The 70589-nt window shown below is 49.0% G+C and overlaps 2 protein-coding genes across 4 annotated transcripts; one reads left to right on the top strand and one right to left on the bottom strand.

Annotated features, from left to right (window-relative positions):
- The first annotated feature begins 14987 nt into the window (after positions 1–14987).
- On the top strand, positions 14988–33483 carry SLC16A6 (solute carrier family 16 member 6). Its single transcript, XM_028157308.2, has 6 exons — positions 14988–15050; positions 24514–24752; positions 28103–28246; positions 29993–30121; positions 30720–31538; positions 33219–33483. The coding sequence occupies exons 2-6, from the start codon at positions 24521–24523 to the stop codon at positions 33467–33469; spliced, it is 1575 nt and encodes a 524-aa protein (XP_028013109.2). The 5' UTR covers positions 14988–15050; positions 24514–24520; the 3' UTR covers positions 33470–33483.
- A 7193-nt stretch (positions 33484–40676) lies between these two features.
- On the bottom strand, positions 40677–49561 carry AMZ2 (archaelysin family metallopeptidase 2). Of its 3 annotated transcripts, none has more exons than XM_054709943.1 (10): positions 49507–49561; positions 48926–48998; positions 48546–48636; positions 47693–47814; positions 47174–47456; positions 46743–46916; positions 46490–46618; positions 43235–43398; positions 41793–41969; positions 40677–40871 (listed from the first exon to the last, which is right to left on the bottom strand). In XM_054709943.1, the coding sequence occupies exons 5-10, from the start codon at positions 47454–47456 to the stop codon at positions 40716–40718; spliced, it is 1083 nt and encodes a 360-aa protein (XP_054565918.1). In that variant the 5' UTR covers positions 47693–47814; positions 48546–48636; positions 48926–48998; positions 49507–49561; the 3' UTR covers positions 40677–40715. The 3 variants fall into 3 exon arrangements, with proteins under 3 accessions (XP_054565918.1, XP_054565917.1, XP_054565919.1); XM_054709942.1 differs by lacking the exon at positions 49507–49561 and adding an exon at positions 49429–49496; XM_054709944.1 differs by lacking the exon at positions 49507–49561 and adding an exon at positions 49429–49496 and having other exon boundaries at positions 47195–47456.
- Positions 49562–70589: the final 21028 nt, after the last annotated feature.

Below are 70589 nucleotides of genomic sequence, written 5' to 3'. Positions count from 1 at the left end.
GACCCGCCCCGCACGTTTTGAAGACCCGCCCTGCAAGTCTTGCAGGCACACCTGCGCCCCAAGCGACGGCTTATGCATGTGGGTGGCCTGCCCTCTGGCAGCGGACCAGATGATCTGCTGTTCTAGTCGGACTGCTCCAGGGCCACTCAGACAGGAGGAAGAAACTACAGTTTTTGCTGTAATCCTTGCTGAGTGCCTAAGGCAGTAGCTGATCTACACCCCATTGGAGACCCAGAAACGAGGGCATCTAGTGGTCTGTGGGAGATGACACCAGATTTCAACCACGTGCATAAGGGACACATTCAACGGGAATATTCAGTGAGCGCCAAAGCTTTGCTGCACCAAGACCCGGCCCATAAACGTGTCTCCTGCACAGCAACTCTTCCTTTATAGACAAAGAGAGCCCCCCCAGTGACACCAACAACAATCAAGACTTAACTATACAAAGGAGGACCAAGATGGAGGCATAGGGCGGAAGCCTGATTGTTGCCTACCACAACAACTTTGAGACTACAACAAGAGAGCAGAGCAGACACCATCCAAGACCACCATAGGGCTGGCTGAGTAGATGCTCTACAACTAGAATAAAAGGGGTATGTGGGATGATGCTGATGCCGGTGACCCAAAGACCACACTTTAAGAACTACGGCTCAGGCGACACAAAAGAACTATGGCTCAGGCGATACAACAGCGGCCTGGAACGTGCTCGGCGCAGTTCCCCCGGCGGTCTCTGGCTGAGGGGACGGCTCCACTGGCAGCCAAGCACGGACAGACGAGCCCCTATGAGACATGGGGTGGGAGACTCCGCGCTTGCTGACCTCTGAGTCCGTCAAGAATCTCAACGCCCCGGAAGCGGCCAGGTGCGCATGCTCGGCGACCGGCCACCGATGCAGACCCAAGGGCCGACGCAGCGACGCCAGACTGGCCCACCGCCATGCACCGGGTGCACCGGAGCTTCGCCGAGCCGCCGCCCGACGAGTTCTGCAGCAGCCATACTGGAGCTCTGGAAGGATGGCCAGGGGAATTGCTGAGGGGGGATTGACCGGCAGGAATTGGGATCGGGAAGATGGGGCCCCGCTGAGACCCGGGTGCGGGCGGGGTTGCGCGCCTCTGGGCTCGGGTGTGGTCACACGACCCTGGGTATAAGTGAGGTCTCAAGTCCCTGGGTCTAGGTGAGGCCACATGCCCCTGGGTCCAGGTGAGGCCGGACTCCGGGTCCGGGTGAGGCCAAGTGCCCCTGGACCCGGATGACGCTGGATCCCGTGCCCGGGCGAGGCCAAGCGCCCCTGAGTCTGGGAGAGCCCACACACCCCTGGGTCCAGGCGAGACCAGGTGTCCCTGGATCTGGGTGAGGCCGCGTGCATTTAGGCCCGGGTGAGCCCAAGTGGCCCTGGGTCTGTGAGAGGCCAAGCATCCCTGGGTCCGGGTGAGACCATGTGTCCCTGGATCCGGGTGAGGCCTCGTGCACCTAGGCCCGGGTGAGCCCAAGTGGCCCTGGGTCGGGGAGAGGCCAAGCGTCCCTGGGTCCGGGTGAGACCATATGTCCCTGGATCCGGGTGAGGCCTCGTGCACCTAGGCCCGGGTGAGCCCAAGTGGCCCTGGGTCTGGGAGTGGCCAAACGTTCCTGGGTCTGGGTGAGACCATGTGTCCCTGGATCCGGGTGAGGCCTCGTGCACCTAGGCCCGGGTAAGCCCAAGTGGCCCTGGGTCGGGGAGAGGCCAAGCGTCCCTGGGTCCGGGTGGGACCATGTGTCCCTGGATCCGGGTGAGGCCTCGTGCACCTAGGCCCAGGTGAGCCCAAGTGGCCCTGGGTCTGGGAGAGGCCAAGCATCCCTGGGTCCGGGTGAGACCATGTGTCCCAGGATCCGGGTGAGGCCTCGTGCACCTAGGCCCGGGTGAGCCCAAGTGGCCCTGGGTCGGGGAGAGGCCAAGCGTCCCTGGGTCCGGGTGGGACCATGTGTCCCTGGATCCGGGTGAGGCCTCGTGCACCTAGGCCCAGGTGAGCCCAAGTGGCCCTGGGTCTGGGAGAGGCCAAGCATCCCTGGGTCCGGGTGAGACCATGCGTCCCTGGATCCGGGTGAGGCCTCGTGCACCCTGGCCCGGGTGAGCCCAAGTGGCCCTGGGTCGGGGAGAGGCCAAGCGTCCCTGGGTCCGGGTGAGACCATGTGTCCCTGGATCCGGGTGAGGCCTCGTTAACCTAGGCCCGGGTGAGCCCAAGTGGCCCTGGGTCTGGGAGAGGCCAAGCGTCCCTGGGTCCGGGTGAGACCATGTGTCCCTGGATCCGGGTGAGGCCTCGTGCACCTAGGCCCGGGTGAGCCCAAGTGGCCCTGGGTCGGGGAGAGGCCAAGCGTCCCTGGGTCTGGGTGAGACCATGTGTCCCTGGATCCGGGTGAGGCCTCGTTAACCTAGGCCCGGGTGAGCCCAAGTGGCCCTGGGTCTGGGAGAGGCCAAGCGTCCCTGGGTCCGGGTGAGACCATGTGTCCCTGGATCCGGGTGAGGCCTCGTGCACCTAGGCCCGGGTGAGCCCAAGTGGCCCTGGGTCTGGGAGAGGCCAAGCATCCCTGGGTCCGGGTGAGACCATGTGTCCCAGGATCCGGGTGAGGCCTCGTGCACCTAGGCCCGGGTGAGCCCAAGTGGCCCTGGGTCTGGGAGAGGCCAAGCGTCCCTGGGTCCGGGTGAGACCATGTGTCCCTGGATCCGGATGAGGCCTCGTGCACCTAGGCCCGGGTGAGCCCAAGTGGCCCTGGGTCTGGGAGTGGCCAAACGTTCCTGGGTCTGGGTGAGACCATGTGTCCCTGGATCCGGGTGAGGCCTCGTGAACCTAGGCCCGGGTGAGGCCACGTGCCCCTGGGTCTGGGAGTGGCCAAGCGTCCCTGGGTCCGGGTGAGACCATGCGTCCCTGGATCCGGATGAGGCCTCGTGCACCTAGGCCCGGGTGAGCCCAAGTGGCCCTGGGTCTGGGAGAGGCCAAGCGTCCCTGGGTCCGGGAGAGACCATGTGTCCCTGGATCCAGGTGAGGCCTTGTGCAACTAAGCCCGGGTGAGGCCACGTGCCCCTGGGTCTGGGAGAGGCCAAGCGTCCCTGGGTACGGGTGAAGCCAGATCCTGGATCCGGGTGAGGCCGTGCGCCCCTGGATCCATCCGGGTGAGGCTGGGTCCCAGGCCCGGGTGAGACCACGCGCCTCTTGGGTATGGGTGAGGCCATGTGCCCCTTAGTCCAGGTGACGCCGTGCCCCTGGGTTCGGCCGAGACCAAACCAGAGGGAGTCGGACCTCCATTACCACCATTTGTCCACCATCCAGAGCTGAGGGGTCAGTGCTGACATGTACACATAAGGAACTACTGGACATCGAAATTGGGTCTCAAAAGAACTGTTGGTCCAGGGGGAAGCTCGCTACAGATTGATTCATTTGCCTGTCAGCATAAATATTATTGCTCGTCTCACATTCAGTTCATATTAGTATATATCTAGTGACATATGATCTCGTTCATCTAGAGGAAATGATGAACAACATAGACTGAGGAACAAGAACAGAACCAGAAGCAAGGAGGCATCGATCGGACTATCGGGCCTCAGAGGGAGGATAGGGGAGGGTAGGGGGAGGGTGGGGGGAAGGGGAGAGTTCAACCAAAGGACCTGTATGCATGCATATAAGCCTATCCAACGGTTAAGTTCAACAGGGGATTGGGGCATGCGTGGGGAGAGGGGTGGGATGGGAATGGGGGGATGAGGACAAATATGTGACACCTTAATCAATAAAGAAATTAAAAAAAAAAAAAGAAAGAAAAAGGAGAACGTGCTACAATAGGACAGGGAGAAGGGGAGCCGAGAAGTGAGCCGTCCACTGTGTCCTCAAGGTGAGAGACAGCGCCAGAGGGGAGCCAAGTGCCCGGCACGCCCTGCCCTGGTATGATCCTGACCCTGAGCTCCCGCTTAAGTGTGTGTGGCCTCACCCTCACGGGAGCCCAAGTGGAGCGGAGAATCTACTTGCCCTGGTTGCCAGGACAAACAGTGACTGAGGTGATAAATGTCTACGTGTCATCAAAATCCTCGTGGCCCCTAACTTTGCCCCTGGGCCCTAACATGTCAGTTAGAGAGAGTGGAAGGGAAGGGGAGAGACACAGAGAGAGAAACATCAACGTGAGAGAGACAAATCGATTGGTTGCCTCTCACATGAGCCCCGACCAGGGCTGGGGATCAGATCGAGCCTGCAACCGTGGTACATGCCCTTAACCGGAATCCAACCCAGGACCCTTCAGTCCGCAGGCCGTGCTCTACCCACTGAGCCAAACCAGCTAGGGCAACACTGCTTTCTTAGGGCAGATCTGGGGAGACCTCCCAGTCTTAGCTCAACAAAAAAATGTGAAGTAAATCCTTTCTTTGCCCAGCCGGTGTGGCTCAGTGGTTGAGCATCGACCTATGAACCAGGAGGTCACAGTTCAATTCCCAGTCTGGGCACATGCCCAAGTTGGGGGCTCAATCCCCAGTAGGGGGCATGTAGGAGGCAGCTGATCAATGAATCTCTCTCATCATTGATGTTTCCATCTCTCTCTCCCTCTCCCTTCCTCTCCGAAATCAATAAAAATCTGTTTTTAAAAAATGTTTAATCCTTGTTTTTTCCTGTTCTGTATTTTCTTTAGTTTTATTGACATACAGCTGACACACCACACTGCGTAAGATGAAGGGGTCCAGCGTCATGGCGTGGCTTTCATACACTGAAATGATCACTACAGCAAGTTCAGTTAACATCCATCATGTCACACAGACACAATGTGTTAAAAAGAGGAAAAAGTGCTTTTGTTCCCGTAGTAATGAGAGCTTTTAGGAGCTACTCCCTTAGAAACTTTCCAACATCCCGCATGAGTCCGCATCCTTTCCCCACACTTCCTCATCTCGTAACAGGAACAAAGGAAGTCGCTGACCGAAAGTCTGCATACAGGCTTGGAGAGCAATTTCTCTTACATGTTAAAATGCTGGCGTGTTTGTTTTTTAAGCTTGAAGACGTCAAGCCAGATCCTGGTGCTGGGAATATCACCTCGGTGAACCCAAGGATGCCAGGAAACTCCTGGGGGGGCGGGGGGAGAGGGGGGAGGCTGGGGGAGCCCCTAGGACTTCCTGCCTGCCTTTCTGCAGGAATCACCTGTTGGGGCTGTCACAGGAGGAAGCCACGTGGCAGGAGCCGATTTGGGAAGGCAGAGGTGGCGTCACGCCACGCATCTAACCACCCAGTTGCCTGCAGAAGTGATATCTGGGTCCCTGAAATCGGGTCAGAAACACCGGAAGAGTCGACGGGCCTCGGGACAACATCCTTCCTCTGAATGTCTCCCCTCCCCTCGAGAAGGACACTCAGGAGAAGTGTGGACAAGAGGGAAGGGCTCCAGGTCAGTTACGTGAAACCCACTCCTGAGAGCGTATTTCCCAAATGTTTAAGAATTTCTTTTACGCCCTAACCGGTTTGGCCCAGTGGATAGAGCCTCGGCCTGCGGACCGAAGGGTGCAGGGTTCGGTTCCGGTCAAGGGCATGTACCTAGGCTGCAGGCTCTTCCTCGTCAGGGCATGTGCAGGAGACAGCCAATCCATGTGTTTCTCTCACATCCATGTTTCTGTCTTTCCTTCTCTCTTCCACTCTCTCTAAAAATCAATGGGAAAATATCCTCGGGTGAGGATTAAAAAGAAATTCTTTTTTTTACATAGCAGTACTTACTTATTATTTATTAAACATTCTATGATGGAAGTTGTCAAACATACAGGAGTTCAGAAACTCACGCACACCCACCCAATATCTAGACTCAACAGTTACCAACACGTGGCCAGTCTCGCTGCTTTCTCTGTCCCCTCATCTACTGCTCTTGCCTTCATCCTCCACATACACTGGATTATTCTCAAACAACCCCCGGATATAGTTTCACCCGTAAATATGTCTATATGGTTCTCTAAAAACTAAGGATTCTTTTAAAATGTAACTATAATTCTATTAATAGCCCCTTTTAAAAATGAACAATAATTTTTTAAAAATATAGAAACATCAACGATGAGAGAGTATCATTTGATCAGCTGCCTCCTGCCCGCCCCTACATGGGGGATCGAGCCCACAACCGGGGCATGTGCCCTGACTGGGAATTGAACTGTGACCTCCTGGTTCATAGGCCAATGCTCAACCACCGAGCCATGCCGGCTGGGCTGAACAATAACTTTTAACATTAAAAATCCAATCAGTGTTTAAATGTCCTCCCTTGTCTCATCAATGCTGATTTTACAGTTGCTTTGTTCTAATCAGGATCCAAATCCACCACACAATGCCTTTGTCTCTTCTCTTTTCATGAATAAGTTCCTGCTCTCTCTTCCCTACAATATACTTACAAAGTCAGTTTGTCCTCCTATCAAATTTCTTAAATTTTGGGTCTGGCTAATTGCACCCCGTGATGTCATTTAATATATTTTATTGATTTTTCACACAGAGAAGAAGGGAGAGGGATAGAGAGCTAGAAACATCTATGAGAGAGACATCGACCAGCTGCCTCCTGCACACACCCCACCGGGGGATGTGCCCGCAACCAATGTACATGCCCTTGACCGGAATCGAACCTGGGACCTTTCAGTCCGCAGACCGACGCTCTATCCACTGAGCCAAACTGGTTTCGGCTGATGTCATTTAAAATGTTCCCCGCTCTCTTGTTTTCCCTGTAGACTGAGTTGTTGATCTAGAGGTAAGATTAGACTCAGGTTTGATTTTTTTTTTTTTTTTTTTGGCAAGTCCACCTCATACATCTTCCCTTTCCCCATGTCTTATTAACACTGATAGTCGTTCATATGGCAAAGTTTCATTTCTCATGAGAATAAGAAACTTTCTCTTAAATGCTACACATGATCTTTTCTGTTTTTGCAGATTTATCCTTTCCCCAGATCTGCTTCACCTCTGCAATGAAGTAGGTCGGATTCTGTCACGGACTGAATGTTGGTGTGCTCCCCAAATTTGTAAGTTAATTCCTAACCCCCAAAGTAATGAAATTTGAGATGAGGCCTCTGGGAGGTAATCAGGGTTGGATGAGGTCTCGAGGGTGAGGTCCTCATGATGGGATTAGTGCCCTTATGTGTATAAAGAGATAGGAGAGAGCTTATTTCTCCAACACGGGAGGACACAGTGAGAAGGCGGCTGTCTGAAAGCCAGAAAGAGAGCCCTCACCAGGATCCTCATCAGCCAAGACCTTGACCTTAGACTTCACAGCCTCCAGAACTGGGAGAAGTGAAGGTCTGTTGTTTAAGCCCATCTACGGTATTTTATTATGATAGCCCAAGCCAACTGAGACAGATTAGCACAATTTTAAAGCATCAAGAGGCCATCGAGAGTGCTAATGTTGCTAAGGGTGTGAAAGAAACAACAATCACAGGTGATTGAAGAGGTAGAAAAACAGTTGTTGATTGGATCAACGATAAGCAGCTAACCAGTGATAGCATTTCGGAGGCAGTGGAACATTAAAAATCCATTTATGGCTAGTAGGGGGTGGTTTGATAAACTTAAGAAGCCTTTATTTATAGACTAAACTGTACATTAGACATGTGCTGTGTATAAGACAGGTTAAAGCAGGGAAGCATTTGAGGGTCCTGAACGCATTAATCCAGTTTACAATATTTCTAATGGAGAAAAAAAAAAAAAAGATTCGGTTTTCGAACAAAATTGCTTCTCGAACAGCCTTCCGGAACCAATTATATCGAAAGCCAAGGTTCCACTGTGCATCTAACAGGAACAATGAGGGCCAAGCCCGCTCCACCCCAACCTGAAAGCCCGGCTTCCTCTCATCACTTCCCAAACCTCGGGTGACCTTGCTAAGTTCCCCGTCGTCTGCGATTCTCACTTGCAGAAGTGCAATTGCTGAAATGCTCTTTTGGGGTAAGTATCACACACGTGTCCTGTCTTCCCACCTACACGGTCAGCCCTCTGAGAGGAGGGGCCACATCCTCTGGGCGTGGTTTCGTGGCCTGGGCGGTGACTGCGTCCCTCAGGCCAGCTCCTGCTTGGGCCATGCTGAGCAGTCACTGCCCCGAGAGAGGAGCGAGAGGAGCAATGGGCGTGGGGCGGAAGGATGGGCGCTTCCTATACCCAGCCCTGCCATACACCCTTTATAAAGAAGTATTTTTTTAATTGATTTCGGAGAGGAAGGGAAAGGGAGAGAGAAATAGAAACATCAATGATGAGAATCATTGATCGGCTGCCTCCTGCACGCCCCACACGGGGGATTGAGCCAGCAACCCAGGCACGTGCCCTGACCGGGAATCGAACCGTGACCTCCTGGTTCGTAGGTCTACGTTCAACCACTGAGCGGCGCCGGCTGGCCGGGCAATACACCCTTCCTAAGCATCAGACTCATCTAAGGAGTCCACAACTCTCCACCAACCTTGGCAGGGCAGGGTCCCCCTTTGCCTCCTATCCAAACACAGTCCTAGAGCACCTTCTAACTTCTCTGTGTCACCCCTACTCACCTGGAAATGCGAACATGTACTGTCCCAAAGGGACTAACATGGACACCTCACACCATGTACTGTTCCAGGGAACAGCAGGCTGAGCGTGTTTCGACAAGGCGGCGACAGCCAGCATCTCCCTTTAGGCCAGAAGCCGAGCAGGAGAGCAGGTGTTTATTCCGGGGCCTTGAGCAACATGATGGGTGGCGCAACACCGAAAATGATCCAAAGAAAGCCTGCTGTACCCGGAGCCGAGCCCAGCGGTCCCACGCACAGCACTTTCCGGACTTTCCAGTTAGGTTTCATGACCCACCATTGCGTCATAAAAGTTGAAGATGGCATGTATTTCTCCTAAAAGCAATGCGACTGAAACCACTTGGTTCGGAGAATGTTGATTTTTATTCTGTGTTATTTTGAGGACTTCTGCAGCAGGTTTGGCTAGGTCAGTGATGGCAAACCTATGTTACATTTATGTTATTTAAACTATAAATATCGTGAAATAATGTTTTTTTTCCTCAAAGTGACACACTACCCGAGTTATGCTCAGTTTTTTGGCGAAGTTTGACACACCAAGCTCAAAAGGTTGCCCATCACTGGGCTAGGTTATGGATGCCTCCTCAAGGCAATGTCCTTTCTTTCTCTTTAAGCAGTGAGAGGATGACAAAACTCTAGGAGCAGTAAACTGAACACTGAGAAATCTGGGAACAAATATCAGTGTTGACATCAAATAAAACACTCCAGAGTGAATCAGACGCACCCAGTGATACATCAACACTGGGCCGAATGGTAACCCGGTATAACAGAAGTCAGATAGTCACCTCCCCTCCTGCCATGGGTGGGGAGGTGACCGCCCAGCCCCCAAATCCAGCACACCCTCTCTTATCTCCTGCCTTCCTCTCACGAGGTTCACCCCTCACTGGCCAGTCCTTGCAAGGTCTTTCCTGCCTTTCTAGGCTGCACTGATCTCCATCCTCCTCAACCTCCCCGCTGACAGTTCCAGAGCCTCATCTGATCTAAGCACAATGCTAAGCTGCTAAAGCCCTTGCACACGTTACCTCAGTTAGCCAGCCACTCAGGGTTTAGCCCCACCGCCCCACGCCCCCACCCCATGCAGCAGGTACTATCTCCCGGATGAGCAGAGATGAATGGCTAGTGAGGGCCGAACTTGGATTCCAGGTCAGGTTCCAGGGGCTGTCCTCATGTGCACCTCACATCACAGATTACATGTCCCCCTACTGGCCTCCCACGGTTCACTCTGGTGACTCTTCGGCTTGTTTTATCTCCCTGGGAAGACCTTATCCATGAAGGCAGGGAGATCTTTCTTGTCTCATATTAACATGGACCGTACTCGGTGACCTGCAGAGTGTTCGTGCTTATGTATCCTCTAAAAGGAGTTGGAAACCCAATAAACGCCCTCTGTATTGGTCAGCTCGGGCCACCACAACAAAGTACAGCAGGCTGGATGGCTTAAACAACAGATACTGATTTATTCACAGTTCTGAGGCTGGAAGTGTGAAGTCAGGGTGCCAGTATAGTTAGGTTCTAGTGAGAGCTCTCTTCCTGGCACGAAGATGGCTGCCTCACATGACCTTTCCTCAGTGTGTGTTCTCAGAGAACGGTATTTCTCTCTTCCTCTTCTAATGAGGGCACTAATCTAAGCATGAGGGCCCCACCCTCATGACCTCATCTAACCCTCATTCCTCTCAAAGGCCTCGTTTACAAATACTATCGAATTGGGGGTTGGGGCTTCCCCTTAGGAATTTGGAGATGGGGGGCAGGCTCATTCATTCAGTCCATACCACGCTCACACAGTTTTAAGTTGCCTTCAATGTTTCATCCTAACTTTAAATAACTGCAAAATATATAATTTTGATTGTGTTTGTAAATATTATTTTTAGAGTAAAAGTCTTAAACTACTCTTTTACATGTATCAACACCAGAGGGATTTGGAAACCACCGTCATTCATTTAGAAATTACAGGAAACCATTTCCCATTAGTTCGAAAATTTTATATCAGTTTTCTTTTTTCAAAACTGTATATCCATTCTAACTCAACACAATGCACTTTTAAGTTCAAAAGTATTTAATTACCTTATCCCATTTCTCTGAAATAGTGTGGATAAATTGAGATTTAATATTTTACACTTTACTCCAAGTATTTTTAAAAAATCCCTTCTGAATTGAGTTCGTATCAATTATGACTGTAATAATTTATAGTAAAACATATATTATAAACCTGGACAATGATTAAGCATAAGATAATCTTACTGGAAATGCATCTTTATTAAGGTGGACTAGGGGAGGGGGCTGGTACATACTGACCTGAAGAAAGGCAGTTTCCCTGACATACTATCTCAATATTACCCCAGAGACCTTTACGGGAGGGGCAGGTCACCCTAGTGCAGTGGACGGCAAACTGCGGCTCGCGAGCCACATGCGGCTCTTTGGCCCCTGGAGTGTGGCTCTTCTACAAAAGACCACGTGTGGGCGCGCACGCACAGTGCGATTGAAACTTCGTGGCCCATGCGCAGAAGTCGGTTTTCGGCTCTCACAAGAAATTTCAATCGTTGTACTGCTGATATTTGGCTCTGTTGACTAATGAGTTTGCCGACCATGCCCTAGTGCATTCCTTCCTGGCTCCGGGTAAGCAGGGGAAGGCCACGGTGGGAGCAGGAGGCCTGAGCCCCAGCGGGTCCTCAGATTCTCAGACAACCAAGTTTAGGAAACAGATGATGTTCCGGGCAGTCCAGGACTCCTGCAGAAGGTCCCCTCAAATGCTCCCCCTCTTCACCGGCTGCTCCGAAAACTCGGCCCGCAAAAGCAGGCTTGCTCCCGGCTCGGAAGTGCAGGCAAGATTCCTTTCAATCTCCTTACCCCGAGCTCAAGTTCTCACGGGCTGGTAAATGCAGGGAGCTTATTTGCAAGCCAGGGTCATATCTGCTTGGCAGCCCAACACGAAGACTAGAAGTTCTACAAATGTTGACAGAGAACAGGCAGGCCAACTTTGCATAATGGAACCCGTTTTCATGCAAATGACCCGAAACAAGAAGACTAGAAAAGAGAGCAGTGGGGATGGTTCTCACAGCCGGTGGGTTTCCAGAGAAGATGCCGAGGGACTTTTTAAGGGCATCGTTACAGCCCTGCCCACGGTAAGTGAAGGGCCAACGGGCCCTGCTCCACTTGGTGGCCACAAACACCACAGAAGACGCGAAGAGGGGAGAGGGACCCCTTCCTTCATTTCGTGATTTTTCTGGTTCCCTACCCCAGACTCCAAAGGTTCTTTTGTTCAGATTTAGAACTAAACAGAGGTGGTTTTGCCTGGGGAGGTGTTCACCATGGCAACGTGGTGCTTTCCCTGGAGGAGTGAAACAAGCAGGGGATTGCACGCTCGGTCTCACTAGGATTGAAGGCAGCCAGCCCCTAGCCAGGCGGGCACAAGTCACTGGCTCGTGGCTGGCAAGGCTGGGTTTTTCAGCCAAACTCGCTGTGATCCAAACACAGGCGGCACGTGTAATCTCCAGATGAACTCTACCTGCAAAGTGGGCCAGTGTGTATCTGGAAGTGTTGAGACACCCTGGGCAAATCCCTGCAGTGCTCTGCGCCTCAACAGTTTTCATCTAGAAAATGGGGATGTCCTAGCTGGTTTGGCTCAGTGGCTAGAGCATCGGCCCATGGACTAAAGGGACCCAGGTTCGATTCCAGCCAAGGGCACATGCCCGGGTTGTGGGCTCAACGCCCAGTGTGGGGGGGTGCAGAAGGCAGTCGATCAATGATTCTCTCTCATCATTGATGTTTCTATCTCTCTCTCCCTCTCTGAAATCAATAAGCATATATTTAAAAAGAAAATGGGGATGCGTGCCAGCTGCCTAAGCCTGATGATGGGGTTAAAATTGGGTAACATGTAAGGCACTTAATAAAATGCCGGGAACTAAGCAAATCTGTAAAGATTCATTATAAGAGAAATAAAAATGATCATGAGAATGCATTATTAGTGTTATTGTTATATTATTACAGTTCTGTCCCGACAGCCAGTTTTTCCACTTGGTCAAATACTCAGAAGTGACTATCCCAATCACTCATTCTCCTCTGGCGCCATCTTCCCGCTAACTTTTTGTTGTTGCTGTTCATCTTTACCCGAGCATATTTTTTCATTGATGTTTAGAGAGAGTGGAAGGAAGAGAGACACAGGGAGAGAATCATCGGTTGCCACCTGCAGGAGGCCCCGACCAGGGCCGGAGATCCAGCCTGCAAACCAGGCACATGCCCTTGACCGGAACCCTTCAGTCAGTAGGCTGATGCTCTGAGCCAAACTGGCTAGGGCCCGGCTACGGCCAACTTGAACATCCAGAAGCTGAAGTACCAAGACCTCTCGTGACTTGCTCAGACTCACTCAGTTGTGACTGCTGGGCTGCACCACTAGGCTGCTCAGTCTCAGCAAGACTCAGATACACTGGATGCTGTGTCCTATTCAATGTGACGTTTCCATACCGAATCAAGTGGCAGGTCCCAATGCACTGCAACACCCTAAATATCAAAGGTCACACCTCCAGTCGTGTTAGCACACTGAGGGTTCTCATTTTAGTGATTACAATCGGGTGCCACGTGTCGCCACATGTGGCTTCTTCACAAAACAACTGGAAAAAGTATCCCTTGCAGCGTGGGTGAGAGGAGTCAGTTATTGGACTTGGTAAGCCATAAATAATACATCAGGAAGAACTCATCGGTGCTGAGGGCTAGCCATATACCAGTCACTTTGACCTGAACTTCACAGGCATCAAGAATTAAACCTTTCCATTCTGGGAGCTGTCGCCATTGTCCCCATTTTACAGATCTGGACGTGGACGCTCTAAAAAAGGTTAGTCACTCCCACAAGGCTGCAAAGCTGATGGGTGGCCCCTGGCTGTGAAGCACTGGCCCTCACAGAGCACTCTACCTCCAGCACACCCGCCCCCCTTAACCCACGCCGGAGCTCAGTAACAGCACAGAAAGGCATTGGGCCCAGTGCGCGCTACCCCCAAATCATGAGGCTAATCAGGCAGCGAGCAAAGAGCGATTTTAATAAAAATTCACATCGCCCATTCCTCCTGGTGGCGACCCAACGTGCACGCATTCGCAGACATAGGGTCTCTCGAGTTTGACATCAGGACCACATTATCCGAACCCCAAGGAAGAGAGCTCCCGTGCCCAGTAGGCAGGGGAACACGGAGAAAAAAGCCTTTGCCTCGGAGCAGGTGCCAGATGGGGCCTGGCGATCCGAGGAGGACACAGGACGCACAGCCTGCGTCCCCGCGGGCTCTGAAACGCCTGGGATCCCTCGCTGCTTTGTTCCCAGGACTGCTCTTAACTGAGGCTCCCCATGCATATCTGCTGAGTTCACGGGGCTCTTGGGGTCGGGAAGTTCCGGATGGAGGGGCACGTATCACTCCCTAAAGCTACACCAGGCGCCCCGCGGGCCAGACGGCCGTGCACCTGTGTGGCTCACGCCGGAGAGAACGGTCCGCGTGCGCCCCCGGCCGGGGACGCTGACTCAGCCCGGCTGCTCACATCCCTTCGCTCCGCGCGGATGCTGCTGCTGCTGCTGCTGCTGCAGAAAAGGGGGGAAACCAGGTCACCCTTAGCAGCCGGGACGCCAGCTCCCTGAGGCCACTGCGGCACTCCTCCCCTCCCTCCCGGAACGGGGACTGTGGGGTGCACAGTTGACGAAATTGGGGGAAGTTGGCCCTGGAGGAGGAACTTGGGGACCGCGGTGCCGCGCGCGTGCAGCTCGCACTCAAACTGGAAAGAACCTGTTCTGCCCGCGGAACCGCTAGCGCCGCCAGCGCCGCCTGGGACCGTCCCCAGCGCCCCTCATCCCCCACCCCCCAAATCCTCAGGACACGGGCCGGATTGGGCGTGCAGAGGGGCCGCGACCAGGACGACGGCCAGGAAGTGCTGGCAGAAAGGGTGCAGGCGTCCCCAAACAAGTCCACTCTCCCCGCTAGCGGCGCGGCGCAGTGCCGGGGTCCGATGGGGCCAGGCGTGCAAAGCCGCGCCCGGTTCGGGCGCCGGCGCGCCCACGACCCCGGCGGTGCCGGCGGGAGCGGGCCCGCGCGGGACAGCGACGCCGTTACCTTCCGTGACCCCCGGCTTGGCTCAGGGCGGGCGCGCGCCCGGTGCGGGCCGGGTACACGTGGGCCGGCGCGCGCGCTCCAGGCAGGCCCCCTCCTCCGCGGCGCTCGCAGCACATGGTCGGCGGCGGCGGCGCGCCCCCGAGGCCGGCGGAGACCGGCTGCAGCCGGTATAGGATCAGAGAGAGGCAGAGACAGACGCGGGGACAGGGGTTGGGCAGCAGCACGCACCACCCGGGCGCTGGCGGGTGGGGGGAGGGGAGAGGGTGCCGCCGGGGTGCCCCAGGCGCGGGAGTATGTGGGGGCAGGGGCGGGGCGCTGCGGGCGGGTCCTGGGGACACTCCTCTGAACCAACTTGCGATAGGCTCGGGCCCACGCCCTAAGGAGTTAAACCTTTCTCATGTTACCCAGCGGCTTATAAGGAGGGGAGGCCAAGCCGGCGCCTTAGTGGGAGCCTTTGGGGTTTATTCTCTGCCCTTCTAACTTGGTGAGTTGGTTTTATTATTTCACATGTTTCAAACTTTGATTATGGGGTGTGGGTTATTATTTCAATGTGTTAGGCGCTTTTTTTTTTTTTTGCTGGGTGGGTGGTGGGAGGCGGAGGAGAGCGCTTACCATCTTCACATTTTGGAGAGGTTATTGCGAGAAAATATTCTCTGACACTTAGGCATGCTCAGGGCCACCGGGATGAAGCGCTCTCGCCAGTGTGGGCAGCTGAGAGTTGAATGATCATGGCCTGATGCAGTTGGGTCCGGAAAATATCTAAAGGCAAGCTTGGCTGACACTGAGTGCGCCCAGCCCCGCTCCAGGGGCTCCAGACCGCGGGGCAGTTGGGGGCGCCGGGCTCAGCCTCTGCATGGATTTCCCCGCAGGAAGCTGCCCGTGCGCCCCAAGTGCCGTATGTCAGAGGTGCCTTCCCTGGGCTCGCGCACGCACGCAGGGCGGCCGCTGAGGCAGCGCGAGGGAAAGTGGGGTTCCATGTCTCTCCCACCCAAAGCTCGCTACCGGGGCGCCGGCGGGACCCCCTGGGGGAGGCGGGCAGTTCCCCGCAGAGCACAGGTCCTCAGCGGCTGGAGCCCGCTCCGCTCAACTTCCCAGGTTCCCTGAGCTGCGAACCCGCAGGAAAGCGCCCCTGAGGCTGAGCAGTTCTGCAGCGAGGGAGGCTGATTTTACAGAGGAAACGGGTTATTTCCTTCTCGTTTTCTGCTTCTTTTTTTAAATTAAAAAACAGCAGCAACATGCAAACAAACCAAACCAAACACTAAACTCCCACCAACCCCCGGAGTCAGGTGGTGGAAGTTTGTGAGGTGGCGCATAAAATGTCACCGAGCGCGGGAGTGGTAGAAAAACCTCCCCAAGAGCCAACTGCGGAAGAGAGCGATTGCGACTTGTCAAGCAGGAAGCTAGTTGTGATTGCACTGCTAGGCGCTCCGTGCCAGCCCTTGCTCGAAAGAGATGGTTCCTGTCCTGGAGAAGGACATTTCTCGGGAATCTTACTGTTTTGAAAACCATAATAAAATGAGTGATTTGTTTGCAAAAAAAAAAAAAAAAATACCAAGTGCTTATGCTGAAATCCCTAAGCGATGCATCTCCCCACGTCCCAAGCACCATGATGTGGCATTTTGGGGGTCAACAGTAAGTGCGTCCTGCCTGGTGGGTACGGAAATACCTCTTCTCGTGACTAAGGGAAGGGCAGCAAGGTGGAGGGTTACAGTGTGGGAATAAACAGTGCAGCCAGGGGACCGCTCCCTCCGTCTTAATGAGCACCAGGAGCCCCGAGCTCTCCTGTGGTTTCCCGGGAAGGGCTTTTCCTCAATGGAACTCCTGAGGAGGACACTTCAATTAGGGGCTTGGGTTTCAACATCATGAATCCGTTGCATCCGGTGATTCAACGCTGCTGAGGCAGCCCTACAGGTTAGCTTTGGGATTTTTTTTTTTTTTTTTTAAATAGAGAATGAACTTTACCTAAATACAGAATGATTGTGACAACTGGGGACGGAAACAGCTTGTCGAAAGCTGTTCTCCAGGCCACCCCTTTAGGGAGAATGGAGGTTTGGCGATGCATTATTGCCCAGGCTTTGCTTATCCCAGCTGCCACCACCATTTCCAGCCAAAGCTTGCATTTCAAACTTGACTCTGAGCTGGCCCTAGCCTCACACCCTGATGGTCTATCATAACCCGATATTTTGCATTCTTCATGCCCCCAGGTCAAGTCTTTTCTCAACACATCCAATCACAGTGAAATCCCCAGGCTTAGCAGCTGAACGAGCCTTGCCGAGTACTCATTTATTTAAGGTTAAGACAACCCATCGGTCGTAGGAGAGACTCCAAACTGCCCAGCGTGTTTTGTTAGCCTTCCTTTGGAGGAGCGTTAGGGTGGAGACAAGAAGGTAGCCAGGAACCGGTGTGTGCGCGGAATCATAGTTTTGATCATAGCTTTACGGTTGAAGAGACCCTCGGACTGCCATGTCTAACCCCTGCTTTCAGAGATCATGGAAATTAGAGGCCAAGCGATACAACTTCGCAAATAATGCCCACGGGCCTCAAAAAAGACAAGCCCAAAGCACTCCACAGGGGCTGGAAAAAATGAAAGGGCAGCTTAGAGCAAGCCAGGGCCCAAGGCTACCTCAGAATGATAGGTTTTCAGGGCAGGAGGAGGTCTGAGGTCATCGAGATCTAGTTCATCTGCACTTAACCTGTGGATGACACTGGCCATCCAGGGTCAAAACGATTCGCCCCAAACCACAGAGTCACTCAACTTGCCTTACCAGTTAGATCCCCACGCAGTAAATTAATATCCCTTCTCATCAGATAGCTCCACATATAAGACCGAAACGGACAGATATTTCCCTGTTCTGGAAGAATCTGTAGAGGCTTCTAAGTGAGTGAGTTCGAAAGTCGGGCCTTAGTTCCTCGCTCTGTCGAGGCTGAGTTTGCTGAATGAATGACGCAAGGAGAGGAGGCAGGTCCAGGAAAGCCTTTATTCTGCAAGCAGGGACTTCCTCGCCCAACGGCTCGGTTTCCTGAGGACAGAGCAGTGCATTGCTCAGGAGCAGCCCAAGACTCACCATTTGTTCGGTAAACTTCGGCTGAGCACCTACTGTGTGCCAAACGTACTGCCAGGCACTTGGTCTGGAAAGAGCTGCTGACTACCCTGTAGGCGCCTGCCCTGTACAAAACATATGTTATTCTTCCGTTATCATCTATGCTGTGGTCTTACCGTCAGAGCTAAACTCTGCAGACATAGCATGCTTTAGAATGAGGAAGTCATAAACCAGAGAGTAGGGCTGAGTTCCGGGATGGGGTGGGGAGGGGGGCATCTTTCCTTTATGGTGCCCTTGTGATAACAAGGTTTCTGTCCTCCAAAAACCTAGGCATGCAGGTGAAAGTCACCTGTGCATGTAGCTTCCGGAGAGGAGCACAGATTAAAGCAAAGCTTTGACCAACAAAGGAACCGGGCCCCCTGAAGGGGCTCAGAAAGCACGGCAGCCAAAAGGCTGCCTTCCAGCCAGCTGCCCTGCTCTCACCCGGGTCCAGCTGCGTTTCACCCACCCTTCCAAGAGCCGCCTAGCATGTGCCCCTTCTTCCCAGCTCCCTGGTGTCCCTGGGCCCCCAGCTTTGGCCGGAGGGATCGGGTGAGTTGTAAAACTCAGTGAGCCTTGAAGATTCTCCAGGAGACCTCTGACTAAAGACTTGACAAATGAGGAGCTCAGGCCCAGAGAGGTGGAGTGACTTTGGCAAGGTCACACAGTAAACTGGTGAATCAGGTCACAGACCTCTCTCTACCCACGAAAGTCAGGGGAGCTTTTTTTTTTTTTTTTAAAGAAAATGTAAGTTTCCTTACAATGTCTATATAAAACAACCCCCGCCCTGGCCCTTAAAATGCTATCCCTGGGGCTGATCCCACAGGGCCCAGGAGGCAGGAGATCTGATTCTGGACCATTTGGGTCAAGTCTCTCCACCTCCCTGGGGCTCAGTTTTCCCGTTTTGCAAAATGAGCTGCTTTGTGCAAGGAGGAGATGGACAAGATGAGGTCCACACGCCCTTTCAGCCTTCACATTCTGTAATTCCAACTCCACTCTGGGGCTACAGGTTGATCCTAATCCCACCGATTGGGCACAGGCAAACCACTGGTCGCGACAGGCAAAGGAAGAGGGGTGCGCTCACCGCCAGGACTGAAACGCTGGCCTGACGCAGGGCCTTCCGAGGATGGGGCAACCTATCCTTGTACAGAAAGTGCAGTGTAGTCCGCATCGTCTAAAAAGATCTGTCTTCATCCTGCAGTCATTTTAGGCCAAAGAGAGAGTCCGTTTGCCTCTTTGGGCCCTCATCAATTTTATTCCAACATGTGTGTTTTTCACCCCAATATATTTATGTTCAGGTTGGTCCTGAGCCCTCTGTTAAGACTCTAAGATCGTACGTGCACCCTCCTAGGGGCCTCGGACAGTTCTGCCTGTCCAGAGTGTGCTGACCTCTGCAAGGAGGTTGTAAACATGCATTTTAATCTGCAAGTTCCTTATCATGATCAACAAACATGTAAGTCTCGGAGCAGAGACCACCTCTCTGTCTTTTCACTACAGTATTGCCGAGGCCTAGCCTTGGGCCTGGCACTAGTAGGCACTTTTTTGAAAAATAAATAAAAGTTATGTGCAAGGTACTTGGGAATCGGGGAGGGCGGGACATATGAAGAGATATAGAACCCAGATGTTGTTTTTTATGAGCTTAACATTAAATCCGTCAAATAAGATAGACTCATTAAAGTATTCAATGATGCCTGTCACGTGGAGAAAGCCCCTTAGGTTGAGTCAGTCAGAGGGAGCATCACGGAAGATGGGTTTTGATGGCACCGGGTCTTAACGGTGCCAGATGCAGAGGGCACGCAGCCTGGGGAAAAGGTGTGGCCACAGGCCCGGTGGTTAGAACCTGGAGGGCAAGGAGGAGTCCATTTGGGCCGTGGCAGGCGGGTCAAGTTTTAGAACAAAAATAAGGCTTCAAAGATAGGTCAGGGTTCGATCCTGAAGGACAGGCTAAGGGTGGAGTTGATGGCTCAGAACGAGGAAAGCCACGCAAAAGTCTGAGAGGAAAAAAAAAAAAATGAAGTCAAACCAATGCAGCGCTTCAGAAAGCTCAATCGTACCAGACACGAGGAACCAGTAAGAGACCAGTAAAGGAGTGGTGGCCTGGGAGGGGGGCGAAGTGCAAGGGGTGAGGGCTGAGGACCTGCACTGTAGACGGCCACCTGCCCCCTCCCTAGGGACCAACACTATTCTAGAGTGAACACTGCGGGGTGAGGGGTGGGGGCAGGGAGGTTCTTTCCTGCTCCAGTGGCCTCATCTTGGGAGTGGACTGAAACGTCTAATGAGGGAGGGGTGTTGTTGAAAACCTCATTTGCTGGAGGGCTCAGGTCAGGGCTCCCATCTTAAATCAGTTGCTTTCCAGGATGGGAAATGGTAATGACAACTGCTCTGTAGCTGGCAGCCTACAATACACCTCTAGCTGTTTAACTGCCCTTCCCACCTTCCCAGCTGCTCTCGGGAACGACACGTTAACACCCTTGGAAACGCAAAGGCCTTTGCTGCAGGGAGCTTAAAGCTTCTTAAAGCCTCTTACGCTCTGTTTATGCAACCAAATACTTAAGAGCAGTAGGGCAAAAAGTGGGCATCTAGCGCTTTCCAAGTCGTAGGCTACTGTGATGTCCAATAGGGTGAACCATGAATTTGGGTCAGATTTGCTGCCTTTTTAAAAAAATATATTTTATTGATTTTTACAGAGAGGAAGGGAGAGGGATAGAGAGTTAGAAACATCAATGAGAGAGAATCATTGATCGGATGCCTCCTGCACACCCCCCACCGGGGATGTGCCCGCAACCAAGGTACATGCCCTTGACCGGAACCGAACCTGGGACCCTTCAGTCCACAGGCCTACGCTCTATCCACTGAGCCAAACCGGTTAGGGCAGATTTGCTGCTTTTTAACATTTATAGAATAAACTCAGAATATGAGATTCTAGCACCAGAAATTGGCACGTCTACTGGATAGAGGAGGTTGTGTCCTATTCTTTTTCAATTACTCTTCATTTATCAATAAAACTTGCCTTAGTACTTAACACAGCAGCCACGGAAAGGATCCACACACCCTAAAAATTCACTGTGTAACTGAAGAGACTTCTTAAACTCAAGGTGGGTTAGCATTAAGAACTTAAAACCATGAACTCATTATAATAGATACTAATTTTTAGCTGGGCTCAAACCATGCATCCCTGTTTCAAAGTACACGCAATTGCAGAGCCTGAAAACCAGTGTTCATGTGCAACAGCCCAAATCAGAAGACTTGAACTTCCCCCTCCAGTGTTAAGTACAGTGCTTCCCTTACGGTGTTAAGGTAAGGTCTGACGTTCATTGCGGTTTGAATGGAAAGCTGCAAGGTCAGGGATAACTTAGGGTTAAGTTAACTGGCTGCCCAGGTCCTACAAGTTGGCAGTGTCTTTTTTGGTCACTATAGTCTATGTTTTCACTGATTTTTAGGGACAGGGATAGAGAGATAGAAACATCAATGATGAGAGAGAATCCCTGATCAGCTGCCTCCTGCACGCCCCCTCCTGGGGATAGAGCCTGCATCCCGGGCATGAGCCCTGACCGAGAATCGAACAGTGACCTCTTGGTTCCTGGGTCGACGCTCAACCACTGAGCCACACCAGCCGGGCTGGTCACTATATTCTAGAGTCGCATTGGTGGCGTGCATGGAAATTCAGGTGCTAGTGTGCCAAGTGCTGAGCAACTTGGGTAACTTACTCATGCCAAACTCCCAGGAGACAACTTGCGAATTTGGTTTCCGCGTGGGAAACCGATCATAATCCTGAAGCGGCTGGCTGAGCGGGAAATGGGATCGAGGAGAGGTGGCTGGACAACCTGGCGAGAGGCATCAAGCACAGGCGCACAGGGTGTCTCTGGCACTCCACCCGGGGAAGGTGGCAGAGGCGCTGCCCGTGTTTGCCTCAGCCTGCTGTTTTCTAGGTTTCATTTCTTTCTCTTACTATTCTGATCGCTATGTTCCTGCCACCGCACTAGGGGTGTCCAAGTCCCCTACTATGACTGTATGGTTGTAGATCTCTCCTTTCAAGTCCTCTAGAAGTGTTTTTTTTTATATATTTAGGAGCTCCTATGTTGGGTGCATATATGTTTTCCAGGGTTATATCCTCTTGTTGGGTCAATCCCTTTAGTATTATGTAGTGACCTTTGTAGTCTCTTGTGATGGCCTTCGTTTTCAAGTCTATTTTGTCAGATATGAGTATTGCTACTCCAGCTTTTTTTTTTTTTTCCATTTGATGGAAAGAAAATTTTCCATTCCTTCACTCTGTGTGTGTCTTTGTTTTGAGGTGGGTCTCTTGTAGACAGGATTATAGTTGGGTCATATTTTTTTATCCATTCAGCTACCCTAGGCCTTTTGATTAGAGCATTTAATCCATTTACATTTAGGGTTATTATTGAGAGGTACTTATTTATTGCCATTTTAATCCTGTATGCCTAGGTTTCTCTTTCTGTTTCTTCTTTTCATTATGGCAGTCCCTTTAGCGTTTCTTACAATGGTGGTGATGTACTCCTTTAGCTTTTTTTTTTGTCTGGGAAGCTCTTTATTTGACTGTTTATTTTGAATGACAGCCTTGCTGGATATGGTAATCTTGGTCTCAGATCCTTGCTTTCCATTACCTCGAATACTTCATGCCATTGCCTTCTGGCCTGTAGAGTTTCTGATGAAAAATCTGGTGTCAGCCTTATGGGAGCTCCTTTGTAGGTAACAGTTTGCTTTTCTCTTGCTGCCTTTAAGATTTGGCATTTAATTTTTGGCTTTTTAATTATGATGAATCTGGGTGTGGGTCTGTTTGGGTTCTTCTTGCTTAGGGTTCTCTGTGCCTCCTGAACTTATGTGACTTTCCTTTACCAGGTTAGGGAAGTTTTCTGCTATTATTTCTTCAAACATGTTCTCTATCTCTTTCTCCCTTTCTGCCTCTTCCAGAAGACCTGCTATTCTTCTTTTTTTTTCTTTTCTTTTTTAAATGTATTTTATTGATTTTTTACAGAGAGGAAGGGAGAGGGATAGAAAGCTAGAAACATCGATGAGAGAGAAACACCGATTCAGCTGCCTCCTGCACACCCCCTACTGGGGATGTGCCCGCAACCAACGTACATGCCCTTGACCGGAATCGAACCTGGGACCCTTCAGTCCACAGGCCGACACTCTATCCACTGAGCCAAACCGGTTTCGGCTGCTATTCTAATATTGTTACATTTCACGTTGTCCCACATCTTCCTTAGCTGTCCTCCTGTTTTTTCTTTTTGGTTCTCTGATTTTTTTTCAACCCTGTCTTCTAATTCACTGATTCAATCCTCAGCTTCCCTTAGTCTGCTGTGTATTCTTTCCAATGTGTTCTTTATTTGTGTTATGTCATTCTTTATCTCAGACTGTTTTTTTTTCATAGTTACTATATCTTTTTCATGCTGTTGAGCATCTTTACCATCATTACTCTGAACTCTGTTTCATTTATCTCCTTCTGGATAATTTTCTTGTTCTTTCATTTGGGGGTTGTTTCTTTGTCTCCTCATTTTGGCTGTCTGGGTTTGTGACTATGTATTAGGTAGATCCTCTATGCCTCTCAATCTCTAATGCAGGAGTGTCAAACACTATTTCTAATTAATTAGATCAGGCAAAGACTCAAAGTCTCCAGAGACCACCTCTGCCTATAGACTGATAGGATTCTGACTTGAATTGGCCCCAGGCAATCGTCCTCAGGTGCGGTGAGTTTTTTTTAAAAGAGTGGGGCAGTTGCTTCTGCCTGAAGGCTAATTGTTATTTTTAGTCTCTGAAGTGACCTCAGGGCAGGATGCTTTCCAATAGGGTGGGTCAACTGTCTTCCCTCCCCACCCCACCCCCAGGCAAGGCAAATGTCTGTGTGGGAAAGATTTCCTCCGCTGAGTAAGGGAATGACTCAGCATAGGAGACTGGAGGTGTCTGCCTTCTGAGCTCTAACCCCCAAGTCCCCAATCCTGGCTTCTGCTCCCACAGCTCCAGTCCACTCTGCCCTCCCTTTGCCAGAGCACAAGGATTTTGTGCATTGGCCCTTTAAGAGAGTGCCTGAATTTCTAGGTGTCGCTCCCTGGCAGACAGCAACACCGCTGCTTTTCACAGCCAGATGTTATGTAGGTACCCTTCTCAGTTCTGGTGCTCTCTGCTGGGGCGGTGGTGGTGGTGGTGGAGGCGGGCAGGGGAGAGGCAGCTTGGGGATTAGATCCCAGCGTTCTCAGTGGCAATCCCCCACAGCTGAGATATCTCTCCGGACCTTCAGTTGCTGTCTGTGGACGCCTGGCCAGCCCTTTCACACCTCCGACCAGTCTCTATGCGGTCTCCACTTTTGGTCCTTGGGTATCAGGGTTCTCCTGTGAGTCTTCTGTTGATAATTCAGGAAGTTTTTCTGTATTTTAGTTGTAGTTCCAGTTTGTTTCTGAGAGAATGTCTGTACAGCATCCACTTACTCTGCCGCCATTTTTAATCCTCCATCAATCTAGGTTTCATTTCTGATCAACATTCCCTTTGCTCACTTCACTCTTCCTTTACCTAACTTGTCTTCAAGTTCAAGGTCACCACTGAGGCTTGGTCTTTTGGCCATTCTCTGTCCTTCACGCTGCCTCTACTAGTGAATATCTTCCCTGATGCTTTATGTTAGTTTGTTTTTCCCGTTTAATTGCCATAGCTTGGAAATCTTACCTCTAGATTCTTTGGGGGCTCCATTAGATCTCTTATTATCCAAAGACTTTATACTAACTGCACATGATTTAAATATTCATCAACCTAAGAAATGTGATCAATAGTTCTTATCTGTTATGTTTGCTAAAGAGCATTCGAATCATCAACCCTCGTGCTATTATGGTTCTGACTTTTTGAAACTTTTTATTTCAGATTAAGAATGACCGAGAAGAAATCGCAGCTTTGTTCCGGAGCCAATGTGTATACTCAAGTGCCTGACGGAGGGTGGGGCTGGGCAGTAGCTGTGTCTTTCTTCTTCGTTGAAGTCTTTACCTACGGTGTCATCAAGTCATTTGGCGTCTTCTTTAATGACTTAATGGACAGTTTTGAGGAATCTAATAGCAAGATCTCATGGATCATATCAATATGTGTGTTTTTCTTAACATTTACAGGTGAGTACATCTTTCACCTTCGACACTGTTAATTTTAAGTTGCCTAACTACAGAATGGTACACATTATGGTTGTGATGCATTTTCTCCATGACCTCTTGGAAGGAAGTTGAGAATGGCCAGAGAAAGAGGAGCTGGAGGGGGGAGGGGGGGAAGCCTTACTTCTCAACCTTGACTGACTTCAATTTAACACACATGTATTAGACACCTATTGTGAGCAGATTCTTAGGCTGCTGTCGATTACTTTGAGGACAGCAGTAACCTCCAGTTCTACGGGGGATGCGACTGTTTTTGTCTGTTTGTTTATATTTTTATTGATTTCAGAGGAAGGGAGAGAGAGAGAGAAACATCAATGATGAGAGAGAATCATTGATCGGCTGTCTCCTGCACGCCCCCTACTGGGGGGTTCGAGCCCACAATCCGGAACCCTGTGCTTTATTTTATTTTATTTTTTTTTGTGTGTGTTAATCCTCACCCGAGGATATTTTTTCCATTGATTTTTTTTTTTTAGGGAGAGTGGAAGAAAGAGGGAAAGACAGAGAGAAACATCTATGTGAGAGAAATACATTGATTGGTTGCCTCCTGCACGAGCCCCAATCAGGCCCCGAGCCAGGGAGGAGCCTACAACTGAGGTACGTGCCCTTGATCAGAATCGAACTCAGGACCCTATGGTCCTGGGGCCAACATTCTGTCCACTGAGCCAAACCGGCTATGGCGATGCAATTGTTTTTAAAAAGCAGCAGATCAAAATTACTTGGATCCTAGTGGGTGTTGCTCAGTGGTTAGAGCATCACCCTGTACACCAAAGGGTCTTGGGTTCAATTCCCTATCAAGAGTACATACTTGCCCTCACCGGTTTGGCTCAGTGGATAGAGTCTCAGCCTGCAGACTGAAGGGTCCCAGGTTCGATTCCGGTCAAGGGCATGTACCTTGGTTTCGGGCACATCCCCAGTAGGGGGTGTGCAGGAGGCAGCTGATCTATGTTTCTCTATCATCGATGTTTCTAACTCTCTATCCCTCTCCCTTTCTCTCTGTAAGAAATCAATAAAATATACTAAAAAAAAAAAAAAAAAAAGAGCACATACTTGGATTGCAGGTTCGATCCCCGGTCCTGTTTGGTGCATGTGTGGGAGGCAACCAATCAATATGTATCCCTTACAGCAATGTTTCTCTTTCTTTCTCTCCCCAACTCACCCCTCCTTTCCAATCTCTCTGAAAATCAATGGAAAAAATATCCTCAGGTGAGGATTTAAGAAAAAAAGAGAAAGTATTTGGCCAGTGTGGCTCAATTGGCTGAATGCCATCCCGTGCATATAACGGTTGTTGGTTTGATTCCTCCTCAGCATACATGCCCGGGTTACAGGCTCGATTCCTAGAAGGGGGTGTGCAGGAGGCAGCCGATCGGTGTTCTGCTCTCACATCAATGTTTCTCTCTCCCTCTCCCTTCCTCTCTCTCTCTCTCTCAAAATCATTAAAATATATATATATATATATATATATATATATATATATATATAATTTTTTTTAAAGGCATTTTAAAAAAGTACTTGGCCTATTGGCCCTGGTCTCACAAAAACGTGCTTAGATTGGAAACCTGTTTGCTTTTGCACCAGGAAGATGTGGCTACATGAAGAAGAAAGATAGAAGCTTTGTAAATGACATTCATCAGCCACTTGGAATTACTTATCCCATCACTATCCTCCGTTTAGTGTGCATAACTGAGAATCCACCATATTTTCATATCACTTTCCTAAGAACCAAATGGAAGTAAACTGGAATTTGACCCTAAATGGAACTTTAAAAAAAAAAAGTCAAGCCCGGCCAGCGAGGCTCAGTGATTGAACCAGGAGGTCATGGTTTGACTCAGTGATTGAACCAGGAGGTCATGGTTCGATTCCCGGTCAGGGTACATGCCCAGGTTGCGGGCTCCATCCCCAGTGGGGGGCATGCAGGAGGCAGCTGACCAATGATTCTCTCTCATCATTAATGTTTCTCTCTCTCCCTCTCCATCCCTCTCTCTGAAATCAATAAAAATATATTTTTTTAAAAGTCCAAAGCAGTGAGTATAGAAAAGCAATTATAGGAAAGCCCATTTTTATTACAAAATAACATAAATCTAATGCATATCTAATTTCATAGGCATTCAAGGTAACTCAAAATCTTTCATTTAAAAATATAGAAAAGAGTTTTATACTATTATTCTGGCTTTCTCTCTCTTTTTTAAAATAAAGTGTGTGTGTGTTTTTTTTAAATCCTCACTTAAGTATATGTTTTTATTGATTTAAGAGTGAGAAGAGCCGAAACCAGTTTGGCTCAGAGAATAGAGCCAAGTGGAAAGGTCCCAGGTTCAATTCCGGTCAAGGGCATGTACCTTGGTTGCGGGCACATCCCCAATGGGGGGTGTGCAGGAGGCAGCTGATCGATGTTTCTCTCTCATCCATGTTTCTGGCTCTCTGTCTCTCTCCCTTCCTCTCCGTAAAAAATAAAATAAATAAAAAAATAAATATATTTTTTTAAAAAGTGAGAAGAAGGGAGAGAGAGAGAGAGAGAAACATTGATGTGAGAGGGAAACATCGACCAGTTACCTCCCATACACACCCCATCTGGGGATTGAGCCAGAAAACTGGGTATGTGCCCTGACCAGGAATCAAACCCGAAACCTTTTGGTGCACAGGACGACGCTCCCACCGAGCCACGCTGGCCAGGACACTCTGGCTTTCTCTTTAAGGAGCTCAAAGAATATACTGTCCAGTTAACCAAATACTAAAATACAGTTGACCCCTGAACAATACAGGGGTTAAGAGCGCTGACCCCTCAATAGTCAAATGTGTAAGTTTTGACTCCCCCAAAACTTAACCGTCATCCCGGGTATTTGTGGGGAATTGGTTCCAGGACACCCACAGATACCCAAATCCATGGATGCTCAAGTCCCTGACATAAAATGGGGCAGATCAATGCATACAGTCAGCCCTCCACATCCGTGGGCTCCCAACCGCAGACTGACAATACGGTTATCCATCTGCAGCTACTTGAATCTGCAGATGCAAAACCCGGGATAGAGGGCCAACTATATTTATTTTAAAAAATCCGAATATAAGTGGACCCGCCCAGTTCAAACCCATGTTTTTCGAGGGTCAACGGTAATTCCTGAATCGGTTTATGTAACGACTTCATAAAATATGTAGGGTACATCGTCGCTCCCTGTTCAAGACGTATGAGGAGGAACCTTATTAGAGCCGAAGCTTGTGTGTTATACAGTGTAACTGTCTTCCCACGTCCAGACTTTACAGAAGGAATTGTGTTAACGCGAACGCTGGGGGTCCAACTGTCACGCTGTGCTCTTTCCACGCAGCCCCCCTCTCCACTATCCTGAGCAATCGCTTCGGACACCGCCTGGTGGTGATGGCGGGAGGCCTGCTGGTCAGCGCCGGGATGGTGGTGGCCTCCTTCTCGCAGGAGGTGTACCACATGTACCTCGCCATCGGCATCGTCTCCGGTAAGCGCTCCTCTGGGCTCGAGAGTTTTCCGGACACTTGGTTTGAAGGACAAGGAAGGGAAGCAGGGACTCAAACCCAAAGTGTTATTCCTCTGTCCCTTTCCCTTTAAAATAAAAGAGTCCCAGCCCTGGCCGGTTTGGCTCAGTGGATAGAGTGTCGGCCTGCGGACTCAAGGGTCCCGGGTTCGATTCCGGTCAAGGGCATGTACCTTGGTTGCGGGCACATCCCCAGTGGGGGGTGTGCAAAAGGCAGCTGATCGATGTTTCTCTCTCATCGATGTTTCTAACTCTCTATCCCTCTCTCTTCCACTCTGTAAAAAAATCAATAAAATATATTAAAAAAAAAAAAAAAGAGGCCCAGCCCTAGCCAGTTTGGCTCAGTGGATAGAGCATCGGCCTATGGACCGAAGGGTCCCGGGTTCGATTCTGGTCAAGGGCACATATCTTGGTTGCGGGCTCCACCCCGGCCGGGGCCCTGGTCAGGGCTCATACAGGAGGCAACCAATCGATGGGTTTCTCTCACATCGATGTTTCTCTCTGTCTTTCCCTTTTTCTTCCACTCCCTTTAAAAATCAAAGAAAAAAATATCCTCGGGTGAGGATTAAAAATAATAATAAAATAAAGTGTCCCCGATCAGTGGTTTGGAACAGGCGGTATGGACTCCAGGGGATCTGAGAATCTATTCTCAATGCCCAAGAATTTTTGTCTAATTTTTCGATGTTTACCAATGAGAACCTCTTTAGTGATACAGGGGTGGGGCAAAAGTAGGTTTACAGTTGTTCGTATGGAAAATAAAAATAGATAATAATACAAGAATAAGCTCTATTTTGCGTACTCACAACTGTAAACCTACTGTTGCCAAACCCTATAGTTTGCCACTCAAAGACATCATTTTCACAAAGTAAGATTTTAATTTCTTTATCCAGTGATTCCCAAATCAGGGTCTGAGGATCCTGAGCTATAGGGGGAGGTTTATGCTTAAGAGTCTGAGAAAACCTTTTTCACTTTAAAAGGAGTCCATACATTGCTGACATATACATATTCTATAGACATATAATATGTGGACTAGAGGCCCAGTGCACAAATTTGTGCACGGGTGGGGTCTGGCAGACCCATCCTGATAGGGCCGATTGGGCCAGGCTGGCGGGGGGGGGTGGGATGTGGGAGGTTGGCCGGCTGGCCCCGCCCCTGATTGAGGTGGGGGGGCCAATGGGGACAGGGCCAGCTAGTGGGGAGGGGCCTCGGGTGGTTGACGGGCTGGCCCCACCCCCTGGTCGAACTCCCAGTCGAGGGGACAATTTGCATATTAGCCTTTTATTATATAGGATAGATAGAGACGGCATATTATATTATGTATGTATGCATATATAGCTAACTTTGCACACTTTAAAATTTTTAGATATTTCTGTACATTTCAAAACTCATTTTCTAATGGAAGTCTTATATATAAAAACCATATTCAATACAAATTATAACCACTTTGAATTATATACATTTGGAAAAAAATGCAAAAAAAAAGCAGGAAAACAAACCAACAGAAAACAGTTTTCATCCTCTAAGCATCCCAAAACAACTGTCGCAGCGTCTCCAGACCTCTAATGAAATCCTTTCCCACGACACCTTTTCCAGAATGAATTACTGGGCTCCCAGAACGTACGATTTAAAACACAACCCCCAAGGCCTTGGGATGCACCTTTCTGAGGCCGGTCAGTGTGTGGCTCTCACCGTGCTTTCTGACTCGCACAGGTTTGGGCTACTGCTTCAGCTTCCTCCCCGCCCTCACCATCCTGTCCCAGTACTTTGACAAAAGGCGCTCGATCGTCACCGCAGCGGCTTCTACGGGAGAGTGTTTTGCTATGTTTGCTTTTGCACCAGGTAGGTGACCACCACAGTCTGGGTATTGATGTGGGGAAGCCACTCAGCTCTGCTGCCACTCGGACTTGCCCACAGTTGGCCACGGGACGGCTGTAACTCTGTGCCTACGGGAAGGGTGTTTCCTTCTCTCCGCCAGCACCCTTTTGGGGTCTGTCCTCCCTAACCCTCACGTGAGGAATGCAAACATATTTGTACTGATTTCAGAGAGGAAGGGAGAGGGGAGAGAGAGAGAGAGAGAGAAACAGCAATGATGAGAGAGAATCATTGATCAGCTGCCTCTGCACGCCCACAACGGGGGTCGAGCCCACAACCCTGGCAGGTGCCCCACCTGGGAATCGAACCGGTGACCTCCTGGTTCGACGCTCAACCACCGAGCCACACCAGCTGGGTAGGAATTCGAACATTTCCATCCGAGTTCGGATTTACACAAACAGGAAGCTAGGTGGCACGTATTCAGCAACACGGCTTGAAACATCCATTCCAAAATGAAGAACCTAGCCAACTCTAAAGCCCTATTTCCGCTCAGGTTTGTCCCCTGTGTCTTTCGAGTCGATGCCTGGCCTTACCTTCTATTTCTCTCCCCTCCCGCCCACCCAAGCATTCACGGCTCTGAAGGAGAGCATCGGCTGGAGATACAGCCTCCTCCTCGTGGGCCTGCTGCAGCTGAACATCGTCCTCTGCGGGGCGCTGCTGAGACCCATTCTCATCAGGGGGCCGGGGTCACGGAAAACAACGGGACAGGAAAATGCGAAGGAAGTGCAATACATGCTTGAAAACGAGAAGACACGCACCTCGATAGACTCCATCGACTCAGGAGTGGAACTAACTACCTCGCCTAAAAACGTGCCTGGGCACCCGGCCGTGGAACTGGAGCCGAAGGCCGACGTGGAGCAGCAGGCCCTGGAGACGCCCGGCCCCACGCGCGGCGCCGAGAAAGGGCCCCTGCTGGACTTCTCCGTCCTGAAGGAGAAGAGTTTCATCTGTTACACGCTGTTCGGTCTCTTTGCGACGCTGGGGTTCTTCGCCCCTTCCTTGTACATCATTCCCCTGGGCATCAGCCTGGGCATCGCCGGGGACCGCGCCGCTCTGCTGTTATCCACCATGGCGATCGCCGAGGTGTTTGGGAGGGTGGGAGCTGGTTTCGTCCTCCACAGCCGGCCCATCCGTAAGATCTACATTGAGCTCATCTTCGTCCTCTTATTGACCGCGTCTCTGTTTGCCTTCACGTTTGCGACTGGATTCTGGGGTTTGATGTCCTGCAGCGTATTTTTTGGTGTCATGCTTGGGACCGTGGCGGGCACCCACATCCCACTGCTCGCGGAGGAGGACGTGGTGGGCATCGAGAGGATGTCTTCTGCCGCCGGAGTCTACGTCTTCATTCAGAGCATAGCGGCGCTGGCTGGGCCGCCCCTGGCAGGTAACGTCAATACCACGCCAAATCCAAACCCCCGTCTGCTATCCCCTCCCCCTCTCCTTTTCCATGTAGAGTTGGACAGGTGGGACATCTGTCGCCTTTCTGGACCTGAATCATACTAGTTCAACATGACACACTGTTTAGGGCAGGAATATTCCTAAGGAAGACTGGAGATAGCTTCATAGGCTCTCAGTGGAGATCATATCCTATATTATAGAAAGCTAATATGCAAATCGACCAAACGGTGGAATGACCGGTTGCTATGACATGCACTGACCACCAGGGGGCAGAGGCTCAATGCAGGAGCTGCCCCCAGTGGTCAGTGCGCTCCCACAGGGGGAGCGCCGCTCAACCGGAAGCCGGGCTCACGGCTGGCGAGCGCAGCGGCATGGCAGGAGCCTCTCCTGCCTCTATGGCAGCACTAAGGATGTCCGACTGAGGACATCCCCCAAGGGCTCCTGGACTGCGAGAGGGCACAGGCCAGGCTGAGGGATCCACCCCCCCCCCCCCCCCCCCGGAGTGCACAAATTTCATGCACCAGGCCTCTAGTTATATCATGAAGTGGGCCCTGTCCTATGGATTATATAATCCACAATGTTTAGTATTCCCTTGTTAATTGTGCTAGCTTCCTGTTCGAGTCTAATTTAAAAGTCCACTGATTCTCATACTTCCATAGAATTAGAGAGCTGGCAGAATTAGAGAGGACCTGAGCAGCCCTCTGGACTTAAACAGGAGGACACGGAAGGTCAAAGATGGTGAGCCGATGGTCCCACGGCAAACTGGTGACCAAGTCCCTCGGCAGCCCCCGCTGCCCAGGCCTTGCCCACCATCGTGCTGGATAAATGCTGGAGGGGCCCGTGGATTTATGAGCTCATTACCCGCTGACTGTGGGACAGCAGGACGGAGGGTAACGAGCTCTGTGAGCCACCTTCCCTTCTTGGGAGGGGTGTCGGGACCTGAGCACGGAGCAGCACTCCATTCCGCCCCTGATCACTACCGCACGCTTCCTTGTGGGAAGGACACGGCTGTGTCTCGTACCTTAGGCCTCAAGTAGGACCTTAGCGTTGTTGGGACTGGAAACCTTACCCCATGTGAACAGAGACCTGACATGAGCCCAAGTGAAAATAATAGAGCTCTTTCCTCTCTTAAGAATATTCCCTTTCCGAAGAAGCATGCATCCAACAGTCCCATGTTCTAGGACACATTAGCCCATGGAGACATTTTAAAATATATGTTTTTATTGATTTCAGAGAAGAAGGGAGCGGGTGAGAGAAATAGAAACATCAATGATGAGAGAGAATCACTGATTGACTGGCTGGCTGCCTCCTGCATGCCCCCTACTGGGGATCGAGCCCGCAACCAGGCATGTGCCCTGACCGGAATCGAACCGTGACCTCCTGGTTCACAGGTCAAAGGTCAACCACTGAGCCACGCCAGTCTGGCAGCCCATGAAGACATTTTAGCGACACCATTACCTCGGCTGCTAATAAGTATACGCTGTCTGTCTGCTTTATTTCTTCCCTCCCTCCCCGGCCCCCCAAGTCTAGAAAAGATTCCTGCCTTGGACACTTTCTTTAGATAAACAAGATAAAAGAAAGCAGGCAAAGAGAGAGGAGCGTCTGCGTGTGGGGGGCTGGGTGAGGGGCTGTGGCCACGATGCTAACGCTGTGCCTGCTCTCCCAGGGCTGCTGGTGGACCACAGTAAGGTGTACAGCAGAGCCTTCTACTCCTGCGCCGCCGGGATGGCGGTGGCCGCGGGGTGCCTGGCGCTGGTGAGGCCGTGTGGGAAGGGCCTGTGCCGGCGCCACCGCCCAGGCGACGGGAAGGCGGAGAGCTACCGGGGGAGAGCTTTACAAGACATCCCCGAAGACTTCCTTGAAATGGACCTCGGGAAGCACGAGCATAAAGCTCCTATGAAGACGGAGCCGGAATGACAGACAGGCTTTCGTCCGACATCAGCCACCCTGCTGGCTGGTTGGGGGGGGGTGGGCGGCGTCTGGGGGGCACCGTGGTGTCGAGGAGCCAACCATCCCACCTGCTTTCAAAACGACACTCTGCAGGGAATGGGTCCATGAGCACCACCAACAGCATCCTTTTCTCTATGCTTTCCTGTCTGCTTGTTCTTTAAGCCAAAACAGAAACAACCAAATACCCTTCCGTACGGAAACCTGGCTGTACCCCGGAGCGACCCAGGGACGCGCAGAAGCACCGTGGTTCACGCTCCAGGTTTAAAACAGTGATGCCAATCGGCAAAGTGGTTGTAAGCGCTCTCACGTATCTCACCTGCCGTACCGTAAAACGGTATCTAGCCCAGGTCATTGAAATGAAATTGGCCATTCAAAAAAAAAAAAAAATCCTAAATAACTTTTCAAATTTCTCATTTTCAGAAATATGAACAAATGGTTTAACACTCTTTGAAAAATACTGAGGTTTCTATTAAAAACGTATAACCTCCTAATTCCCTAAATATTCAATGGAAATGAAGTACACTTTAAGAGCAACCATTGGCTAATAAATGGAAATTTGATACACACACAAACTTGAAAATCATGAATGTGAAGATTCCCACGTCTTTTTATGGCCAGTCATTACCAGAAGTATTTCACACAGAATATACAGAATAGCATTCAACATGCATTTCCTGATGCTCTCAGTTATTCAGGAACATGTGATTGTAGTATCTTTCATGGAAACCACTATTTATTACTAAGTTATTCTAGGATGATTCAAAGTCATCACAAGAAATATCACCTGGGACATCAGCATCCCTTTCACCTCCCTCAGCAATCTTCTAAATGCCTCCAAGAGTACAAATACCACGTCTCCTGGAAAGTTACTCCAGGAGGCTACGAGGTAATGCCTCTTCCATGTGACTGACGGCAACATGTGCTATTTGTAGGGGGGAAATAACGAACAGCAAACAGCCTTAGCCTTTTAAAACAAGGTTTCCTCGCCTAACAATACTTGAGGATGCCCTTTGGATCAGAATTCTCTCTCACTGAATGGTTGAAGCATTTCTGACTTAAAAAGAAACCCATCGGACTGCTGAAGCATGCCTGTGTTTCACACGGGGCGGCAGGGACGTTAACTTGACCATCACGCGTTACCAGTGGCGATTTCCGTCTTATCTAAACTCTGACTGCTCTAATTTGCCAGAGTTTTCAGGGTCATTGATCATTTGTTATTTTGTTTCGTTTTTTTTTTTTTTTTTTTTTTTGCAGTTACACTACATGTATAGTATTTCTCCTTTTAGCCATTGGCTGTAAAGAAGGTCAATGTGAGGATAACGGGTGGGTTACTGCTCCTACGTACTGAATCTTACTCTGCAGGTGATGGGCCATGCTCGCTGCTCCATCCTCATGCATCTTCACTGTTGATTTATGACAACTCAGGGGGAAACAATATCACAAGCCTCGTTTGGTGACAGGTACACAAAGCTTGAATATTTCTCTGCACTGAAATGGAAGTGGCATCGTCCAGCACCACCTGCTACATGCTGTACAGAATTTGATCAGCCATAGGCACAGGACAATCTGTAAATCTCGGGGGGGAGGTGGGACAGGAAATGACAAAGTGTTCGTCAGAAAAGGACACACCGAAGGCAAGGTGGATGTAGCAGCCCGGTCCCTGCTGGAGAAGGACACTGAGCTTGTGACGGTGTTGCAGACTTACGTGACTTCAGCACTTTATAACCCTTTTTACTCTGAATGTTAAACACGGTTTAATATTTATAACTGGTGTCTGAGCTCCGTGCTCTATGTCCATCCTGTTAACTGCATGGGAAAAAAAAAATGTATGCCAATTCCAGTTTGTCAATAATCAAGGTTTTCAATGTTTGGAAGAAAATTAAAAGGGGATTGCTGATTTGTTCTGTACGAGGGACATTCTGGTACTTCTAGATTTGTAATAAATATATAGCTTTTTTTATTTAAAGGGATTGATTCGTGTTGTTTTTTTTTTATTGACTCAGCATTCATTGTTTGATCCAATTAAAGCTATAAAAACAACTTTTCTGAAAAAAAATGTTTAACTCTACTAGAGACACACAAACACTTCCAAGAAGTGTTTGCTGAATTTATTTCTTGAATGAAAGACATGAATGAAATGACATCATAGCAGCCACAGAGTAATAGCTAAGCCTCTCAACTGTTGTGAGTGGAAACGGTTAAGACTATTCCGTTATAGACTAACCCTAAGAACTGCTCTCCCTCTCAGTAGACGGCGCCGACTCTCCAGGCCAGGGGCTGGTGAACTTTTTCTGTGAAGATCCAGGTGGCAAGTACTTAAGGCTCTGGGTGCTGTGAGGCTCTGTCACAGCCATTCAGCTCTGCCGCTGTCGTGGGACACTAGCCACAGACAGACGAAACTCCTGGACCAGATGGCTTCACAGTTACGTTTTACCAAACATTCAAAGAAGAATTAACACGGATCCTTCCCAAACTATTCCGAAAATGCTAAGAGAAGGAAAGACCCCGAAGCTCATTTTAAGAGGCCAGCATTATCCTGATCCCAAAACCAGAGAAAGACATTACAAAGCAAGAAAATGGTAGGCTAATCTCCCTGATGAACTTAGATGCAAAAACCTTCAACAAAATATCAGCAGTACGTTAAAAAGATCACACACCACCATCAAGTGGGATTCTTTTCTTGGGATGCAAGGTTGGTTTAATATCTGCAAATCAATGAATGTGATAGACCACGTAAACAAAACGAAGGATAAAAATCATATGATCGATAGATGCAGAAAAAGCAATTGATAAAACCTAGCACCCATTTATAGTAAAAACTCTCAGCAAAGTAGAAATAGAGGGGACATACCTCCATATAATGAAAATCATACATTATATGACAAACCCAGAGCTAACATCACACTCAATGGGGGAAAAACTGTTTTCCTCAAGATCAGGAACAAGACAGGGACGTCTACTGTCACTCCCATTCAACACAGTCCTGGAAGTTCTGGCCACAGCCATTGGACAAGAAGAAGAAATAAAAGGATTCCAAATTGGAAAGGAAGAAGTAAAACCGTCATCATTTGCAGATAATATGATACTATCTGTAGAGAACCCTAAAGATTCCACCAAAAAACTACTAGAACTCATCAATAAATTCAGTAAAGTAGCAGGATACAAAAGTTCATATTCAGTTAATTGGTTGCATTTTTATACACCAATAAATGGACTATCAGAAAGAGAAACTAAGAAAAACAATCCCATGTGCATAAAAACCCCCACATAAAATACCTAGGAATAAATGTAACCAAGGATGCAAAAGGCCTGTACTTGGAAAATTATGAGATACTAAAGAAAGAAATAGAAGAAAGGCACAAATAAATGGAAACATATACTGTGCTCTTGGATAGAAAGAATTAATATCATTAAAATGTCCAAACTATTCAAAGCAATCTATAAATTCAATGCAAACCCTATCAAAACACGAAGGGCATTTTCCACAAAACTAGAAGACATAATCCAAATATTTATATAGAACCACAAAAGACCCCAAATAGCCACAGCAACCTTGAGAAAGAAGAACGAAGGTGATGGTAACACACTACTTAACATCAGAGAAACACACACACAGACCCTCTGGGGGGTGTGGCTCAGCCTGTGCACCAAAGGGTCTCAGGCTCGTTCCCAGTCAGGGCGCACACGAAAGGCAGCCGATCGGTGTTTCTCTCTCTCTTTCTTCCTCTTTCTCTCTCACTAAAGTCAATAAAAACATTTAAAAAGAGAGAGAGAAAGAAAATGGTTTTCAAATCAGGGTTCCCATGGTCCAGGTCACCATTGACGTTCATGGGAGGTATTTATTATACTTGCATTTCTGTATGCCTCAAATATTCTAAAATTCATAAAGAAATGGTCATGAATCCTTATTTTTTTAAAATATATTTTTATTGATTTCAGAGAGGAAGGGAGAAGGAGAGAGATAGAAACATCAATGATGAGAGAGAATCATTGATGGACTGCCTCCTGCTCGCCCCCTACCGGGGATCGAACCCGCAACCCAGGCATGTGCCCTTGACGGGAATCAAACCCAGGACCCTTCAGTCCACAGGCCAACGCTCTACCCACTGAGCCAAACCAGCTAGGGCATGAATCCTTAATTTTAAAATGCTCCCAGATATGAGGCTCTCTAATAGGGATCTGGCATTTCGAAGCCATTTCCTTTAAATTCGTAAGTGGTAATGAACACTACTTTAAGTGACTAACTTAAAGTCATTTCGGGCATGTTACATGCTTAAAGGTCACTCGGATGAGTATGCATTGTATTGATAAAAGCGATGTCCTTGTCTTTGGATTTGTCTTGGGCACAGATGTTAATAGGAGCGAGGGCTACAAGGCCAACAGGTGGGCCCACTGTCTCATAAGTAAGGAGCCTAGTGCCCTCTGGTGTTCTGTTCCTGCATTGACTGCCCCAGGCGCAGGACAAGGAAAGTGACAAGTTCAACTTGCAACTTCACTCTTCACGTTAAATAACCTCTCATATCCAAATCGTAAGTACTGCAGTGACTACGAATTTCTTAAGGGCAAATTAGATACCAAAACTGGTATCCCAAACCTCTATCTATAAAGGCTTTAAAAAATACATATATATATAAATATATAAATACACACACACACACACACACACACACACACACACACATATATATTTTATTGATTTCAGAGGGAGAGACAGAAACATCAGTGATGAGAATCTTGGACCAGCTGCCTCCTGCACACCCCCTACTGGGGACCAAGCCAGTCACGTGCCCTAACTGGGAAATTGAACTGTGACCTCCTAGTTCACAGGTGAACGCTCAACCACTTAGCAAAGCCAGTGGGGCTCCATGATTTTTTTTTTAAAAATGTCTCAACTGGCAGCAAATGCTTTCCTGGATATTGAATCTCTTTTAAAAATATATATATTTTTATTGATTTCAGGGAGGAAGGGAGAGGGAGAGATAGAAACATCAATGATGAGAAAGAACCATCCATCAGCTGCCTCCTGCACGCCCCCCACTGGGGATGGAGCCGCAACCTGGGCACGTGGCCTTGGTCGGAATCGGCCGTCGCTCTATCCACCGAGCCAAACCAGCTAAGGCGGAACCTTTTTTTTTTTTTAATGTTATTTCTTATTTCTGATTTCTCTCCCTTTGAGCAACCCCAGCGGCCCTGCTTAAGAGAAAAGAGGTTGAAAAAGAGTGTGACCTTATAACCCCTTTTATAAACAACTGGAAGAAAATGGTAGGTTTCCAGCTTGCGGTATTTCATTTCGGATGAGGTCATGCAGCAGAGAAAACAGCGCCATGAGAGCAGGGAGCCTGGGATCTGGTTTCACTGCTGCCGCCCGTGTCACCGCACACGATTTCCTTCGCTGCCAGACGTGTCTCCCCCGCTGGGAAGGGCCGGCAGCGTTCCCGGGATTAACACTGCACAGTCCTGCTCTCCGAGAGTGAAAACGCAGGTGAGGGAAACAACGCACCTTTGGCAACAGCAGGACCCAGAGGTGAGCCAGGGCCAAGCCAGAGGCCCTGCCGGGGTTCACACCTGCTGCCTGAAGGTCCACACTCACTGTACTGCCCGGGGGGGGGGGGGGGGGGGGCGGCGCAGGCCCTTTTCCTTAAAGAAAGTTGTTTTCTCCCATTAATTCAACTTCACAGGCACATCCTTCCACGGAGACCACAAGGCGGTCCTAGTGGGGGCACCTGGAATGTGCCCTGTAACTGAGCCGCGCTGTTTGCGTAAAACAGCCAGAATCTGAAGACTCAGGACGAAAACAGAACGTAAATATCTCAGAAATGGGTGCACGCACCACACGTTGGAACAACAGTTTGGATATGCTGAATTAAATAAAATGCATAACTAAGCTGAAATGCATTTCACCCGCTTCCTCGGTATTGGCTCCCGTGGCTACCGGGAACACTAATTCCGTACGCAGGCGGCTCATTACATTTGCAGGGGGCGGCTCCGCTCTGGATTACCCCCGGGCGGAGGGAGGGACTTCAGCCGCAAACGCTCCCCGTGACGGGATTCCACTTACTGCTCGGCGGCGGCCTCGCCACGCGGGTTTCCCGAGGCCTCCGGGGGGTGCCCCGACTGGAGCCGGGACACGTGGGCGCGGCCAGAGCTCCCGGCGGCGGCGGAGGTCCCAGCCCGGGGAGGCGGAGTCACAGCCTGCGCTCCGGCCCGGCCGCCGGGGGAGGAAGTCCCGGCGTCGGCCGGCGGGGAGCAGCTGAGACGCCACGGCTCCCAGCTGCTGGTCCGGGCTCCCCGCTCCGGCACCGCACGGACCGCTACGCCGCTTCCTGTGGGGGCAGGGCCGGCGGAGGGCCAGCTCGGCCGGCCGGGGTTTGGCACGCTCGCTCCCAAGAGGATACCAGCCCGCCCCCGGGTCCTCTGAGGGTTCGAATTTGCGGCCCCAAGAAAAAGCTGGGCGACTAGACTCTAAGAAGGATCTTTGCCACCTTCTATTTATGTAAACCACCGCCCCACCCCCTTCACAGTCTTGGCGGAATGAAATGTTAACTCTTAATCCTTCCCTTGACCCGAGAGATACTACTAATTCCACCCGCACCAAAGTGCACAGCATTTCGGATTCACTTAATTTTCTCCATTCAGCATTTGCAGAGCAAAACTTACATGGATTTCATGTTTAGCAACTACAGAGATTACGGATAGGGCATAAAATATAGTTGCAGTAAACAAATCTGAACCCTAAGAAATTGCCCAAAGGTACACACAACCCACTAGTTATACACAGCATTCAGGTGATGGTTGCTGAATAAATGCCTGTTACATAAAACTCATGTTTGTCCAACTTTTAAAGACTAAATAACTTGTTTCTTCAACAGATCTTTTTCCTGCTCTCACAGTGCAGAGTAGGTACAAATGGGCATTACATATTGTCTAAATAATTGTAACCCCAATACCACACCTCTGCCCGGCCAAGAGTTCATTTAGCATTGTAACTACAGGCATACCTTAGAGATATTGGGGGTCCGGTTCCAGACCACAGCAATAAAGAGAATATCGCAATCAAGTGAGTGACATCAATATTTTGGGGTTCCCAGTGCATATAAGTCATGCTTACACCATGATACAGGGCAGGATCAGTAAACAGTTTATTCCAATGAAACACTCCATACAAAAGAAAGCATAATGTGCAAGTATTTTAATTACTCCTATTTGAAGGTTCTTATTTTTGGACAACAGCAAGGCATTTTATTATCCACTCTTTCCACTCCTTAAAGGCTTCCACAGGTTTGGGCAAACTCACATTACCATCACGACCATGTTTCGGAGTAACTCGGGGCGTGTCAGCAGATTCATCATCAATCCACCTCACCAGTGCCTTGAAAAGAAGAAAAGAGGTTAATATTTTAACAAAGCACAGCAAATAGTTTTAGGCAAAACACTGGCTTCTAAATCAGATTCTCTGAATCAGTGACTTAGATTACCCATAAAGATGTTCCATTTGATAAAGATGGTTATGAATATGAAAAGAACACTTAGCTAACATACTGAGTGAACGAATATACACCCAAATATGCTATGATGATAAATTACAGTCAAATATGCATAGGAGAAAAGATGAAAAATAAATACACTAATCCTCGCAGTTTTTTAGGGTGGGAGAATATTGTTTTCTCAATTTGCTAAATGTCCACAAGGCATTAAACTATGCTTTTGATTTGATGTGAATGCATACACATAGGTTAAGTGTACTCACAGCTAAGAGTAGACATATGAAGGTACATGTGGATGTGTAATGCAGTTACCTGAATGGGTAGTTGTACCATGAGTAGTTTTGATGTTTGTGGGCAGGTGAGGACACACATACCTTCACACATGCTGAGACTATATATTTTCCCTCTCCCTTCTCAAAATCATCTTTTCCTCCTAATAACTATACCTCTGTCCCATATTTGGTAAGGTGAATCATCTCCACATTTTTATCGTTTTTAAAAAGGAACTTTGCACACACATCAACATTTACTCTGTTCTGAAGATTCAGGTTCTCTTGTCATAAATGAACGGCAAATGCAGAAACCTCTTCCACCATTGCTCATGAACTACAAGTGTAAGGCACTCAGAGGCAAGTCAAGTTTTTAAGGAGGATATTTCTCTCTCCTTTTTTTAACCACAGCTTCCTGCTTATCTCTGCACTAATTTCCTCTGATAAATGACAGCTCCAGAGAAGGGCCTAATATAAGATCATAGTTTGCTATTTATATAACCACTCCTCCCTTTTGGGGACCCCACCCCCATTTACTTTGTATCTTTCTACAATGTTGAAGCCAATAGCACATTGCAACTTGCGTAAACAGATCGGGCACAGATCCAGGGGGCGCCGGTCAGCTTCTTCCAAGTGGTTGGAGCCTTGCATTAGGCACGCAAGCCACTGGCAGTGTCGAAGTCCAAATATGTGTCCAATCTCGTGGGTTAAAGTCTGCAAGACATTCACACCGAGGCTTTACAGAGCCACCACCAACAGTAAGTTACACACCCCTGCTTTTCCCTACTTTTCTCAGAAATAGATTTGTAGGAATCAACTCCCTTACCATCGTCCCCAAGACTTCAATCTGCCCGAAGACTTAACCCCTCATTTCCTTTTTTTTTTTTTAAATATATTTTATTGATTTTTTACAGAGAGGAAGGGAGAGGGATAGAGAGCTAGAAACATCGATCAGCTGCCTCCTGCACACTCCCTACTGGGTATGTGCCCGCAACCAAGGTACATGCCCTTGACCGGAATCGAACCTGGGACCCTTGAGTACGCAGGCCGACGCTCTATCCACTGAGCCAAACCAGTTAGGGCAACCCCTCATTTCCTTAAATGTCTTCCTGCTTTCCTCACTTCACTTAACCACTTGATTACCGGACCAGGGTTTCTCAATTTCGACACCACTGATACTTTGGGTGGGAACATTCTTGGGGAAGGAGGCTATCCTGTGCCCTGAAGGATGCTTAGCAGCACCCCTGGCCTCTCCCTACTAGATGCCAATAGCACCCACTCCCCAACGGTGACAACCAGAACTATCCCCCCTCGTGGCCAAATGATGCCTGGTGGTGAGACTGCCGCTGGGTGAGAGCCTGGGCCCTTCCCCCAGAGATGCTATGTCAGTGGGTTTGGAAGGAGGGGCTTGACCTGCACGTTAACAAGCACCGAGGTGACGATGCAGGGAATGTTCACTGAAAACACTGCTCTACGAGGTGATGGTCTCAAACCCCACAGATAGTACTGGCAGAAGCGGAAAAGCCTACGTCCATACGAGGAGACAGGCTTCCCCAGGAGCATGGCGTGGGGGGGAGGGGAAGGAGAGACATCAGGAACTGTCAGTAGGAGGGAGCCTGGAGACCAAGAGCAAGGCCATCCTCCTTAACCCTCCAGGCCCCAGGAAGGCAGCTTTCCCTGATGGCCAACAGCAGCCTGAAAGGGTGGGCTACCTACTCACACAGAATTCCGGAATTAAACTAATGGTGAGGATGTAGGCACAGCCAACGCTGCGTATAACTAATAGGACAAAAAAAACGGGCACAGATACTGTACATTTCAATATTAAGGTATCTATTATTTCAGTCAAGCAACAGCCACCAAAAGTAGACAAGTGATTCAAGCTCATCGATGATATTACCTGGAGGAGTGTGGATGTGCAGTGGAGGGAGTTAAGACCTCTTTACTAATAATCCTGTTAGATTCTGTAAACAACTCACCTTGCAGGACCGAAGCAGCAAAACACTAGTCACGTCAGGAGTGTAATAGTTATCAAACGCCGAATAGTCATGCGAAGATCGCCTCTGCGGCGCCTTCACCTTGCCTTTGTAGCCTGAGCTGTAAAAGTCACCGCCATACCTGGCAAAGCTGAATATCCCCACGCCTACGGAGAGAGGACAAGCGACAGCAGAATGACAGTAAGATTCCTGAAGGGCGTCCGGCCAGGGGGTGCGTGTCTGTCTGTACCCCTGCCTTCACAGAGTCCAATATGCTTCAGTTTGCCAAGACAAAGGAGGACTTGGCCCCAGATTTTCCTCTCAAAACTCTCTTCTACTATCCAATGTGTCCTGCCTTATAAAGCTCAATCGTCTTGAGGTCAAATTCTTGACAAACTGGAAGTTATGGAGGGTTTGGTTTTCCCACAAAAGAAGTCTTTTTCTCAAAGAATAGTCCAAATCAAGTACTCCAGAAAGAGCGGTGAAAATGATCACATGAACAACACATGCTCACGATTTTTCTCTTTAAGAACACTATAAAAAGCCCAGCCAGCATGGCTCAGTGGTTGAGCGTGGACCTATGAACCAGGAGGTCAGGTTCAATTCCCAGTCAGGGCACAGGCCCAGGTTGCGGGCTCGATCCCCAGTGTGGGGTGTGCAGAAGGCAGCTGATCAATGGCTCTCTCTTCATTGATGTTTCTCTCTCTCCCCCTCTCCATCCCTCTCTGAAATCAATTTTTAAACCCCACGATAAACAGATCTCCATGACCTATGTGTCAGTGAGGGGGCCTTTCCTTCCCTCAGGCCACGCCCCTGAGGCCATGCCAGGGCCTTTAGACAACAGACAGAACCTCTTCCCCTCCTCCCGCTCCTTAAGCACAGCACCACCTTATTACGGGGCTGGAGTCAGGGGTCCAGAATAAACCTTCTTGTAACGGACTTCCTGTGTTAGGTCTTAGGCTTGTCTAAACCTTCACACACATGGAGGACAGAGCATGATTTTCAACTCATTCTAATGAGGATTGCCTTATAATCTGACTTGTTTACATTCCCACTTTTATTTAGGCCTCTCTCCCAGTTCTTATTTGAAAGTCATAAGGAGCCTTTTTGTTACGGAAATGATTTCATAGTAAGTTTGTCTGATCCAACTTGATTCAGAAAGAATCTTCCTTGGAAAGTGTCCACTGGTATTTGAAATTTAGGGAGAAGAAAACATTCTGGAAGTTAAGAAAACTGAATCTAGCCGAAACCGGTTTGGCTCAGTGGATAGAGCGTCGGCCTGCGGACTCAAGGGTCCCAGGTTTGATTCCGGTCAGGGGCATGTACCTTGGTTGCGGGCACATCCCCGGAGGGGGGTGTGCAGGAGGCAGCTGATCGATGTTTCTCTCTCATCGATGTTTCTAACTCTCTATCCCTCTCTCTTCCTCTCTGTAAAAAATCAATAAAATATATAAAATAAAATAAAAAAAAAAAAAAAAAGAAAACTGAATCTACTCATGTGTCACAAGTAACCTCCTCAGGCCAAAAAGTGTGGGCGTGTTTTACTGCAATACCTTTAGTAAGAACATCTCGGAGGCACGCTTCCTAATGATTGTACAGACAGAAGGCTGTTTTCTGTATAATTAAACATTTCTCAGTTTAAAAGCACAAATCTTTGTAAGCCTGAGAGAATAAAGTCACTTTGTAAACTTGGCAGATCAATGCTGCTAGCTTGCTACTATTTCTTGTATGTGATGCAATATTTATGAAACTGAAGAAAATTAAAGTAGAAACATTTTGGAGGAATGCTTCCTGACCTCCTCAAATGTACAAGATAAATTAGCCAGCAATCTATAATAATAAAAGCGTAATACGCTAATTAGACCGGACAACCGGAATACCTTCCGGACGAAGCCAGGACAGCCACGGCTGCGAGGGCCGAGCCCCTTGCACAAATTTCGTGCATCAGGCCTCTAGTATCTACATAAATAGTTTTAATTTTTTAAAAATTTTCCATCTCTACCAGGTTAAAAATAAAAGGAGAGAAAACAATTTAGCTCATACAAGTGCATTTTTGATAGAAAGGCAGTGCAACTCAGGAACACAGCAGTGACCCAAGTCTCCAAGAGTGCATTGGTAGGGTCATGGGGAGAGTGGGGCCATAAGATAATAGAGAATTGAGGATGAAGAGGTAGTGCCCTGGGCCCCTACTTCTGATGTATGGGTAAGAGGAGACAGCTAATAGAAACATTTGTCAGAGGGAGGCTAATGTGATCCAGACAGGCCATACACTTGGTATCATAAAGCACAGTCCTGGTACTTGCCCACCATCCCCAAAACACTCATGGACAACCACTCCCCTTAGTTCTTTGGACCTTTCCCCTTCAAACGGGTCCCTGAGCCTGGGGAGAAGGGAAGAGAAATAAGAGCAAAAATGGACATGAGGGCCCTGGCTGGGTGGCTCAATTGGTTGGAATGTTGTCCCAAACAATTCCTAGGTTACAGATTCAATCCCCAGTTGGGGTACATACGGGAGGCAACCGATCTCCCTCCCTCCATTCCTCTCTCCCTCCCTCCCTCCCAAATCAATAAATATATCCTCAAGTGAAGATTTTTTTAAAAAATGGATGAGTAGGAGAACAGAAGTGAAGACAAAAAAAAAAAAAAAAAAAAGGCGCCCTAGCTGGTTTGGCTCAGTGGATAGAGCGTCGGCCTGTGAACTGAAAGGTCCCAGGTTCGATTCTGGTCAAGGGCACATGCCAGGGTTGTGGGCTTGATCCCCAGTTGTGGACTTGCAGGAGGCAGCTGATCCATGATTCACTCTCATTGTGGATGTTTCTCTCTCTCCCTCTTCCTTCCTCTCTGAAATCAATAAAAATATATTTTTAAAAAATAGGCAAAAAATATGATTTTCTTCTGGATCCTTGCCCACCCTCAATATTACCATGCAGGGTTTCTAATGAGTCAAAGTTTACTATATCTCCAATCACAGACTGAAGTTTACTTTTAAAAATAAAAATAACAAATTAATTTCTTTTAAAATAAAATAACACACAGGACAAGCACACACTTATAAAGCAATCTGTGGCTATTCCATCTATGCAAAATGACTACAAAAAGTAAAAAAAAACCCACACAATTAAGCAAGATTTTCACTGACGTTAATGAGAGCTCAAATATCCTTCATCAAAATTATAATGGGATTTTTTTCCCTTTTTCAGCATCTTCCAATATTCTCAAGTTCAGAAAGTTTCTACAAACAATGCCAAAAAGGAATACCATCTGTCAAAGAGGCCTGTCCAAAGACAAAATTCCAGGAGTCTCTCGGGTAAAGGTCAATCATTGTTACTCCCACAATGCAGAAGGCATCTTCAGGTTTCTTCTTTTTTAAGAAGTGCAGGATGTGCCCTATTCAAAAAGATATGTACATGTGTTATATCTATATCTATATCTATATCTATATCTATATCTATATCTATCTATCTCTCTCCACATCCTGACTCAATTAAAATTGTGAAGTTGTTTAATTCACCTGCATGTATTTGGAGGTTCTTCGTGTTGTCATTGACTCTAAAGGCACACCTTGTTGCAGAGACAGGAACTGGTTCTAGGAGTTTCACTGTCAAGCCATAGAAAAATGCTTCACAGTAGCCCTTGAGCCATTTCACATATTCTTCACTGACAGTTCTGGTATTTCCTAGAGATCCTATAATATGGAAGAAAAGTTAAAAGACAGACGTTAGGATGATTAAAACACTCTGTCTATAATTATGGATTGGAACTAGAAACCAATTAAATCTAAATTTTCGAAACACCTCTATCATTCAGTAACACAAATATGATTTAGAAACACAGTATCTTCTCTTAAGGCAGTTTGGCTAAAAACTTCCACTACTGAATGAGATGAACAGCCCAAACTGCCACAGCACAACCAAACGAAACGCAGCATATGACAGTATATACCAATGCACTGTATATAAATACTGTGTTTCTCTCGAGAGGGTGTCTTTCTGGAAGGATCGCTGAAAAACTCTTCAAAGTCTTGGGGAGGCTCAGGATGGGACGTGATCCAATCGGACTGAGAATGCAAGATGATGGGCCTGAAGAGATCACTGGCTGGTTGGAAGGCTTCGTTCATCAAACGCCGTTCTGCAGCATCGAACTTCTCATACTGGGACACAAGTGCTGGGTTCTTTGAGATCAGAGCTGTTCTAAGTGTCTGTTCCGAGTGCCGTACTGTTTTCATCTACCAAGAAGACCGAGCTCGTCAAACATAAAATGTGATATCCACCCCGGAGACTTCAATCTATCTATCCTCCACATACGTCTCTAATTTCTCCCAAAATGGAATGTCTGACTACCGTATTTTTCCGTGTATAAGACACTATTTTTTTCTAAAATTGTTAGACTGAAAATCGAGGAGTGTCTTATACACGGAAGTCAGCCACGGAGGGAGCCGTGCAGGTGCGTAGCTGCCCATACCTTGTCAAACAGGCTTCCTCCGATCACAGGCCTTATTGTTCCTGATGTCAGCTGATGCCGTAATTGGAGGTGGAGGTGGAGAGTGCGAGTGGAGGTGGAGAGTCCACAGGGACCTGAGCGTTCTGAGCCCATAAAGATGGCAAAAAATAAAAAGATAAATGCCGGTAAGTGATTGTCTTACTCTGCAAAATTCAAACTGAATGTCATCAGCTATGCAGAAGAGCATGGAAATAGAGCTGCAGAGAGACAATTTGGACCTCCTCCCACTGAGTGTATGACCAGACAATGGAGAAAACAGGAAGAACAACTCCTTAAGATGCCAAAAAAAAGAAGGCGGCCTTAAGAGGAAAACTAGCAAAATGTTTAAAATGTTGATTTCTCAATTTTGGGTTGGAAAAGTGGGGGGTGTCTTATACATGGGGGTGTCTTATACACGGAAAAATACAGTACTTATGCCTTAGAGGGGCCACACCAAAGTACAGTTTGCTTTCCCCGTTTTCAATCAATTTACTGGGAAGGGTATCTGACAAAGCGGGGAAAAAAGAAATCATTCCTCCATCTCTTATGGAACCTGACCCCATTATAAAAACTGGTGGTAATCCATAAGAGCGTGACCTGATTTCTAATTCCCTTCTGTCATCTGGGTAATAACAGCGGTATTTTGAGTTGACTCATTAAGGCCACATGAGAAATACTCATCCTTCCCAATGTGACTCAAAGGTGTCCAAGACCAAAGAGAGAAGCAATGTAAGAACGGCCAGTTCTGTACCTGAACTGCAGCCACTTAGGGTTATGGTCACGAGGTCATGTCACCCTGGGGAAGACATCAGTGACAAGCAGAAGCCAGACTCACAATGACAGGTCTCGTCCGCTCACATCCTGTTTTTAAGGTAGAGCTTCCATCCTTCCCTTTGAATGGGGCACACAGCTGTTCCACCACGAGGCTTTGTGAGTTAGGAAGGGAAAAAACAGGACATTTATGTCTGGAACCTATCATATTTTCTAACTATCTGTAGATTTTTCCAGCTTATAGACAACTGATGGGAAAATTTAAGTCCATGGCTGTTCTGGCTGGATATCTGAATCCTGGGGTTTAGAGTGTGGGAGAAATTCCCAAACTGGTCCCTAGTGTCAAAGCTCGGATCAGAGCACAGAATCACCCTCACCGCCCCACAGCTGGGCTGAAATGGGACAAAATATGAGGCAAGATGTGCCCTCCTGTATTCTCCCTACCTTCAGGAACACTTCCCATCGAAGTGTTCACACGTCAGGGCTTGGTCGGGAAAGTGTGCGGGGTGCCTTCACCCTAATATCAAACAGGTAGAGTTAAAAAAAAAAAAAAGCCCAATATTAAAAAGTCTCCCGGACCTACTCTGGGTGGAGCCTCAGGGGGCAGGACAGGGTCGCCCCGGTGGGCTGCGGGCCTGCGACCCTGCCAGCTCTAAACCAGCACAACCCGGGCAACCGGGACAAGCGGGTCACCAGAGCCGGTTGCCTATAGCAACTGGCGCCTGGGGCTTGTCCCGGTTGCCCCAGGCGCCAGTTGCTATAGGGGGCGCGACGGGGTCCCCGACTGGGGGCGGAGGGGGATTCCCCGGGGACTCTCGCTACGTCTCCTCTCCCAGAGGAGCCTCCGCACAGGCCGGGCCTTCCTCCCCGGAGACACCTCCGCCCCCGCAGTCCTCCCAGCTTCCGCCGCGGCTGCCCCTCCCACAGCCTCATCCCTCAGCACCGACCGCGACCGCCCCCTTCGCTGCAACCCGGTGGCGCAGCCCAGGGGCCCAGGCCCGGGAACGACGCCGCCGCCGCGGTACCTGCACCCCGCCCGGGCTCCCCGTCGCCAGACCGCCCGCCAACCGCGGCGGGCCCTGCGCGCTTGCGCATTGCGCTCTGCCCCTTGCCCCGCCCCCTCGCGCAAGGCCCCGCCCCTGGGTCCCGCCACGCCCTCGCCACGCCCCTTCGCGTGCAGCTGTCTCCCCGCGACGGGTCCGAGTCCTAACAAGCGCTGCCCTGGTCGCCCAGAGCACAAGAGGGTCGCCTGGGGGAACCAGCCCCCGCGGTCGCCCTTCCTCCCGGGGCCCTCGCGGGGCGCCGCCTCTAGTCCCTAAGGGCCGCGCTGGGCCGGGGGGGGGGGGGGACGCCGGAGCGAGGCCTCGCCCTTCGTCGAGGCCGCGGTTTCCCCTGGGGCCGCGCCGGGGTTGTCGGGTTTGCATGTTTGTGACTGTGCTCGGCGGGCCGTGGGTTTGAAAAGTGACTAATTTAACCAGCCTGGCCCCAAATAAGTCAGCCGTGACCGGAGGCTGACGCACAGCCGCAGCACGCGCTCCCCGGCGCCGCCACCCCTGTACTTTCCCTTTATTTGGCTGCAGCGACTGCAGCGGTGGGGCGCACGGAAGCGCCGGCCGCAACCGCGACGAGCAGGTGCAGCGCGCCGAGGGCGGGCGGCGCGGAGGCGGTGTCCGGGCCCGATGACGCCGGCGGGGGTTCTCTCCACCCTGGGGAGGCGTCCCGCGGTGTCTCCTGCGTCTGCCGGAGCGAGGCTGGGAATGGACGTCAGGGCTGAGGTAGCTCTGTGGCCTCGGGGAGGCCGCTTACCCTTCCGGGCCTCGCGGGCCGCACAGGGAAGAGGAGAGGAGAGCGCCCTGGTCCCCAAGGCTCCCTTCAGCCCTGGAAGCCGAGTGTGTCAAAGCAGAGGCCCCTCCGACCCGCCCGTCCACCGCCCCCTGTGCATCCCAGTGGCCATCAAACGTTAGGACATGGTGGATGGTCAGGCCGGCTAATGCCACCGAGTGCTGCCAAGGACAAACCGTGACCACATGGGCACCCCACTCCCTGCCCCTCCAAACAAGCCCAGCCTCCCCCAGACCCTCCTTCCTGTCCAGCTCAGTCCGTTCCTCCCCAGGTTTGTCCCAGGCACTCCATTCAGTTCCTCGGAGCCGCTTCCTACAAAGGAAGCCCCGTTCCATTAGATTCTCTTCCAAGACCTTCCCCTTAAGGGAGACCCAACGTTTCCTCCCTGGTCCTCACTTCTCACCTCTCAACCTTCACTCATATACGCTCCTAAGCCGTGTGTTTCATTTCTAAGCCACTGTCCTACCACTACACAGTAGTAACCTCTATTCTTTTGAAGTTCAGGACATTTTACCATACTCTGGTGTTTCTTCATCCAAAATCCTTTTCCAAAGCTCCGGCAAGGAAACATACACTGTCCAAGGTTAAAAAAGAACATTTGTAACAAAATTAGAAGGCTACAGAAAGCAGGAGAGAAATGCAACATATACATGGCAAATGACGGATTTAAAAATGGCTTTACAAAGCAATAGGGAAGAGCAAAGAACATAAATGTAAAATGAGCAAAGGACACAGACAGACAATTTGAATCATTCATTAACGTGTTCAATTTCACTAATAATTATAATAAAACGATAACCACTCTAATGCTTTTTCTTACCTATTAAGTTGACAAAGCTATTTTGAAATAATTTCAAGCTTACAGAAAAGCAGCAAGAATAGTATAAAGAATTACTATATAAAGAATTACTTCACCGAAACCGGTTTGGCTCAGTGGATAGAGCATCGGCCTGCGGACTGAAAGGTCCCAGGTTCGATTCCGGTCAAGGACATGTACCTTGGTTGCGGGTACATCCCCCGTAGGGGGTGTGCAGGAGGCAGCTGGTGGATGTTTCTCTCTCATCGATGTTTCTAACTCTCTATCCCTCTCCCTTCCTCTCTGTAAAAAATCAATAAAATATATTTAAAAAAAAAAAGAATTACTTCATCCAGATTCCCCAACTGTTAACATTTTACCTCATTTGCTTTCTCTCTCTCTCTCTCTCTCTCTCTCTTTCTCTCTCTCTCTCTCTCTCTCTCTCTCTCTCTATATATATATATATATATATATATATATATATATATATAATTTTTTTCCTGAACTATTTGAGAGTAAGCTACAGATATGATGTCCCTTTACTCCTAAATACTTTAGTGGATATTTTCTAAAACCCAGTACACTTTCATAAACAACCATAGTGCCATTAAAACCTATCAGTATAAACTCAGGTTTTAATTGTGGCCCTTCAGCCTCCCCCAATCCATTTTCTGTACAGTCTCTGAATTTTACTCACCCTGTCATTCCACTAATTACAAATTCATTTGGATTAATAAGCAATCTATCATTCACTTTCCCATAGTTCTTTGGTTTCATTTAAGAATGACTAAGTATATGAAAATATCCAAGTACATGTTGTTAAAAGCGAAATGGTACTGACGGGGTTGTAATGAAAAGTAGCAGCCCCCACCCCACAGGTCAGGTCCCAAGGGGCTTCCGATGTCAGCTCCTCAACTGTTTCCCTGGTATTTAGCTTTCTAAGCAGTGGGTGTGTAATGAGATTTCTGGATCTGTTGACTTAAGGTAGTACCTGTTGATTTATTGCCATGATAGATGGGGACTGAACTCTCCTACACCCTCCCACTTTCCACCTCTCATTCTTCTCAATGTACTTACATCACATATTTTGATCGACTCTGGAGTCAGTGTATAGTTTACGATGATCATGCAAACATTGCTCACCAAAGAACCAAGTAGTAGACAATGGCTTTGCCCTCTTTCTTGTAGAACTCTTTACTTTTTGCCTGGAGTTCATAATCATTCCTGTTATTTGTTTTTTAATTATAAGAGATTCATTTGCTTAGTGTCTGATGATCTCTCTTAATTCTTTTTTTTTTTTTTTAATGCTTCATCACTTCTTGTCAATAATATTTTCTACATAGCCCAAGCACGTTGGTTCCATTTTTTTCTTTTTGTGGGAAACTCCATTCTGGAGCTCTCCATCCCCCTGTCCCAATCTGAACTGACCCTCTCTGGGTTATCACCCTGGGACTGCAAGGACACCCTACTCTGTTGGATCCCCTGTTTCTTAAATTGCGTGCCCTCCTGTTGTTGTTTTTTTGTTTCTTTTTTCACCTTTGATTGCAAATAGCACACCCCCCCTCCTCTTTCCCAGAACCATCTATATATATAAAAGCCTAAGTGACCAAACGACCAGTTGACCAGTCGCTATGACATGCACTGACCACCAGGGGACAGACGCTCAACGCATAGAATTGGGCTCCCTCCTGTCTGGATCGGGCCGAAACAGGCTATCTGACATCCCCTGAGGGGTCCCGGATTGCGAGAGGGCGCAGGTCAGGCCGAGGGACCCCACTGGTGCACGAATTTGTGCACTGGGCCTCTAGTTAGAAATAAAGATACATAGAGATAAATATTGTGAAATCTTGCATATGTGAAAATAGTTTTATTCTACCCTCATACTTGACTGTGAGTTTCCCTGGATTGGTATGGAATTTTAGGTTGATAATCTTTTTCCCTCAAAATTATGAAGAGTTTGTTTCATTTTCTTCTCACTTCTAATAATGCTATTTTTTATTCCTAATCATTTGTATGTTACCTGCTTTTTTAAGGAAGATCTCAGGGACTTCCCTTTATCCTTAGAGTTCAGAAGAACTCTGAGATTTTAACGTTTATATGTTTTTTTAAAGATGTGCCCTGGTCTGGGCCTTTTTCCCATTTATTTTGTTGCTCACTCAGTGGGCCCTTCAATCTTAAGACTTACCCTTCCATTCTAAGAATTTTTCTCATAATATTTGTTTACAATTTCCTTCTCTCCATTTTTTTTTCTGGATGTGGGAGTTTCCTCTGATTTTTTTTTTTATCTTTCATAGTTTCCATATATCATTTTGTACTATTTTCTGAAGTTTTCATCAACTATTTCTTCCTTTTCTTTTGAATATTTATTTTCAAACATTGTATTCTCCAATAGCCAAAAGCCCTTTCTTGTTCTGATTGTTTATTTTGCAGCCTTTCTCCTTTAGTGGGTAAGATATCTCCTCCTAACTCTCTGTGGATATTAACTGTGCTACTTTTAATGTTTTATTCTGCTGTTTGCTCTGTTATGCTCTCCCCGCCCCGCCCCCCCCGCCCCCCATGTTAGAACTTTCCACAAATGTCTGGCAACCCTTGGCTATCTGTTGAGATTTCATCATGAGGCACAAAAAGCTGGCTGATGGCTCTGTGTGCATGAGAGTGGCGTATCCACTGTGGAGTTTCTCGGAGGTGGCCAGAGAGCCAGCTAAACCACTGAGCGGAGATGGAGTACCCGGTGTCTGACCCTGCAGCCAGCCCGGTTGTTCCAAGGAAGGATTCTTTCCTAACTAACTGCCAGTGCTCTGGGAGCTGGGTGGTGTGAGTAGCCCCACTCATGAGTGTGGGGAGATTCTGCACTTCTAACCCCCTTTCCACACCCCCTCGACCTTACTGCCCACGATGACTCTTAAGGGTCACAACCAACCCGTTTTAACATGAGAAAACAGGAGGAGGGTTTCAGTCACGCACCTGCCGGCATGAATTCCTATCTGCTAGCCGGCTTCTTCTTAGCCCTGACCCGGTACCGGCTGAACGGAGGAAATGGTAGCCTAGTTGGTCAGGAAGTGGGGACATGTGGGGAATTTGTGGTCAAGAGTCCCCCAGCAGGAGAGCAGCCCAGAGAACGGGGAGGGTGCTGTGCTGCAGGTTAGGGCACAGGGACCTGAGTGCCACAAGGGAGGTGGAAGATGGAAGAGGAAGTTAACTCACATTTAATGGTACTCAGAGCCAGGGCTGTGGGTGGACAGCGAGAGTTCTCCCTCCTGCCCTCAAAGGCCCAGCGCCCAGGGACAGTAGGGGTTAAATGGCGCCACGCAGTGAACCTGAGAACCGGTCACCCTGGAAAGATGGTTTCCAGGGAAAACACGAGCTCCAGACAAGCTCCTCACAAATGCTCTCTTGGACCCTGTCCTGCTTGCACACGGAGGCTTGGTTTGCCGGTAATGGGCCAGCCCCGGTGGTGTGAAGAGCGGGCCATTAGCAGAAACACAAAGCAAAAAGTCGTCCAGTCCATTAGGTTAAAAGAGGACTCTTCTCTCTTTCATTATTTATGATTTGTGACTTCGGTTGCCGTTTCCCGGAACAAACAGTCACAGTTTTATTTCAGCTCACTGGCGCACACAGATGCTTATCATCAATCACGCTGCCGAGTGCTAAGCAGTGGCTCGGGCCTCTGGGGCCGCGGCCGCTTCTGCGGTTCCCCGATATCTGGGCTGTTTTCTGTGCCAACGGTCTCCAAAAGCTCCCGCAATCCGGTGCCTGTGTGTGCGTCTACACAGACACCTCCGAGTGTCTCCGTATTTGTCTTGCAAGTGCGTACCGTACACTCACAAAATGAGCGAAAGCAGGCATTAGTGTTCACTTTAAGAATGTCACTCCCCCCAAAACACAGGCATTGGGGTCCCCAGAATCCTCCACAGCATGTAGGGCTCCTTGGGTGGGAGCTCAGACTGTTGGCTTGAGGGGAGGAAGAAGGGGCAGGTCAAGTGGCCTCGGTGACCTCTGGGGGTGCCGTTGATCCCCGGGGCGACTTCCCCAGCCACCGGGGAAGGACCGTCCCCGTGCTGAAGCTCCATCTGAAATTCTGAGCTTTTCTCCCACGTTCCCCTTTTCAGCCTCCACGAAGGCGGGGGCGGGGAGGCCGTAACTGAGACACAGACGAAAGAGGAAGTGTCTCAGCGCTAACCAAACATAATAGAGAGCCCACTCAGTCAGTGACCTCTATGGAAAAACTGAAAACATCCTCTGCGTCCTTATAGACCTTCAGGGGGTGGGGTGGGGGGGGGGGGGGGGTTGGAGCTGCTGCCCAGAAGCACCAAGCCTCCCTCTGGCCCGGTCTTTGCTGGGAGCTGAGAACAGATGGCTGCCCGCTCCAGGGCTTCTGATGTGTCTGAGGCTAGACGGGCCTCCTTGTCCCTGTGTGACCCGCCAGGCTTCTTCCTCACAACGTGCAGATGCCCAGGCTGTGTCCAATGCAGGTGCCATCGGAGGGGGCCACCCTAGGACCATGAGCCATGAGCACCCCGCCGCCAATTCACCCTCCAAGTCAGTCAGCAACGCCCACTGAGCACCGGTGGGGTCCAGCTGGTGCTGACTCAGGGACAGGACGGAGGAGACGAAGACACGACAGAGAGTGGCCGGTGACAGGACCAAGTGTGGAGCAGAGGAAACGGGAAAGAGAGCATCGCCAGAGTTGGCACTTGAGTGACTAAAAAACCCGTATTCCTTGTGCAATGTGAAATACATTTCTGCTTCCCTGGCCGGTTTGGCTCAGTGGATAGAGCGTTGGCCTGCAGACTGAAGGGTCCTGGGTTCAATTCCGGTCAAGGGCAGGTACTTTGGTTGCAGGCTCAATCCCTGGGCCTGGGGGTGGGGGCGGGGGCATGTGTGGGAGGCAATCAGTCAATGATTCTCTCTCACACTGATGTTTCTCTGTCTCTCCCCGTCCCTTCCACTCTCTCTAAAAATCAATGGAGGTGAGGATTCACAAAAAACAAGTTGTTAGCAGTGCAGATGTACCATCCCTACAAAACCCATATCCAAAACCCAAAAAACTCTGAAAAATAACTTCCTACTCGAGTCAATGCAATGAAGATTATAGTAAGACAGGCTTATAATAAAAAATCTGGGAGGACAGAAGAGTAGACAAAAGAAAAAAGTCACTCCTGGTCCTTCTGCCCGGACATAACCTGTGTGGCCGATGGCTGAACTTTTAGATATTGATGTGGGCCCATTTGTTACATAACTGTGATCATACGGAACCTCAAAAACTGTACATACTGACTCTTCCATGCATTTCATTCCTTTGCCAGAAGGAACACTCTACATCACAGCATTGTCTACAATCCCCAAAACCCAAAAATGAATGCTCATCCTTAGCAGTTCAGCCAAATAAATCTCGTAATAATATACTAGGTAGTCATTTAAAAGGCTGATCCCACACTATATTTATTAACATAGAAGGATATCGCCAAGATCTTGCTGAGTGTTTTAAAAGTTTTCAAAATAGTCTATATAATTTGAGCCTATTTATAGCACAGCACGGGTGTGTGTGTGTAAAGAGGATGTTTGCCAAGTAGTCACAATGGCTCTCCCTAGAAGGAGGGTTTTCTGTGCTGTTTACTTTCTTTATATTATACTAGAGGCCCGGTGCACGAAATTCGTGCTTATAATGAGGGGAGGGGTCCCTCAGCCCGACCTGTGTCCTCTCGCAGTCTGGGACCCCTCAGGGGATGTCCGACTGCCAGGGAACGGGCCTAAACTGGCAGTCAGACATCCCCCGAGGGGTCCTTAGTGCTGCTGTGGAGGCAGGAGAGACTCCTGCCACCGCTGCTGTGCTCATCAGCCATGAGCCCGGCTTCTGGCTGAGTGGCACTCCCCCTGTGGGAGTGCACTGACCACCAGGGGGCAGCTGTTGCATTGAGCGTCTGACCTCTGGTGGTCAGTGCATGTCATAGCGACCAGTTGTTCCACCGTTCGGTTGATTTGCATATTAGCCTTTTATTATATAGGATTTTTAGTACTATTAAAAATTTTTTTGCAATGAGCATTTGCTAGTTTTATATTTTTTAAAACTTTATTTAAAAATTTTATTTAAATCTGCCTGGCCAGTGTGGCGTGGTGATTGAGTATAAACCTATGAACCAAGAGGTCATGGTTTGATTCCCAGTCAGGGCACATGCCTGAGTTTCTGGGCTAGATCCTCAGTAGAGGGCAGTGCAGGAGGCAGCCCATCAGTGATTCTCATCATTGATGTTTCTATCTCTCCCTCTCCCTTCCTCTCTGAAATCAAGCAATCAATCAATATGTATATAAAATCTATTTAAATCTATACTATCAGCATAAAATGTATCTATTATATAGTAAGTGAAAATGTGAGTTACCAAACCTATAGATAGTATAATACCATTTTTGGCATTTTACATTTTTATATGCAAATTTACATATTTTATATATAAAATTGCAAATACAAAAATATGTAAGTTATAAACATTAGATATAACATTTACATATATATATTCATAAAACTAGTTTAAAAATTTATCTTTTTAAAATATATTTTTTATTGATTTCAGAAAGGAAGGGAAAGGGAGAGAGATAGAAATATCAATGATCAGAGAGAATCATCGATCAATTGGCTGCCTCCTGAATGCCCAGGCATGTGCCCTTGACTAGAATTGAACCTGGGACCCTTCAGTCCACAGGCCGATGCTCTATGCACTGAGCCAAACCAGCTAGGGCTTGTATTTTTATTTTAAATAACGATTCTGTGTTATATTTTAATCAATGACATTTCTAATGTCGGGGAGAAACACCATGTTTGTGTCTGAGTCTTGGGAGAAGTACGGACTGGCCAGGACTGGACCATCCAGTCCAGGCTGAGGGAACAGCACGTACCAAAGGCACAAAGTGGCAACAGAGCGTGGCGAGGGTCAGGCCAGCCGCCCCGCCCCTGGCATCTGACACCACAGCGCGCTCCCCCTTCTGCAACTTTCCTCTTCCCTTCTGGGTCACGTTCCTTCTGGGCTGCTCAGCGGCACCAGCCAGCCAAGCAGGCGCTGGGCGGCCCCGAGGGAACAGACAGGGCCAACGACCTTGGTGCTGTTGGGGCGGGGACTCCGTAGAGATCACGAGGATTCAACCCACCTCATTCACAATATTCTAGAGGCTCAGGCTTGGGCACCGCAGCAGAGAGAGCAGAAGGCATGGTTAACGGACCCAGGTTCAAGTCGAGGCACTACCAACACCCCGCACCCAGCCCCCACCCCCAGCCAGTCTCAGACACCACTTTTTTTTTTTAATCCTCACCTGAGGACACTCTTTTCCATTGCTTTTTCCTTTTCAGAGAGAGTGGAAGGTAGGGAGGACGGGAGAGGGGAAGAGAGGGGAAAGGAGAGGGAGAAAGAGGGAGGGAGACAGGGAGGGAGGGAGAGAGACACATTGACTGGCTGCCTCCAGCATGCATGCGCTCTGACTGGGGGGCGGTGAGCAAACCGCACCCAGGAGGTGCCCCTGACCGGGAATCGAACCCGGGACCCTTCAGTGCGCAGGCCCAACGCTCTAACCACAGGGCCACACGGGTCAGGACACCTCCCTGAACCTGAGTCTCTATCCACAAAATGGGACAGTAAGAACCTGGTGGGGTTGTGGAGAGGGTTAAGTAAGACTCGGGTAAAGCCCCTTCCAACGAACCATTTACCATCAGAAAGGACCTGCCTGCAGTCACGCAGCATGGCAAAACCCACAGGCAAAACCACACTGGCCTGGCACTTACGCAGGTCCATTTCGGCTACGAAACGGCGCTCCCGGCAAGCACTTGTGATGTGCCCTCGCGGCTGGACATGTCAGTCACAAGTTCTAATTATGGAAATGAATGTTCTCTGACAGAAAGGCCTGTTGAGGTGAGTCACTGCGGTGGTTTAGCTCTCCGGGCCGGGACTCTCCCCGGCATGAATGGTTGGAGAGATGCACATCCTCATGCTCAGAAAGCCGAGACGGAGCATCGTTTTCACCCGGGGGTTCCAGTCCTGACGATCACCGGCTTCTGGAACAGCAGGTGGTAAATACACGGAGTGGCCAGATTATTATGAACTCTGCACGCATAATAATCTGGTCACTCAGAGTGTGTGTGTGTGTGTGTGTGTGTGTGTGTGTGTGTGTGTGTATTAGAGGCCCAGTGCATGAATTCGTGCATGGGTGGGGTCCTGGCCAGCCTGGCCAGGGGGAGGGGACATGGGCGGTTGGCCGGCCTGCCTGCTGGTTGAACTCCTGGTCGAGGGGACAATTTGCATATTAGCCTTTTATTATATAGGATATACACTGAGTGGCCAGATTATTATGCGTTCAGAGATCATAATAATCTGTCCACTCAGTGAACAGCTTGCTAGGTTCTCCTCTTACTCCCTTGCGGCCCCTTCTCTCGAATTTTCTCCTCAAGTCTTTCCTTGGACACACACACCTCTGTTGACTCAGGATCACCTGGGTAAAATATTCTAAATGGAAACTCAAATAACTTCTGCTCGTGAAACACAAATCCGGGAGGGTTCTACTGGATGCGGGCGGCTACGAAGTGGTTTCCAAACGGATGAGGCTTTTCCTGCCACCCCGGAGAGTAAGAGGGTGCGGTGACGTACTTCCCTTCAAGGGCGGGCATTTCTTCCTCCTTGGTATTTGGATTTCTTATCTGGAGTCTTCTTGAGCTTGTTTTCTGGATTGTCAAGGTATTTGTTAACGTGTAAAGCTCCCCTAGGCATGGTTTCATACATGGCAGCCAGGAGCACATACATGGAAGGATGTCCCCAAGATTTTGAACGTTCTAAAAGAGGTTTCCAAACAGTATATATCACTTGAGCTTATTTACATGAAAACATGGGTGTATTTGTGTGTAAAGAAGATGTTTGCCAAAATATGAATAATGGTCAATAATCATGGCCCTGGCCTGTGTTGCTCAGTGGTTAGAGTGTCGCCCAGCGCACCCAAGGGTCTTGGGTTCGATTTTCGGTCAAGGGCACGTACCTGGGTTGCAGGGTTGATCCCCAGCTCAAGTCGGGGCCCCTGCAGGAGGCAACCAATCGATGTGACTCTCTCAGATCGATGTCTCTCTCTCTCTACCTCCCTCCCTCCAGTCCACTCTCTCTAAAAATCAATGGGAAAAATACCCTCGGGTGAGGATTAACAAGTGACACACACATCATCATCATCATGGGAAGAAGCCATGGGTTGGAGTCCCAGCTGTGCCACTTACCGGGGGGTGTGACCTGGGACAGGGAGGCTGTGTAAACCCCTCTAAGTGCATTTCTTTATCTCTGAACCCGGGATAGAGCGTTGTGAGGGTTACATAAGATAGAGCACGCACTCAAGAAAGGCTACTTGTTACGATTCCGCACTCAGACCCGAAGGAACGGATTCTGCCCTTTGCTGTAGCAGAGACCCAGAGAAACAGCAGTGGTTGAAGTAAAACACAGCTCACTGACATCGGATGTCCCTGGGGGGATCCAGCACAGCGAGGATGGATCAGGCTCCCCTTATCCTTGTGCACAGGGAGAAGTGGGTAGAAAAGGCGCCAATACTATTTGACCGTGGCCCGCGTCCATATGTTCCTAAATCAGCCCATTCACTCCCAGGAGGCACGGAAAGCCAAATTCTCACATGACTTCCTGGTAAACATGGGGAATTCGTGGGCTGACCCCAATGGCCTCTGCCACTCCAAGGCCTGGTAAGTATCTCCACGGCGACGTCAGAGCTGCCCAGACCTGGAAGTGTGGCCAACATGAACTTCACCTCCTGCGCCCCACAGATGGAGGGGGCGGGGGTAGGTCGGGGGCACCAGGGCTTCCAATTTCTCTGGCTGAATGCCCACCCCTTGCAGGACTACGTCTCTGTATAATATGTATATATGTATATGTACAAGTATATATATATATAATATATATGTATTTTTTATATATATACTTGTACATATACATATATATATTATTTTTAAATTTATATTGTTCCCAGTTTTGTATGGACCATGCCCTCTGTCAAGTCGTCCCCATAAACAGAGCCCTCCCCGCCCCCCAAAAAAGAAAGAAAATAGCCAAGGTTTGTCTCTGACCCTCCATTTTCTACTGTCGACCAACCCTCTTTCCACTGGCACATTCTTAAGATCTGTTACAAGAGAAGGCTCGAAGTGTTTTTGTAAATATGCTTCTCTTACCTCCTCCAATTCCAGTCAGGTGTTGCTGAAAGACCCATTCTGACTTCTTAAAGTGACTTTACATTTCTTAGTTCTGACCCATGTGTTAGTTTTAAACTTTAACTCTCCAGGTAGGGTTGCCAGATACAATACCCGATGCCCAGTTAATGTGAGTTCCAGGTAAACAATGAGTACTTTTTTTTGGTATAAGTATGTCCCATGCAATATTTGGGGCACACTTGTACTAAAAAAGTATTCATTCCCAAATACTGTGTTGGGAGAGGAGTTGAAGGGTTATCTTGTCCTTTAAGGAACTAGTTTTATCACATCTTGAGCTAGTTGCATTTGCAAACGGCTGCCACCACCCTTTCCCTCATTCATGGGTTCAAGCAAAGGGTGTGAGGACTAGTCAGGCACGCTCGAGCACGGCAGGTGTGCCTGGGTGAAGGTGGCCGCGGAAGGAAATGTGACATCTCTCACTTTGCAGATTAGACGCGGTCGGGACAAGTTGGCCAGGGAAAGGATTTCTGAAAAGTACATCTATTTCCCTAGTTTTCAATAAACATGAGAGTCTGGGCTCTCAAACCTAATCTGCTAATTTATGATACGGCCTTTAGCAAGCGTATGAGCTAAAAACTCCGATGAGACTCAGTGTTCTCATCTGTGAAATGAGAACGTGGCTCAGACCAGTGCAAAGGAGACCTCTTGGTGATGAAGGGGCTGGCAGCCCGGCAGACCCGCCCTGAGGGCCCCGTGGTACCTGTGGTTCCTTCTCGGTAAGACAGAAGTAGGTTAAGCAACTCCCAGGAGCGAGTCGTTCTGAAGGGTGCTGAGGGGCGGGGCCAACCTCCGCCCCTGAAGAATTAGGTGCCACCTGGAAGGACAGGACGTGGGGAGCAGGTTGTTACAGAGGTGGCGCACGAGAACCCACACCTCCTGGTGGCCAAGGTTCTCTTCCTAAATCTGGGCTGCTTAGAACAGAGCGTGCCGGAGGGAACGCTGTACCAGCTCTAGGCTGTGCTGGAGGAACGCTCCATGGATTCTGCGTTTGCACTTTGGGGAGCCCTGAGCTACCATGTAGCAAGTCAGGCCACGTGGAGAGGCCGCATGAAGAGGTCACGTGGAGAGGCCACAGGGAAGGGCCACGTGGAGGTCATGTGGGGGGAGAGGCCCTAAGACTGCGGGGAGGAGGACTGAGGAACTCAGACTTGTGCCCTGTTGGAGCGGATCCAGCCACTGCCAGGCTGAAGAGCTAAACCGGCTGAGACACCTGAGATCAGGCACCCCCTGTGCTGTGTTTAAGCTCTGGACTGGCAGACTTGTGAGCAAACTGTTTTGCTGTTAAGCCACAGAGTTTGGGGTAATCTGTTACACAGCAATAGGCAGGAAACCTCATCCTCACAGGAAAGGCAAAAAGCCCATAAAAATGTCCGGAATCTCTGCCATCTGGCTGGTCAGGTTTCTCAGGGTCAGAAGGAAGGACGGTGCCCAGTTCAACCACAGGCAGGGGCACTTGGTCTTGGAGACCAGACAGAAATCCCAGTTTCTTGGATTCAGTGGGAATGGGTGATAGGTACCCAGTGTGTGTGTGGGGGGGGTGGGGTTAGGGGGTTGGGGTGGGGTTCTCCACTCTTGCTCAGAGCACCCCTGGGCTGAGGGACTCACCCTGACTTTGCTCAGCCATAGCTATGCTCCCCAGAGAGGCAATGGCAGGGAGAGCTGTGTTCAGGGGATCAGAGGTGCATCTACTGGACAGACAGGTGCACCCCACCTTCCAGGCAGTAGCAAAAACCCAGGGACGGGAGTGGAGGGGGGACGGAGGTGAGAAACCACCTTGTGAAGCTGCAAAAACAGCCACCAGGGCTCCCACATTCCACCTAGGACAGGAAGCGGAACCAAGGGTCTCAGAAGGGTACACACCGGGCAGGCGCCATGTTCAGGGCACTGGGCTGGTGTGTAGGGCAGGCTCCCCAGGTAGGGACGGGGAGTTCTACGTGCACCCAGGGGACACCCTCCTGAACCTGCAGAAGCAGGAGTGCAGGCATCCCAGCCGTGGAGATGGGCCACGTCGGGTAGGAGAGGTGGGTGAGAAATGTGAATGCCAGAACAAGGCAGCAGGTGGGCCGGATTATGATTGAAGGCTGGGCCTGGGTCTGGTTCATCTTGGGCCCCCCAGCAGCTAACACATAACAGATGCTCAATAAATATTTGCTGCCTGGCCAGCGTAGCACAGTGGTTGAGTGTTGACCTATGAACCAGAAGGTCAGGGTTCAATTCCAGGGCACATGCCTAGGGTGCAAGCTCCATCCCCAGTGTGGGGTGTGCAGGAGGCAGCTGATCAATGATTCTCTCTCATCATTGATGTTTCTGTCTTTCTCTCCCTCTCCCTTCCTCTCTGAAATAAATTTAAAAATATTTTTAAAAATAAGTATTTGCTGAATGGATGGACTTTGCTTCTAGGTCAAGGGGAGACCCAAGTGCATGAGGTGAAACAGATGCTGGGGTGACTGGCTGAAGGGGAGACTGGACAAAGAGAGCCAGTGAGGCTTCTGCAGGGTCCCCAGGAGAAGGGACAAGGGCAAGGCCAAGGAGGTTGGCAGCAGAGACAGAGATAAGGGGTGGGGTAGCCATGGCCGGATGGGTCTCGGGGCCCTGGGCTCTAGTCCAGCCCTGCCATTAAATCGCCCCGTGACATGGACAAGTCACTGTCTCGCTTTCGGGTTCAGCTCTGTCTCTGTGAGCCAGCGGTGCTAGAGGAGAGGTTTGCCCTCTGCACGGAGACTCTGTGACCCTGAGACTGGGTGTCTGCTCTAAAGCATGGGTGGGGTGGTGTCGGGGAAGCAGAGGAACTGGGAAAGGGTCAAAGACAGTTCTGAGGAGGGTTATGGAGAAAATGATGCGACTGTGGCCAGAAATAGGAAGTCAGAAGGGGGAGCTGGGCCGGGCGGGAAAGATGACGTGTTCGCAGTTAGGGAAGTTTAGAGGGGGCCAGAGACATCTCCAGAGCAGATGGGACACACAACCACAGCCACCTGGAACAGTCCTCTGTGCCCTCCTGCCTCAAAAAAACAAAAACAAAAAACCCCCACAAAAAAACCCTCACACCCAGGGCCCTGGCTAAAGGATAAAGTGTTGGTCTGTGGACTGGCGGGTCCCGGGTTTGATTCTGGTCAAGGGCACATGCCTGGGTTGCAGGCTCGATCCCCAGTGGGGGGGGGGGGGGGGGGGGCGTGCAGGAGGAAGCCAATTGATGATTCTCTCTCATCACTGTTTCTATCTCTCCCTCTCCTTTCCTCTCTGAAATCAATAAAAATATATTTAACCCCCCCCCCCCCCCACACACACACACACATATCCAGGTCCTAATCCTTGGAACCTGTGGATGTTACCTTATATGGCAAAAAGTTCTTGGCAGGTGTGATTAAACCAAGGTTTTAAAATGGGGAGATGATCCTGGATTATCAGGGTGCCCTGAATGCCATCATGTGTATCCTTCTGAGAGGGAGGCAAGGGGAGATTTGACACACAGAGAAGGCAATGTGAGGACAGAGCAGAGAGAGATGTGAATGCTGAGTGGTGTGCCCACAAGCCAAGGAATGCTGGCAGCCCCAAGAGCTGGAGGAAGCAAAGCACAGATGCTGGAGCTGCCAGAGGGATGGCAGCCAAGCAATATTGTTTACAGACATCTGGCCTCCAGAACTATGAGAGGAAAGGTTTTGGTTGTTTTAGCCACTGAGGGTTTAATGATTTCTTACAGCGGCCACAGGAAATGAATACTGGCCATCCCCTGAATCAGAGGCTCAACTCACAGCCAGGGACCCTCCACTGGGCCCAGGGTAGGGTGTGTTATCTTCTACTCTTGACGAGCCTGCGAGGCAGAAACTGTGTGTATCCCACTTCCCAAGGAGGAAAATGGGGTGTAGAGAGGTAGGGTAATCTTCCAAAGACCAGTGACAGCCAATTCCCGCTGAGACAGGTGGGACTCCAGAGGTAAGCCTCTCAACCCCTCTGCCAGTACATCTCCCAGCTAAACACCGATTCCTCAACATGTTACCTATACAAGGTCTCAGGTTCTGGTAATGAAATCAGTGTCTTATTCTCTCGGTGGCCTAAGTCACAATGTTATTATCTACAGCAGCCACACTTCAAAACCCCAACTCAATCACAGGGTGTGGCATGCCAGGCTCATACCAGGCCTTTGAGCGCTTATCTCCTGTGACCTGCTGTGTCACAGGGGAGCACGCTGGGACCCTAAGAGGGATGGCTTGTTCAAGGTCTTAAAACTGGCCCACTGGTGTTAGAACCAGGATCACAAGCCAGTTCAGCATGTTCCTACCCAGCACACGAGTGTATCTTAGGAGCAAATTAAGCAGCCCATCCATTGGCTGGCTGGAGGCCTACAGGGGGCTCTCATCCCACGGGACAAGCTCTAGATTAATCAGGCTAGTTCCCTGTAGTGACTGGAGAATGTGCAGAGGACTGACACAGAATCAGAGGTGGAGAGACAGAGGGAGATGAGACAGCAACCTGTCCGCAGAGCTACCTCGCACCCCGGAAGCTCTCCCGACTGGGCTTGCCTAGCCTCACGCCCGTCCTGCGGGAAGCCGTGGTGAGTCTCCGTTCTTCGCCTGGATGCGGGTCACCTACAAAGCAGAGGCAAACTTGCACAATGAGCATGTTTTCTCCTCCGCCCGTTGGCTTTGCATCTTTGCGCTCAGATGTCTACATTTTCAATTCTCATTTACTTCTAAATGTCCTCTTGAATTCATTTTGCTGCCTGTCACACAGCGAATCCACCTTGGGTAAGTCTGATTCCCCTCTCCTGAGACGGGTCCCACGAGGGGGCCTTACCGGACCAGCTTCAGGCCGAGACCACACCTGTTCCAGTTCCGTGAGCTAAGGGCCAAAATGCGATGGAGGTTGGGACCGGGCAGCCTGGGACCCACTTTCTATGCCAACCTTGCCCTCTGAGGAATATTTAGCTTTTGGGTGAGCACAATGCTAACTTAAACAAAACAAAACAAAACAAAAACAAACCATCTATTCTGTGTTTTCCCATAGTAAAAATTGAGTAGAGCTGAACTCTGTTGGCCATCGGTCATTGATTTAATAATGATTTGTCCCTGTGGCACTCAGCCCATCACACGATTGGGGTGCACATGTATTTTTCTTAAAGATCCTATTAATTTAAGGCTGAACATCTCCAACTGTACGCTCTCCCTCCAGCCACCACTATCAACACAACATCTTTCTCAGGGGACTTCTAGCTTAAGTGTCACCTCCGGATGGCGAGGGTGATATTATAGCCTGAGAATTCCAAAAATCGGTTTCTGTTTCTTTTGGGGATGGGAACTGTGAAGTTTAAAAACAAAGGAAGCAAAGAGGAGGATGAGAGGGAAGAAGAAAGACAAAGAAAGCAAAGGGGGTGCGAAAGAAAAAAATTAAAATAACATTAGATGCCCCCAAATCCATCCCGTGCCTGGCACTGTAGCAGTTCTGCATTTAATGTTTAATAACAAACTTACTCCATAGGTGTTATGGCTGAGGCAATCAATGCCCAGAGAGGCTGTCATTTGCCCAAAAGCCACACAGCTTAGTAAGTAGAGAAGCCTGGGTTGCAATCCAAGTTCATCTTATTTGAAGCTCATGTTCTTATTTATCAATCACAGAAGCATCCTGTAGTCATTCCATGAAGAACCTTGCAACATAAAAGAAAAAAGCAGCACGGTAATCCTCTAGAAAAGTAATAAAGTTGAAAGCTTGGGTGAAAAATGTACTGAGTTATGTCTTATGCTGGGAGTAGCAGTTTGGGCCTCTTAGAAGGTTGAGCAAAGAGGCTATTAAATAAATGGATCACACAAAGGCTGGCGAGAAAGTGCAGCCCCTGGGGCTTCCCGGCCACGAGGCCAGGCGAGGACTGTGGCTGAGATGAAAGCATCCTGATGTGGTGGATTTGCCACAACTCCGCCCTGCATGCCTTCGGGTATGCACCCCACTCCAGCTGAGGCTTACAAGCTGTTTTCACACTTACACCACCACCTCAATGAGGCGTTGTTATTTTCTAACTATGAAAAATGTCAAACACACATTCTGAAAGAATAGCATAATGAACAACTAATATTTCCCCTTTGCTTTATCTGTCTCTGACTATCTCTCAGGGAGAGTTCTTGCTGCTCCCCCGACTCGTATGCTCCTCCATGCCCCAGTGCCTTTGCACATGCTGTACCCTTTGCCTAGAACGCCCTATGCTGTATTCCTCTTCTATCACAGCCTTCCATATTATTGTTTCCCCTTTTGAAGAATGAACTGTTTCTCCTCTTTACTTCTAGTGCCTTTTCTATGTTGTTCTATCCAGCAGGCACGCAGCCTCATGTCCAGGTCTATTGAAGTCATCTTCGAAGGCCCAGCCCAAATGCCTTTTCCTCCACAAAAGTGTTTCTGATTCTGTCTGGAGGTAACTGCCTTTCTCTGAAGGTCCACAGCACTCTATCTCGTGCTCCTGAGTGGCATTTGTTACTGTATGTCTCGGCTTAAGACATATACGCCTATATTTTCTCCCCGGCTAGATTGTGACCATGTTAAATTCAATTCCGTAACCGGATCATTTACTTATCACCAGTCTCTAGCCCGTAGGTGACATAGTTGACATTTCATAACTTCAGTTACATTCTACAAATATTATTTTGAGCACATACAGGTATCTAGCAAGCTACTAGACTGCGGGCATGGAGAGGTTAATGAGACACACACAGGGACCTCTGCCTCGGAAGCTTGTGGCCTATTCTTTAGGTCAGAGTGGGAAATAAGTCATTACACTTGTATGACTGAGACACCAGGCGAACCAGACGAGCAGCTTTCGAGAAGCACAGAGAGGCTTATACACGGCTGGTCCAATGCAGGCTGCTCTTTTGCTTTTTAAATGTTGATTTGTTTTCTTAATATAAAAATAACAGATGCGCTTCGTAAAAAATTAAAAAAAACACACGGAAAAGTATAAAGAAGACAAAATGTCTTGGTTGCCATCACTCCAAAAAACCAAAAAGTTAACATTCTGGTGTATATTTTCAATCTTTTTTTGCAAACTGTGTGGGGTGACTGAAGGTTCACATTCTAGCATTATTGTTTTTAGAACTCATATACTATAAAATCAACCAACTTAAAAGGTGCGACCCAGGGGCTTTTAGTGTAGTCAGTTATGCAACCATCATTACAATCTAACTTGGAAATGCTATCATCATTCCTCCAAATGCCCATCCCGGTTAGCACTCACACCCCATCTCCTCTACCGCCAGCCTCAGGACGCCACAAATCTGTGTTCTGCCTGCTCCGAACACTTCACACACATGAAATCATGTACTTGTAAAGATGAGGCCCTTTTGTGTCTGGCTTCTTTCACTTAGCATAATGTTTTGAGGGTTTCTCAGTATTGTAGCATGAATCAAGGCCTTTTTTTTTTTTTTAATGCTAAATAACATTCCATTGTATAGCTATGACACTTTTAGTTTATCCGTTCACCAGTTCATGACATTTGAGTTGTTTCCACGTTTTGGCTACTATGAACATGCGTGTACAAATTTTTGTATGGATGTGTTCAATTCCCTTGGGTTTATACCTGGGACTGAAATTGCTGGACCCATAGTAACTCTGCTTAACATTTTGAGAAACTGCCAAACTTTCCAAAGGGCCTGTGCCACTTTACATCTCACCAGCAATGGACGAGGTTTCTCATTTCTTCACAGCCTCACCAATACTTATTATTGTGCATTGGTTTGGTTTTTGTTGGTTGTAGATATCCTGTTAGGTGTGAAGTGGTATCTCATTGTGGTTTTGATTTGCATTTCCCTGACAGCTAATCACGTTGAGAGCATCTTTTCACGTGCTAGTGAAAGCTCAATTCTATTTGCACAGTGCTACAGAAGTCTTGCTTACACGAGGACCATGATAAAGACAAGAATTAAGTCACCAGTGAATAAAAAGGCCTGAGGTTTGGAAGCCAAGTGCCCCTTCTGGGTGCTGCTCACCGATAGTTCTGAGCTGCCTTTTGTAAATAATTACGTGGACACCCTTGGACACAAGCCCTATACTGCCAGAGAATGTCCCCGGACACACACAACTAACAACAACAACAACAACAACAACAACAACAACAACAAAACACCCCGAAATCTAGGTACACAGGGGTAAAACTTAAGTAAAGCTTAATCTTACAATGCAGAAATGAAATCGTATGACTTCTATGACTAATCGGGTAAAAGGATTTACTACCAAACTGGGAATTATGCATACAATACTACCAGCCCACAGAACACAAGATCAGCTTTTCAATTTTCCTGTTGTGTTCTATGGTGCCGCAGGAAAGGGCGGCTCAACTCCTATGAAAACATGGAAGGCCTTTGAGATGCTGGATTTAGGAGAACACTGGAGAATGTCAGAGCCCAGCTCACTCGGGTCTGGAAGAACAAGCCAGGCTCAGAAGCACTTTGATTGGCAGGAATTTGAAAACCAAGTGGGTGTCACCACTTTTGCTACTGTGAGAACAGTTCACATCCCCTGTGTGGGCAAGAGGTTCAAATAGAAAGTTATAGTTAGGCCTCAAGGGACATATGCACCTATCTAAAACGATTATCATTGGGGCTTATGCTAATGACATGTTAATGAATACATTAGTATACAGGGTGTCCCCCCCCCCCCAAAATGCATACATACTTTAATAGCAGCTGATAGCTCAATTTTGAAAATGGAATATATTTTAATAAGCACTGCCTTTATAATTATTCAAAGTGTATGTACACATTTTTTGGGACATCCAACATATAGGGAAAACTGACCAGACAGAAACATCAAAATTATGTATGGTGCTTGTGATAGAGTAGGATTAGAAGTGCTGGTTTTGGGTAGCATATGGAGAACATGGAAAAAATTTATACCAAAAACGGTGTCAAACAGAAGATGGTCAGGAACTCTGGATTCTTGTCCCTGTACTGGTCCCCGGGGGGGCAGGGGCAGGGCGGGAAGGAGGTTCTTGGAGAAAAAAAAGAAAATCAAGCAGGATTCAAGTCAATCTGATGATGTTTTGGTGACTATTATGGACTGAATGTTTGTGCCCCAACGTGGTGGTTTGGGGAAGTGAGGCTTTGGGATTGAGGCTTCAACATGGTGAACGGGCCAGTGCCCTTAGGAGAGGCCCGAAGCTCCCGGTCTGCGGGGTGAGGAAACCACGTCTGCAAACCCTGTCGTGCCTGCCCCTTTACCTCGGACATCCAGTCTCCAGAAGGGCGAGGAACAAATCCCTGCTGCTT

The sequence above is a fragment of the Eptesicus fuscus genome, chromosome 20, assembly GCF_027574615.1.
Source record: "Eptesicus fuscus isolate TK198812 chromosome 20, DD_ASM_mEF_20220401, whole genome shotgun sequence".
Taxonomy (NCBI): Eukaryota; Metazoa; Chordata; class Mammalia; order Chiroptera; family Vespertilionidae; genus Eptesicus; species Eptesicus fuscus.
This window is presented reverse-complemented; position numbering and strand designations above follow the sequence as displayed.

What these genes read in the sequence shown, in the direction of transcription:
- SLC16A6 (XM_028157308.2), top strand. Translation starts at nt 24,521, where the DNA reads ATGACCGAGAAGAAATCGCAGCTTTGTTCCGGAGCCAATGTGTATACT. An exon ending in GTTTTTCTTAACATTTACAG is followed by an intron (nt 24,753 to 28,102) that starts GTGAGTACATCT and finishes CTTTCCACGCAG; the next exon opens with CCCCCCTCTCCACTATCCTG. An exon ending in TATGTTTGCTTTTGCACCAG is followed by an intron (nt 30,122 to 30,719) that starts GTAGGTGACCAC and finishes CGCCCACCCAAG; the next exon opens with CATTCACGGCTCTGAAGGAG.
- AMZ2 (XM_054709943.1), bottom strand. Translation starts at nt 47,456, where the DNA reads ATGAAAACAGTACGGCACTCGGAACAGACACTTAGAACAGCTCTGATC. An exon ending in GAACCTCCAAATACATGCAG is followed by an intron (nt 46,619 to 46,742) that starts GTGAATTAAACA and finishes CTTTTTGAATAG; the next exon opens with GGCACATCCTGCACTTCTTA. An exon ending in ACAGGCCTCTTTGACAGATG is followed by an intron (nt 43,399 to 46,489) that starts GTATTCCTTTTT and finishes CTCTCTCCGTAG; the next exon opens with GCGTGGGGATATTCAGCTTT.